General features: G+C 44.8%; 1 protein-coding gene across 1 annotated transcript; it reads left to right on the top strand.

Moving 5' to 3' along the window:
- The first annotated feature begins 43,014 nt into the window (after positions 1-43,014).
- On the top strand, positions 43,015-57,798 carry CDRT4 (CMT1A duplicated region transcript 4). Its single transcript, XM_044250622.1, has 3 exons — positions 43,015-43,084; positions 55,551-55,625; positions 57,341-57,798. Exons 1-3 carry the CDS (start codon positions 43,015-43,017, stop codon positions 57,796-57,798), a joined length of 603 nt encoding a protein of 200 aa, XP_044106557.1.
- The last annotated feature ends 14,291 nt before the right edge of the window (positions 57,799-72,089 follow it).

Here is a 72,089-nt window from a genome sequence, read left to right as displayed (position 1 = left end):
ACTCTCTTTGGTATGGAGGAGAGAGGTGAAAGAGAAGATGGCCCCTGCCCTCTTCCACAAGATTAACTCCACAGCATGGGGTGGTGGGGGGAGTAAGAGAGTCCCCAGATGGGTTTGGAAATCCCACAGGAGAGAGCCCCCTTCCTGTGCTGGCCATCTGGGACCAAGGCAGGCAGCAAGCCCACTTCTAAACCCTATTTGCTCCAAGGGGGATGTAGCTTTTGCCCTGAAAATCCATCCTCGATCAAGTTTTAACTTAAACACTCCTTTCCAATCCTCAAGAAAGGAGTTCTTTCCGAGCGCCTGCGATTTGCAGGGTGGACAAGGAGAATCTCGAACTCGGGCTCATCTCCTCACGAGAAAAGCTTAAAAGATGAACTTTCAGTGACCACAAGTTGACCATATTCACGGTTTTTGTGATTTATTTCAACGCTGAGTCACGATGGGAGGAGACCTGTTGGCCTAGGCTGCCAGTCAAGTAGGATGGTGTGCGGGCGTCCAATTCCTCATCATATGGACACCGAGATCCTTAGAGAACACTATGAATCAAAAATAATCCTTACCCATGTATCTCCTTCCAAAGCATGGATTTTCAAGAAAAGACAGAACAAAAAGTCTTTACAGTCTTTATGGTCCTCCCTTCCCCTCCCTTTTTCTCTCTTTCTGTCCCTATAGCTGACTCATATTCTGCACATTAGTGGTTTACACCAGAGTTTCTCAACTTCAGCCCTACTGACATTCTGGGCCAGATAATTCTTTGTTGTGGGGGACTCTCTTTGCTTTGTGAGGTGTCGGACAGCATCTTTGGCGTCTACACACAGACAGTCATAGTCCCCCCCCCCAATTCCAGCCATAACAACCAAAAATATTTGTAGATATTTCCAAATGTTCCCTTGATATGTGTGTGTGTGTGTGTGTGTGTGTGTGTGTGTGAGGGAGGGGGGCAAAACTGGCCCCAGTTGAGAACTACTGGTTTAGACAAATTACAAGTGAAAATGTCAGTTGCTCCTATGCACTGATAGTACGGCGTCCAGCAGTATCATCCGATAAAGGAATTTACTAATATATTAAAATAAGAGTGTGCAACTTCATTCTAAGCCCAACATCTGTCATTATCCATAAGTCCTTCCCCACCCCCACCGGGATCCTGGAAATAGTGTGAACTGTTTTTGTTGCTCAAGTATAATTTAGAACGATGCCTCCATGTCTTGGTTTCTTCTTCATCTTTAGTGACAAAATCTTTTTTTTTCCCCTTTGGAAAATATGATTTTGTACTTGCTTTACAAAATTCAGTTGATTGATCTGTGAGTGATTTAATAGTTTCTTAACTGACACTTCCCCTAGAGATTTGGGTGGATCCGTCAGTGTTCCAGTGAAATTCGATTTTAAGACACAAATTGCCATAATTCCTGTTCATGGGTTTCTTTTTCTGGCAACGTATAGAAGATGAATGAATTTGCAAATTTCCTAGTCACAGTCCTACTCCATTCTCAGTCCGTATTCCCACGGAGGCCGTGCTTGCTGTTAGTGATTATGATGTTCTTTCGTGATGTCGTCTGTGTTTCCATCACGCCATTCTGACTATGCTCTATGTCACTCCTTCCATCATCGTTTTTATTCCTTTATGCCACAGTGAATTTCTTTTAAACACTTGATCTGTTTTTGTGCCTTGGGACTATGTTGTGAGACAGAAGCAACAACAACAACAATGAACAAAGAGACACACACATTATAAGAAGTAACCTGCGGGGGGTTGGTAGGTTGGGGTACCAGGTGGTGGGTATTAGAGAGGGCACGGATTACATGGAGCACTGGGTGTGGTGAAAAAATAATGAATACTGTTTTTCTGAAAATAAATAAATGGGAAAAAATAATGAATACTGTTATGCTGAAAATAAATAAAATATAAATAAATAAAACTATGAAAGGCTCAAAAAAAAAATAAAAGAAGTAGCCTGCAAATAGGGGTGCCTGAGTGGCTCGGTGGATTAAGCCTCTGCCTTCTGTTCAGCATGATCTCAGGGTCCTGGGATCGAGCCCCACATCAGGCTCCCTGCTCGGCGGGGATCTGCTTCTCCCCTCTCTCTCTGCCTGCCTCTCTGCCTACTTGTGATCTCTCTCTGTGTCAAATAAATAATTTATTTAGTCTTAAAAGTCTTTAAAAAAAAAGAAAAAGAAAAAAACCTGCAAATAACGAGAAGACGTTAGCTGAGCTGAGCCACACCTTATCAAATGAAAATTAGCCAAGATGAAGAACCTAAGGCCGTCTGTGTAACTTATACACAGACTTTGGGTTTAGCCACTTCGGTTTTAATGACGAGTAGGAACATACCCTTCATTCTACCTTTTAAATGTGTGGGAGGTAGTGAATGATCAGTTCCATTACATTTTCCCCAGATAGCACCAGTAGCTTGACCGTCTTCTGGTTCCTAGAAGCTGGCCTGCAGGGGGATCTCTGATTTTCAATGCCCATTTTAGGAAATGCTGAGCGAGTGTAAAGTTACCAGGTACGAGAATGGTAGAGCTCAGGAGAGACAGTGCCTTATCCTTGTTACTTTAGATGCTGTGAGTTCCTTCTCCAGGCTAGACAGCAAGCTGTCTGCGGGCAGGGGCTGGTCTTCTGATTCCTATGAATCTCTCCACTGTTTCCAGTGCAGGGCTCTGACCTGACCCGTACAAAACTCTTGGCATGAAAGGGCGAGGCTGCATATTGCTGCAGCTTCTGCTCTGGATGCCTGTGTGACCAGAGGATCCCTTTCAGCAGAGGGTGAAGCCTGGCGTTGAAATGCAGACAGACAGGTCCACAATGCCCAAGCCCTGTGGGGTCTGAGCTGCACAAATCCATTCTTTTGACAAAGACTGGTGCTCTCAGGCGGACAGCTCAGCAGTGGAAGCTGGCCCCCAGCATTGTCTGTGGCAGCCACCCAGCGGCAGTGCCCGGACCCCATGCCCTGCTCTTTGGTGCCTGGGAGGGCACAGGCTGTCCACCCCAGTCAGCTGCTATCCTTCTTCCAGCTGATTGGCTTCTAAGCCAGAACCAAGCTTGGGTGGGGGTGGTCTGCTCCCTCCTGGAGAGGTCTTCAAGAACCCTTGTGTCCATTCCCTTCATCCCCTTTGCTGTCTGATCACATTGCCACACCCATTTCTCTCTCGGAATTGAGAGTCCATTTGTCGGGGGCTCCAACGTTGTTGTTCCTCTGAATGAGCCCCAAGAGGACCCCTACAGAAGGGGTAGGATCATGCCTGATGATTTCCCATCTTTACCACAGGTGAATCTGAGGAAACAAGTGTGTGAAAAGTTGAGGTTAGGTTCATTTAAGAACAGTTTTGTATTCTTCTGGAATGGGATATTTGAAACATCTTTCAGAAGGGTGTATAGAGCGTTGGTTAGGAGGATGGTTTAGTAGTGGTTCTGGGAGGAGGAGCTGTTGGGACATCTGGGTGGTGTTGTTATTACTGTTACTGTTCTTTTTTGATGCTACCATTTATTGCAGGCTTACAGTTGTCAGACACGGTGGGGTGCCTGGATGGCTCCGTTGGTTAAGCGTCTGACATGGGATTTCGGCTCAGGTCATGAACTCAGGGTTGTGAGACTGAGCCCCGCTTTGGGCTCCACACTCAGTGCAGAGCCTGCTTGGGATTCTCTCCCCCTCTCCCTCTGCCCCTTCCCCAGTTTCTCTCTAAATTAGATAAATAAATAAAATCTTAGGAAAACCCAATTAAACAATTGCCAGACATGGCATGTATGGTCTCCTTTATTCCCCATCATCCTTCTGTTACCCCATTTGACAGCTGAGGAAACTGAGACTCATGGGGTTGGCTTGCCCAGTGTCGTGAGCTGTTAACTGGAGACGCCAGACAACACTCCTGGCTTTTGAAATTTTGGTAAGACTCTGAACTCATGGTCTTGCAAGATCAAGGGTGGAAAACCAAGGGTGCCTTCACTGGCTTCCAACGACTGTTCTGCTCTAACATATGTTTCTGGATGTCAAAATCTCCAAAAGTCCCTTCGGCGAGGCCACATCCTAAGAAACATGTGAACTGAGATCTCTCTGTGCCTCTTCCCTTCCCTAGTCTTCCTGGGGCTTCCTCCATTTCCCGGAGGGAACCAGTGTCTTTGTGTACTTTACTGTTGGGTCTGCTTTCATCAGAAATCTCCTTGGATCCTTTCTTACACTAAAGAATATGGGAATGATAACAGCTTAAAATATTTCTTTTCCAAATGATGATGGAACGGCAGGCATCAGCCAGCAGATCCTCGCAGGAAGTATAAAGGTCCTAATATCATTCCAGTCCTAAAAGTCTGTTTCCCCCAAACTGTTCCATCTCACTCCTCTCCCCCAATTAGGCATATGAGGAAATCAAGGTTCAGAGAGTGGCCTTGACCCTGACCATCAGTAGTTTGTAGGCCTGGACCAGAATTCAGGACTCTGGATCCTCCGTTGGGAAATCACATGGAGGAATGAGTAACTTGAAGCCTCACCCACCCTGGAATGTTCAGATTCCGGGCACAGGGTGATACGAGGGGCTTGGAACATTCCAGAGGAAACGAATGCAAGATGAGCAGAGAGACAAAGACCCGTTAACACCAGGCTCACACAGTCCATGGTGAGGGTGGCCGGAAACATCCCAGGGGTGGTGGCCGCCCAGGTCAAAGGACACCAACAGGAAATGCTGACTCCCAGGGCCCCCGGGCTGGGAGGAAGTGTTGGCTCTGCCTCCAGGCTGCGGGGCTGTGAGGTCTCTAGGCTTTGAGAGTCAGCCCAAGGTGACTCAGACTTCCTGAGAAGCCTCTTATCTCAGCCAGCACAGACATCTGTGCTTTCCCTCGCTGGAGATGTCACCCATCCAGAGCCACTCCCTCCCCCCAACTAGATCAATGGCCCCTCACTGCTCTATAGGGAGGGTCTTATGAAAGGCTCCATGACAAATGCTCTGTGATTGTCTCTCTAGGATTTCTGTCTGTTGCCATTCCCTGTCCTCCTCCTTCTGCCCAGAGGCTCCTGAAAGTCCAGGTAGAATCAACTCATTGTTCCCATGAGCTTTTTGACTACAGGAGAAGCAGAGACATCATTCTAGCAACGATTTTTTCCAAACTAAATTGGGACAAGATGCCTGGATGGAGAGAGTGTCCTGTTTGGTGGCACATGAAGACCACATGCTTTAAGTTGGCCTTATGAATGGGTTCTCTGGGTAGGGTTTGAAAACAGGGATGCCATGTAGGGTGGGTGTGAGTCACAGTCAAGCTCTCTCCAACCTGATCACCAATGGGATACCCAGCTAGAAAATGCACATGTCCTCAAAGACCATCTTGAAGGGGCTAGAGAGGGGGATGACAAACTTGTCGCTCTTCTTGCTGATGGTGGTGGAGACCAGGGAGCTTTACTACATGAGACCCTACTATATGGTCATTAGACGGTTTTAAAATTCTCAGCAAATACGTACCCTGATGGCCATTCCTTTTAATTTGATCTTTAGTCTTAGAGCTGGTAAGGATCTCCGAGACCCTTTCATTTTGGAACTGAAGAAATAGAGTCTCAGAAGAGTTAAAAGATTGACACAAACCCTTACAATATTAGAGATGTTCAGACATAAACAGAAGCTTCCCGACTCCCAGTTCAGTGCTTTTTGCAGCAGATTAGACCTCCTCCCACAGAGCAGGTAGTTTTAAATGTTCTAAACAGCTCCTTTGTTCACTAATACCTTGGTAGAAGATGACAGGCTCGATGTGACATGATCCTAGCCAGACCAGGTTAATTCCAGAATCCAGATCCTCTGATTTAAAAATAACCCTCTTATACGAATGGACAACAGGCACAGGAAATGCAAATCCTCAGGGAGATGCAAATCAAAACCACAATGAGAGATCACCTCATACCTCTAAGGATGGCTATTATCAAAAAGAACAAGAAACGAGTGTTGGCGAGGATGTGGGGAAAAAAGATTCCTTGTGCACTGTAGGTTGGAATGTAAACTGGTACAGCCACTATGGAAACCAGTGTGGAGGTTCCTCAAAAAGTAAAAAATGAAACTACCATACGATCCAGCAATCCCACAGGTATATCCCACAGGGTACATACCTGAAGGAAATAAACACTAACTCAGAAAGAGATCTGCACGCCCATGTTCATTGCAGCATTGTTTACAATAGCCAAGATATGGGAACAGCCTAAGTGTCCATCAATGGATGAATGGATAAAGAAGTTGTGAGATATATATATATATATATATATATATATATATATATATATTTATCTCCATGCACACACACACACATATTTCTGTTATATGGAATATTATTCAGCCTGGAAAAAGAAAGGACTATTATTCAGCCAGGAAAAGAAAGGAATCCTGCCATTTGTGACAACACTACAGGGCATTTAGGACATGATGCTAAGTGAAATAAGGCAGACATAGATAAATACTGAATGATCTCCTATGTGGAATCCAAAAAAAAAAAAATGAACTAATGAATACAGATTGGCAGTTGCCAGAGGCTGGGGGGTGGGGAGTTGGAGAAGGGGGCAAAGGGGGTCAAGGGTACAAAGTTCCAGTTATATAATAATTAAGTCCTGGGGCTGTCATGACAGTATGGTGATTATAGCTACCAATAGTGTATTGTATATTCAAAAGCTGCTAAGAGAGTAGATCTTAAAAGTCCTCATCAAAAGAAAAAAAATTTGTAACTATGTGAGGTGATGGGTGTTACCAAGGTTTGTTGTGATCATTCCACAACATAATGATTGAATCAACAATCATTATGTTGTACACCTAAAATTAATACAATGTTATGCATCAATTATATCTCAATAAAACTAGGCCCAACCCCCAAGCTTTTTAAAGAAATTCCAAAGACAAAGAATGACAACAGCTAAGAAAAAGATCTTTGGGACACTCACCTCTGAGTTACCAGAAACCAGGAGGGAGGGTTAAAAGGATGGACATGCAGTGTCCCAGCTTGCTTCCTGCAGCTCTGCTCACCCCGAGGGAGGTCTACCTGCCTCTAGAAACCCAGTTCTAGGAGTGCAGACACTCCCAGAGCCCAGTGTCATCCTGGGCCCTTGGGAATCCCAGGCGGGGGAGGTGGCACTGCTGCCCTCCAGGGGCTCACGGTCTTGGTGTTGGAGATGGACACTTGAACAGTTGCTTGGAGCTCAAGCAAGGACTATGACACGAGCTTTCATCGTCTAAACAAAATTCTATTGAAACACAGGGCAGTGAGACTTTAACTTAGAGCAGGAGATAGGGGGAGACCTCATAGGTAGGGCGTTGTGCCACTGGGTTCTGAAGCAGCAGTAGGGTCTCTGCTGCTAGAGATGGATTGAGGATTCCAACACCATCATCTGGAGAGAGCATGGGATGCTTTCAGGGTTGCCACGAGTCCTGTTTGACTAGGGCGGTGTTCCTAATACTTGTTCCAGAGAACTGAGTCCTTCGAGACGAGCCACCGGAAAAGGGGCTGGTAGGTCATCTGTGTCACAGAGTCTTGCTACTCTATGGCCTTGTTAGAGTTCTATGTTCAGAAGGATATTGAAGGCCCTTAGCTAAACAACACAAAATCAAACAAGCCACAACCTGCTTAACCATTGTTTTTTTAAAGATTTTGTTTATTTATTTGACAGAGAGAAATCACAAGTAGGCGGAGAGGCAGGCAGAGAGAGAAGGAAGCAGGCTTCCTGCTGAGCAGAGAGCCCGATGTGGGACTCGATCCCAGGACCCTGAGATCATGACCTGAGCTGAAGGCAGCGACTTAACCCACTGAGCCACCCAGGTGCCCTGCTTAACCATTTTTAAGCACAGGAAACATTCTCTTTTTTTCAGAAAACATTGTTTTCACTTTGGAGAAACAGAGCCACAAAGGACTCATTCTGGCTTAGGGCAAAGAGGAGATGGGGAGTTTAGCATTTGGAAGAGCCAGGATCTGCTAAGGACTTTAGGATTTCATCCCGTGAGCAGTAGAAAGGATTTCTAGCAGTGGCAGGATTTTTCTAGCAGTGGCAGGATTTTTTTTTTCCTTATTAAGGAAAAAAAAAGGATTTTTTGTTTCCTTATTCCACCCCCCACCTCCTGTCCAACCCCTGCCCTGACTATGTAAGTAATGCTTATCTATTGTAGAAAGCTTGCAGGGAGAAAAACACCCCAGAAAAGAAATCTGAAGGCAGCACACAGAGATCATCATTTCTTCATGGCAGATACATTGGATTATTGACTGCCTTCTGGATACCAGGCTCTGTTCTAAGTCCCGTGCGTTTGGCCGTGAACAAAACCAATGCTAATCCTTACCGTCATGGAAACTCACTTTGCAGCTGGGACTCAGGCAGTAGAAAAATGGGTAAGGACATAGGCGGCTCGATGATAAGGCCAGTGAACAAAAAGGAAGCAAGATCAACGGTAAAGGGAGTGGAGTTCCCTGCCACCACAGGAAGGTGCCAAGGAGGGCTCTGGTGGCAAGCTGACAAGGTGATGTCTGAATGGGGACTTGTATGGGGTGGGGCGGTAAAATATGCAGATGAGCGGAGGAAGAAGGGATAGCAGGTGCAAAGAACTGGTGTGTGTATGTACGAGGGACAGCAAGAAGGCTGGTGCAGGAGGTTCAAGGGCAGGGTGAGAGGTGTAGAGATCAGAAAGGAGACCGTTGGGCTGGATCGGGGGGCCTTGAACAACTAGGCTTCTGTCTGCATGAGATAGGCAGCCGTGGCAGGGTTTCTAAATGGTCATGGAAGCTATAATTTATGTCCCATATAATCAACCATTTAAAATTTACCATTCAATGGTTTTTAGTGCATTCCGAGTTATGTAACCATCACCACTATGTGATTTCTGAAACCCCTTCCTTGTTAGTAATCACTGCCCATTCTCCCTCCCTCCAAACCTCGGCAACCAGCCGTCCACTTTCTGTCCTTGTGGATTTGTCTATTCTGGCCACATTATACCCAAGGGATATAGAATATGGGATCTGTGGTGATGGGCTTTCTTTCACTTGCACTGTGTTCAAGGTTCTGTGTGATAGCACGTATCCACACTTGGGTCTTTTTTATTTCTGAAAAATCTTCCATTGCATCGATACGCCACATTTTGTTTATCCATTTGTCCAGTGATGGTTATCTTGGTTGTTCTCCATGGCAGTGTTTTTGAGCAGAGGAGTAAGGACCTGACTTCATTGGGACCACCTTTGTCACCGTGTGGAGAACAAGCTGAAGGTGGGCAGGAGTGGGACCTGGGAGGCTGGCTGGGGGCAGCTGAAATGCCGATGATGGTTTTGGACCTGGGTATAACAGAAGAGGTAGTAAAGGGTGGTGGTTGGAGAACCCCTGGGCTACATCCTGGTTCTCTTCTCCATCTACACTTGCTAGGTGATCTTGCTTAGAATCGTGAATTTGAGTATCTTCTGTTTACTAAGAGACTCCCAACTATATCTCCAGCTCAGGCCCTTCCAGCTGCTTACTTGACATTTCTGTTCATTTGCTCTCTAGTGGGCATCCCCAACTCAACACCTCTCACACTGAACTCCGGATCTATGTCACCCTGGACCATACCCTTTGCATCCTTCTATGCAACATGGAGTTTGAACTCAAGACCCTGAGATCAAGACTTGAGCTGAGATCAAGAGTCGGATACTTAACCAACTGAGCTACCCAGGCATCCCACATCCTTCTGTATTTCAGCTGATTATAAGTCCATACTTCTTGGTGGTTAGGTCAGAAACCTTGAAGTCATCTTCTATTTTTCCTCTCCTTTGCTCACCATGGCCAATCTGTTAACAGGAAAACCTGTTGATTCCATCTCCAGAATGTATCTAGAATGATGCTGCTGTCACAGTTTGCTTGAATCACTACAGTCATTGGATAAATCTCATTCTTTCCAGCCTTCTCAAGAGACTAGAGGGATTCTTTCAAAATGCAAGGTGGGGCATGTCACTTCTTCACTCAAAACTTGCAACAGTTCCCTATTCCATTCAAGAAAAGTCCAAGTCTGCACCTGAGATGAAAGGTCCTTATGTTAATTGACTCTCTCTGCTTGACTTATTTCACTCAGCATAATCTCTTCCAGTCCCGTCCATGTTGCTACAAAAGTTGGGTATTCTTCCTTTCTGATGGAGGCATAGTACTCCATAGTGTATATGGACCACATCTTCCCTATCCATTCGTCCGTTGAAGGGCATCTTGGTTCTTTCCACAGTTTGGCGACCGTGGCCATTGCTGCTATAACCATTGGGGTATAGATGGCCCTTCTTTTCACTACATCTGTATCTTTGGGGTAAATACCCAGTAATGCAATTGCAGGGTCATAGGGAAGCTCTATTTTTAATTTCTTGAGGAATCTCCACACTGTTTTCCAAAGTGACTGCACCAACTTGCATTCCTGCCAACAGTGTAAGAGGGTTCCCCTTTCTCCACATCCTCTCCAACATATGTTGTTTCCTGTCTTGCTAATTTTGGCCATTCTAACTGGTGTAAGGTGGTATCCCAATGTGGTTTTAATTTGAATCTCCCTGATGGGTCATGATGATGAACATTTTTTCATGTGTCTGATAGCCATTTGTATGTCTTCATTGGAGAAGTGTCTGTTCATATCTTCTGCCCATTTTTTTTTATATGATTGTCTGTTTTTTGTATGTTGAGTTTGAGGAGTTCTTTATAGATCCTGGATATCAACCTCTTGTCTGTGCTGTCATTTGCAAATATCTTCTCCCATTCCGTAGGTTGCCTCTTTGTTTTGTTGACTGTTTCCTTTGTTGGGCAGAAGCTTTTGATTTTGATGAAGTCCCAAAAGTTTATTTTCGCTTTTGTTTCCTTTGCCTTTGGAGACATATCTTGGAAGAAGTTGCTGTGGCTGCCATCGAAGAGGTTACTGCCTATGTTCTCCTCTAGGGGATTCTGATGGATTCCTGTCTCACGTTGAGGCCTTTTATCCATTTTGAGTTTATCTTTGTGTACAGTGTAAGAGAATGGTCGAGTTTCATTCTTCTACATGGGGAGGAGAAGGGAGTTGAGGGAAATTGGAAGGGGAGGTGAACCTTGAGAGACTATGGACTCTGAAAAACAATCTGAGGGTTTTGAAGGGGTGGGGGGTGGGAGGTTGGGGGAACCAGGTGGTGGGTGTTGGAGAGGGCACGGATTGCATGGAGCACTGGGTGTGGTGCAAAAACAATGAATACTATAACGCTGAAAAGAAATAAAAAATTAAAAAAAACCCAAATAAGTAAAATCTTCAAAAAAAAAAAAAAGAAGAAGAAAGGGCCTTATGGGATCTTCCCGCCTGTTACCTAGGGTCTCATATCTGACTCCTCTCTCTCTTGCTCTCTCTCTGTTCCACCCGCATGGCCTCTTTGCTTTTTCAAACTTTCCAGGAACTTCCCTACCTCAGGGCCTTTGCACTGGCTGTTCCCTCTCTTTGGGTTGCTCTTCCCCCTGCTATCCACATGGCTATTTCCTCCTGCCCTTTAATCTTTGTTTAAATATCACTGACCAAAGAAGCATGCCACAGCCTTCAATTTAACATCACAAACTGGACACTTTGCTCACCTCGCTTCACATTTTCTTTTCTCTCACACCTTGGCAATCCTTTTAGTATCCAATGTAATTTACTTGTTATGTTTGAATTTTATTCATTATTTCCTCTTCCCAGTAGATAAGGTCCAAGGAACAGTAATCTTAGTCTGTTTTGTTCACAGCAACAACTACAGTCCCTGGCACATAATTGTAAATCACAAAATATATTTTGAATCAAATAATGAATTTTTCATGTGGCTTTTTATATCAATGCCACCACGTAGCTTATTACTCATTTAATTCATTTACTCAACAAATATTGATTAAATACATATCTAACCCCAGAAACTGGATTAAACCCTGAGACCTGACTTGCTTGAGACAAAGGAATGTTATTCAGTGATAAAAAAAAAAAAAAATTGAACAGAAAGACGTGTAGGAAACTTCCACACACACACTGCTAAGTGAAAGAAGCTAGTTTGAGAAGACTAGCTTGATTGGCATGATTCCAGTTATATTATATTCCAGAAAAGGCAAAACTATGGAGAGATTAAAGAGATCAGGGTTTAGCAGGGGTTCAGAAGGAGAGAAGGAGGATGAGTAGTTGAAACCCAGGATACCTTTAGGGCAGTAGAACTATTCGGTATGGCACTGCAAGTGGTGAATATATGACATTACACATTTGTCAAAGCCCCTAGAAATACATACAACTCCAACAGTGAGTCCTAATGCAGACTAAGGTAATAATAACGATAGATCTTAGTTAATAATAATGTTTCAGTATTGGTCCATCAATTGCGACAAATATCACTCGTGCATGGTGTTAATACTGGGAAACTGTGGGAAAGGGATTCTATTGGAACTTGCTGTACTTCCTTCTTGGCTTTTCTATAAAACTAACATTGCTGCAAAAAGTCCATTAATTAAAACAACAGCATCAACTCTCACAAGCTAACTGCTCCTTAAAACGTGCTATTTTCCAAGCATGCCCTGTCTTACTGGTTTCATTGAGCATCTAGTTATGCCAGGGACCCAGGAGTTGACCTTGATACCATCTCACACTTGATTCTGCCTGTCATGAACCAGCAAGATGCCCTGCTTTGACCTCCTGAGCAGTTCTGAATTCCCTGACTTCATCTCCACCAGCATCCCAGGTCATCAGCCGTCACAGGGACTACTCTAGCAGCCTCTTTCATGATCTACCTGCTACCATCTTGACCCTTCCAACCTTCTTTGCATTGTATCTACCATGACTTCAAAACACAAGTCTGAGAGTGTCAGCCCCTGCTTCAAACCTTGATACCTTCCTATTCCTCTTAGGATGAAGACAAAGCTTCTTCATGTGGCTTCTTTCCAGTGTCAGTCCCTGGCAACTCTTTCATGCTCATTTCCAACTGCACCCCCCTCCACCTTGTTGAGGGTCACTCCATTTCATGACCAATCATTCTATCCCTTCCCCTGGAATGATTCCTTCTCTTTTCTCTTCACTGTATGGCTTCTACCCAACACTGTCAATTTTAGTTGGATTATCACTTGTTCTGAGAAGTCTTCTCTAACCTTGGATTAGCTTTCCACCTTGGTGCTCCAAGCAACGTGAAATTGTTTGTTTATTTGTGATGGATTAATGCCAGTTTGTAGGCTGTACAAACCATACCTACACTCCCTGAGGGTTGAGCAGAGCCTGTTTTTGCTGATCATTGTTTCTCATGCTGGACCACAGTGCTCAAATAGTATTTGTTGTTGAATGAATAAAGATGTGAACAAGACATCAAAACATCACTGGTGATTTTGAAGATGGTGAATATCCATTCAAGCTTTCATCCTGGGTTGCCATCTTTGCCTTTGGCTTAAGGCAAACAGAGAGACCATGTCCTTCACTCAGGGAACAGGGACCTGTGTGGTTGATTCAGAATTTCAGAGGGAGCCACATGTGTTGAATCTGTTATTTTCGAATCCTGCTTTTTCGGAAGGCTTACTGAAAGCTGCAAGTACTCACTCCATCCGTGATCTCATTCAGGGAGGGAGCGTTTTGGATTTAAACACATTTGGCTGTTGAAGAATACTGATTGCAAAATAGGGTGACTTCATTCCACCCCCCCTTAGAAGAAGCACCGTTTTCTTTACACTGGGCCAGCCTGGTGAGAAGTTCTCTGAAGGAACAGAAAAACAGCATTTAAGAGACGTCCAGTTTTAGCTTCATAAAAGGACCATTGTAATAGGGGGTTTTACATGTCCATTTGTAATGAAATTTCCATGTGTCTGTGAGAGAATGTCACATCCTCAGGCATTAGGGTTTTCAGTGTGGATGAGGTTGTTTATTTTCCCCTTCCTGGGGTTTGGAGATCCACCCGCCTGTTTCCCTACTGAAGTCCTGTCCTGCATAGCATTTGGGAACCCCACGATCCCCTCTATGTACTTTCAGAGGTAGCTGGAGTTCAAATGGCAAATCCATTTGTTCCTATTTCTATTCATTTACTCATTCAACAAACGTTAAGTGCCCACACAATGGCATAGGCGGTGTATTTGCCACAAAAATTTCCTTGGCTTTCAATGGCTTACTCTTCCTCCTACTAGGATATAAGCTCCAGGAGGGCAGGGATCTGTGTTTTGCTCACTGTGTCTCTCAAGCACCTCAAATAATTCCTGGAGCTCAGTGAACATTTGTTGATTGAATGGGTCCATGACCCTTTTTATGTCAAAATGTATTCCAGATTCCTTCTTATGTTTTGCCTGCTTAGCATTCAGCATCCATTTCTTCCTCTTGGAGAGACTGAAACCCTTTTTTTCCATGGGGAAAAATCCTCATCCTACTCTCAGACCCGGGGTGTGGGTAGAGGCCAACCCGATGCCCAAGATTCAAGTCACTGAGACTGACTTCCAGGTCTTCTGTTGGAATTCCTAAGAAGAGAACCTCTTTCAGAGGACTTGAAACAGGAAAGTTGTATGTCTGTTGCGTCTGAGGGCCACCATAGAGCGACAGCTTGCCTGGGGGTGGAGCCCAGACTGAGGAAAGCAGAGCTTAGAGATACCGAGAAAAAGTGAGTTCTGATGACACTGCTTTTTCTGCTTTAGCTAGTGTGTATCTGTATTAGTTCCTAGAGCTGTTGTGACAAAGTGGGTGGCTTAAAAATCCAGTCATTGGGGATTGAGGCCCACCCTAGTGACCTAATATTAACTTGATTATCTCTGTAAAGACTCTGTTTGCAAATAAGGTCACATACACAGGTACTGGGGCTTAGGGTTTCCAACATTTCTTCTTTATCTGGAGGACAGTTCAGCCCATACCACATCTCTTATAGCTGAGACAGTTCCATGTTTCAGTTCCATAAAGCAAATCCTGTATTTTGCAGGAAGCCATACAAATAAAGAACAGATATTTCTATTTATTTTCATGTAATTTTTTGGTGTAGTTGGGAGGAAGGAGGCTGGAGACAAAACAACCAAACAACAAACTGGATTTGAGGGGAAGAAGGCAGCATTGTATATTTCTTGATAAATGCATGTATATACACACAGAGACATAGAAACATGCATATATGTATATTTATATGAATTTTATGTAATTCTATCATCTATCTGTCTATCTATCTTTGTATCTATGTATCTATGTGTCTATCATCAATCAATCATGCTTATGGTACAGAATGTTTTGGAGTGCATATGTTTTCTTTCTCATGTGTTAATCCCAAGAAAAAAACAACAGAATGACATCTAACCTAACTTGTATCTCCACCCCTCCCCCAAAGGGATTCTCCTTATTTCCCTGAATGCTACTAAAGTCTCCCTCTGAGACTGCTGGTCTCCAGGGCCAGCAGCTTGAGATCTGGGAAGAGAGGGACAGAAGCTGGAGTTGGGGGCTACCCCAGCATGGAAGAGTTGATGTCACAGATTGGATCTCCTTTGTAGCAGATGCACCAGGGGCTGAAACAATGCATGATGGGTACATTTCTCTCTTAGGCTGGTTTCTTAGGCAAGCCCACAGCAGAATAGCAAGACCTTCTTTCATGTCAGGCACTGTTCTAGGTGCCAAGGATGCAAAAGTAAACAAGAAAAACACAGACTTGGATGTTAAGGAGCTTACATTCTGGTGGGGTTAGGGGAGTCTCCATTCTGGGAAGCTGGCCCCATACCCTAAGGCCCTGGTCCACATTTTAGTGAGCACACAAGGCGGAGAAAGGTCTTATTTTCATGTTACACTTGCAGACTGTGCCCACGTGCCTGGCATCTCTCTCCAGGCTTCCTCAGGATTTTAGGTCACTTATTCCCTCTACCAAAAGGTCCAGCAATGAGTCTGATTTTTAGTTGTAGTTTTTGGCTGCTGTTGTAACTGTAATATATCTGCAGCACTTTCTGCACCTTGAACCAGTATATACCACAAGAGCCTCTATCCTTCTATGTTTAGCAGCTTTAAGCTCCATTGTGAAGGAAAAGTTTCAATAATTAAATGTACTACCTCAGACGTGTCACACATGGGGTGCTTTGAATTTTTTTTTTGGAAAAGTCTTTCAAGCTTTCAGGCTGGGCTGTCAGGAAAATGGAAATGACCTCTGCTCTGTCCCAAGAAATCAGAGTTCAGAGTGTCTTCTCACGGAGGGTTGAACAAGTGCATGGATGGCCCTGGGAATCTCAAAGGTGCTCTCCGGGATGTGGGCAAAGTAAGGCAGGAAAGACGGTGGGACAGCTGGGTATGGGTCTCAGTCTGGCTGCTTCACAGCTGTATTGTTCAGGATCAAGCCCATTGGATTCAGTTTCCCATCTAAGAAGATTGAAAAACAACAACAACAACAACAAACAAACCCAAACCCACATTGAAACTATGTTTAGATTGTTTAGAGGGATTGTTCAGAGGCGACACAGAAGGACTCTATGGGCTTTAGAGTGGGTACCAGCAGGGGGCGTCTGAGAAGCAATGCCCCCAGAGTGGGTATTCTATGGGGACTTGCTGCCTTATCCAGTGCCTGGGGTCGGCTTCCTATTTCAGAAGTTCAATCTACATATGCTCTGAAAGATTAATCCATTGTTGAATGAAAACCACACTGAACTTGATCAAATGATCGGTGCTGTGTTAAGGGGTCGGTTAAGCCTATCAGAATTTAGCGACTCAAAGTCTGGCCCTGTCAGTCTCTAGTTGCGTGTCTGGAAGCAAACTGTCTACCCTTTCTGTGCCTCAGTCTCCTCCTCTATAAAATGGAGCACAGGCCTTATAAAGTTGTTGTTAGTTGCTGAGTTAGCCCTTGTAAAATGTTTATATCAGGGCCTGGCACATAATAAGCTTTTAATAAATTTTAGCTATTATTATAAATCCCCAATTTGGAAAGAGCTCATAACCCCAAGAGTGGCTTTCAGCCAGATAGGGTGGGTAGGGGGTCATACTGGAATCATGATATTTAATTTCTGGTATTTATTTATTTGAAACTTCAAATAACATGAAGGATTTCTCTTTTCATTTTTCAAAAGAAACATTAGATTAACAAAAGGTTGCCCTGCTACATAATAAGATTAGGCTTGCCTATCACTGTGTGCAATATTCAGCTCTTGCTCCATATGATAGAGAGTAAATTCTATGTCTGATGTTTTCTGCATGTAAATGGAACTATTCTCCATACCAAACCTGGCTAATCCACTTGCGAAGAAGGAGCTGAGAGCAAAACTTTTACATTTGCACGGTCCTTGAACAGTTTATGAACATTTCCAAATCTATGCCTTAGTTTAAGACTCAGAGCATCCTTGCAAAATGAAGAGGGCAGGTATTACTGCAATCTTTCTTTTATAATGGAGAGATTGTGCCCACTGAGAAGGAGAGGAACATTCCTAAGGCTGCTAGGTTAGTAGGAAGCACCTGGAACAGAAATACTTTCTCCCTGGGGCTTCCAGGGGACCAGTGGCCAGGGAAGGAATATGCTAGGACGAGACCGCTGTTGGACCAGGTCAGGAGGCAGAGACGTGCCTTATAGAATTATTATAGGTACACACCATCCTATAATCTAGGGTGGGAAAGGAAATGGAAAGATATCAAGTTTTGTCTCCTACAGAAAAGCCACCATCTTTTGGCATTTATCCATCTTAAAGGAATTTGGCAACAAAGTAGGAATTTATCAGCAGTCGTTTCCCGAATGCTTTTTCTGTAGGACTTTGATGTATGCACGGGAGCTGTTGGAGGTCAAGAGAGCCACAGACCACTGCAGGGTTCCTAGAATAGTAAAATGTAGAAATGACAAGTTTCCAAACTTGCTGTGATGTCTTTGATGTTCACAATGAAAGTGCAACACTTTTGATCTCCACGTTATGGGTCATCAGGGGAACTGCAAATTCAAACAATGAGATACCTATCACTGCAGACCTATTGGAAGACCAAACCCTGGAAGACTGATGACACCAAATGTTGGTGAGAATATAGAACAAGAGGAACGCTCATGTATTGCTGGTGGGAGTACAAAATGGTACAGCCACTTTGGAAGACCGTTTGGTGGTTTCTTAGAAAATGGAACACACTTTAACTATTTGACCCACCAATTGTGTTCCTTGGTATTGATCCAGATGAACTGAAACCTGTGTCCACACAAAGAGCTGCACACAGATGTTTCTAACAGCTTTATTTATTATTACCAAAACTTGGAAGCAACCAAGATGTCCTTCAGTAGATTATTAGATAAATTGTGGTGCATCCAGACAATGGAATATTATTAGCATTAAAAAGGAACGAGCTATCAAGCCAGGAAAAGACATGTAGGGACCATCAATGGTATTAATTATGAGTGAAATAATCTGAAAAAGCTGCATACTGTGTGATTCCAACTTTATGATATTATGGAAAAAGTAAAACTATGGAGACAATAAAAAAAATCAGTGGTTGACAGGGGATGGGGAAGGGAGATAACTGTGTGGAGCAAAATGGATTTGTAAGGCAAGGGAAACATTCTGGATAATATTATGCTTGATCTTAGCCAAAAGGCTGAGAAGCAATCTGGATAATATTATAATGACAGAAATATGTCATACATTTGTCCCAATCCATAGAATATACAATACCAGGAGTGAGCCCTAAGATAAATGATGGACTTTGTCTGCTGCTGATGTGTCAGTGCAGGCTCATCAATGGTAGCAAATGTACCACCCTGCTGGGGGGATGCAGATGTGGGGGCAGGCACTATAGGGGAAATCTCTTTACAACCCTTCTCAATTTTGTTTAAAGTGGAAACTGCTCTTAAAAATGCCTTAATTAAAACTAATTCTTCTCAACTTACTAAGAGTGTTGTGCAATATAACTGCACTATTTTAATTAACTATGGGGTTTCTAAAAAATAATTGCTCAATAATGCAGAGCAGGAAGTGGGGCCGGCATATTGTCAACACTTTATGTCTTGGATAGAGCAGTAACTAAAACACAGTTGCTATCCTCAAGAAGCCGTTGAACCACTAGAGTATACAGACGTGAAGAGCCAACAATATTACAATGAGATAAGTATGAATGGTACGTTAGTGGAGGTCCAAAGACGGAGTGGTGAGCTTTGCCTGGTGGAATCAGAGAAGGCCTCCCAGAGGTGAGAAGCTAGCACGAGTTTGGAAAGTTGGGTAGAACTTTGCAAAGTAGAGGAGGAGACAGCATTCCAGATGAGGGAGCAGCATGCATGTCCCTGATGTAGCTGTAAATGGTGAGCATTGTGGATCATCACACTGATACCGCCTACTTGGGTCATAGGGAAATCCTATGATGCAGTTTTAGTTCCCATGGGGCAAGATTTTACTTTTACTTTCATGCCTCCAACCCCTTGTGAGGCACTTGAATCCTTCCTCCTTCCGCTTGGTTCTGGGGAACTCCCACCAGCAATACATGAGCGTTCTGGGGAGTGATGCATGAAATGGTAGATGTTCCGAGTTGATGGGTCAGTGAGGGTCCCCAGTGGAGGCCATCTCGAGGCAGGTTCTCTTCCTCTTGGCGCTCTAGGACTCTTGATTCGAAGAATCTGTTCTTTCTCCTGTCTAGCCTCTCGTTCCCTCTGCCAGCACCCTGGGTAACTCCCGAGCTTCTTCTGAGAATGAGAACTTGTATCAACACTTGCCAGTGAAAAATGGAATTAAGCATGTGGATCTCTTACAAAATAAATTATGTAAAATGTTCCAAAGATTAAAGAAATTTGAATGGGCTTGCCTGGTATTCTGGGTAACTATATTATAAGATTCTTTCTTGAGTTGAAAGCTGAAGGTTGACTAGGTGAGATGTGCCTTGGGCTCCAATTTGATAATGCGATCCAGAGCTGGGGGTTTTGATGCATACCTAAGGGAAGTAACCAGGCAGCCTGGACAACTGGGAATAACAGAACTGGTAAGAAAGTGCTGGAGGAACTGGTGAAAGAAGATTTGAGTCTATGTGTATTACTGTCTTTGCTGTTTGGCATTTCTTTTAATAGTCTAGCAACTGCCATGATTTGTTGAGAGATCTGCTCTCTTGAGTTGCTGGCCTCAGAAGGGAGAACGTGGAGGAAAATAAAAGAGGAAGCATATCTCAATCTATCTACGTATTTGTCTTCCGTCTATCTAGATCTCTCTCTACTTGGCCAGTTGTCCAATCTATCATTATTGGTTATTTTTTATGTGTATGGTTCATCTCTTCTTCTCATCTAATCTTTGGGATATATTTGGAAGGATAATTCAGCAGGTTACCTTTTAAGAAAAAACAGTTTTTACCCTATGACCCAGCAATCACACTAAATACTGGGTATTTACTGTCCTGCCTAAATACTGGATATTTACCCTAAAGATACAAATGTAGTGATCGGAAGGGGCACGTGAACCTGAATGTTTATAACAGCAATGTCCACAATAGCCAACCTATGGAAAGAACCTAGATGTCCATCAACAGATGAGTGGATAAAGAAGATGTGGTTTATATATACAATGGAATACTATGCAGCCATCAAAAGAAATGAATTCTCTGCATTTGTGACAACGTGGATGGACCTAGAGGGTATTATGCTGAGTGAAATAAGTCAGTCAGAGAAAGACAATTATCATATGATCTCTCTGATATGAGGAATTTGAGAGGCAGGGTTGGGGGTTTGGCGGGTAGGGAAGGAAAGAATGAAACAATTTAGGATCGGGAGGGAGACAAACCATAAGAGACTCTTAATCTCACAAAAGAAACTGAGGGTTGCTGGGGGTAGGAGGTAGGGAGAGGGTGGTTGGGTTATGGACAATGGGGAGGGTATGTGCTATGGTGAGTGATGTGAAGTGTGTAAGCCTGACGATTCACAGACCTGTACCACTGGGGCTAATAATACATTGTATGTTAATAAAAATAATTAATAAAAAAATAAAAAAGAAAAAACAGCTTTACTGAGCTGTAACTCACATTCTATATAGTTCACCAACCTAAACTGTACAACTCAATGATTGTTTTGTGTATTAACAGAATTGTGAAAACATCCCCACAGTCAACTTTTAGGGAATTGTCATCACCCTAACAAGAAGCTCAATACCTTTTAGCTGTCACCTCCTCGATTGTTCCATTCTCCCCCACCCCCCTGCTCCCGTCCTTGGCAAATACTACTCCACCTTCTGTCTCTATGGATTTGCCTATTCTGTACATTCATATGAGATGGTGTCTTTTGTGACGGGCTTCTTTCACTTAGCCTAATATTTTCAAGGTTTATCCATAATAGTAGCTATTTTTCTTAAGAAGCCCTTATGAGTCAGGTGAGACATAGTAAAATGTGTTTATGGACGTAGGGAAGCAAACTCTGCATGCCCTATTGCCCAATGAAGTATTATTGAATTAATTTTGTCTTATTTAAGCTAAGGTGTTAGCACTGAATCTCCCACTAGGATTGGGACATGAGTCCCGTCTTCCAAAATGAAGTACCGGTGAAGTAGGTACGTTCTTGAGCCAAATTGCCTGGATTCAAATTCTAGCTCTGCCCATCCACCTCATTGCTACTTGTGTGACCTTGAGCAGGTCACAACCTTCCTGAGACTCAGTTTCCTCCTCTGAAAAATGGGGATTAAAAATTGTACCTAATTTCTAGGGTGGCTATGAGGACCAAGTGAGATAATCAATGTGAAGTTCTTGGCATATTTTTCCTGGCTCCTGATATGCCTTCAAGAAAGGCTGACAACCATTGTCATTAATTTTTCAATGAGCGACAGCCCATTAGGCACATGACAACTATACTGCAATATAAGTTCATCGAAAGACCTATGACCAAAGAGCCCTGGGGCACAGTGAAGGGGACAATCAATTTTGTGCAAGGTGGGGACCAGAGGGAGGGGAGGATTTTTTTTTTCAGGACTGCAGCCAAGGTCCAGACCTACTGTTGTATTTTAAAGATTTTCAAATTCAATGGCTTTTGAGCAGGCATTCACCATTCACCCCTACCACTCCTTAATGAAGTAGGCTCATTTGTTTGGGTTATTTATGTTCCTAGCCTGCTCTTCGAGGCCCTAGAGTTCTGTGTCCCATTGTGGAAGATGACCTTTGACCTGAAACTTAAAGGCTGGCTCTGAATTAGCTAGACAGGAAGCAGAAGGGGGTGGGTATTTCTTACGGACCTACTTGAAAGTATGCAATTCTACCATATGATTAGTGACACTCTTTTTCATACTTTCTTTTCGTTTTAGTTTAGTTTTTAGTTTTAGTTTTTATAATGAATAATTCATGCAGGCACGTGATACAACAAACTACAGAATGAAAAGCACATCTCCCGTCTTTGGCCTGTGGCCTTCCTTTCCCTCCTTGGTTGCTGTTGGAATTTTAGAATTTTGCAGCTCTCCAGAGGCCAATCACCGATACATGTCCAAACGTCTAAACATGCTTCTATCCCCTCTCATCCTTTTGGTTTTTTCTTCCCCACAAGGGCAGCACTTTGAAAATATTTTAAAAATAAAAAGCGAAGAAAACCCACAAAAAATGAAAACAGAGCCCAGAACCCTGTGGTTTTGTTTTTTGTTTTCACTTTTATTACAGAATTTTCTCTAGGGTACACATGATCAGAGACACAAGTACAATGAACCCTCTCATACCCATTGACCAGCTTCTGCAGTTACTGACTTTTGCCCATATTTTTCATGTATAACATGCTTCCTTTGATTTTGCTTGCTTTCCCTTGGGGTTATAGTATATTAGAGACCTTGCATTTTTACCCAAGTATTTATTGTGATCATTGTATATAGAGATTTGCCTCGTTCACTTAAACAGAGCCATACAATTTCCATTACACAGATATTCCATATTTTAATCAGCCCACCTCCCCCTCTTTAAGCAGCATTGAGTTCATTTGCAGGCTCTTGACATCATAAACAGTGTCACCAGATGCATTTAGTTTAGGCCATTGTGTTATTATTTGACCTTACCCATTCTCCTGCCTAGGAAATAGAATTACATTCTATAATTAGTATTCCCCATCAAGAGCTGCAAGTTCTGTACATAGTTCAGTAGAAAAGACACTGCATTGCATTTTGCCACCCCACTCTCTTGATGTGAGTTTTATCAGCTAGGGTTAAGTTCAACTGGGAGTGGCAGGAAATCCTAAACAGTGGCTTAAGCCACGTATAAGTTCATTATAGAAGTTCATTTCTGTCTCATGTGAAAACCTTGTACTGGGTCCAGAGTGGGAGGGGCCCTCCACAGTGTCAAGGACTTGAGCTCTTTAACTCATTGTTCTGCTGTAAGCGGCTTCCATTCCCAAAGTCATTGTATGATACAAAATGGCTGCTTTAGCTCCAGCTATCATGTCTGTATTCCTGGCAGCAAGAAAGACGAAAGGAAAGGACAAAGGTACACTCCTTCTTTGGGACCTTTCCTGAAAGTTGCACATACCACTTCCACTTAGATTTCATGGGCCAGAACTTAGTCTCATGGCCATCTAGTTGGTAAATACAGTCTTTATTTGGGGGTGCATGGGAATTCAACTACAAATCAGATATAAGCATTGTACAGATAGTGTGTGAACAAGGTGCTGTGGGAGCTATCAATATGCCCAAAGGGAGATCAGGAAAGGCTTCCTAGAGGAGATGATACTGGAGCTTGCCTAAGACAGGTAAAGTTTGCTTTTTATGAGATTAAATAAAAATAAGCTGGGAATTAATGAGAAATACAACTTAAAAAATTGAAGTTGTTTCCAAACCTTTCTCATTTTCTAAGAAATTCTGCCTTCAGTCCTCAGCAAGAGTTACTAGCCCAATTCAGGAATCGTTTGTTGAGTGGATGAATGAAAGAATCAAGGGAAAGTGCTGTTGGGAATGGACTCCCGAGGCTGAGACTAGGCGTAGTTACTGTGGGAGACTTTATTTTCTGAAGATAGCCATGACAATCACATGCTCTTCTGCAGTTTGTCTTTGTCATTGCTCCAGAAGGTGTGATCTATTGCACCACCCTTGTGAATCTGGGCAAATGATGTGATTCCTCTGTCCAATAGAACAGGGCAGAAGTGAAGCTGTGCTAGTTCTAGGGAAGTCCTTAACTGGCCTTGTGGTTTTTGTCTCATGCCTCTTGTGACTACCATGCTGGAGAGGAGCCCAAGCCATGTGAACAAGTCTGGAGGATGAGACACCATGGGGAGAGAGAAAGGAAGGGAGAGATTAGGGAGCATTGAGGTGCCAGACAAGTTATAAAGAAGTCATCTTGGGAATAGACCTTCTAGTTCTGCTGTCCGGGCTGATGCCATGTGGATTGGAGAGCTATTCAGCTGAGCCCTTCTTGAATTCTGGACCCACAAGTGTTTAAGTGAAATAAGTGTAGCTTGTAGTGCAACCATAGATCTCTGGAAATCTGCATTGAGACACAATGTTATGGTGTATGTTGGGTTGTTCCTGGCAGGGTCCTGCAGGAAGGGCCTGTGGAGAACATCTGGGGAGGGCTTCAGATGTGGCCAAACATAGCTATGAGCGAGTTTCATGTGGCATCCAACAACCTTCTGCACCAAAAGGAAGAGGACTCCTTTCAGAAATTGTCCTAGGGGCACCTGGGTGACTCAGTGGGTTAAGCCTCTGCCTTCAGCTCAGGTCATGATCTCAAGCTCCTGGGATCGAGCCCTACATCAGGCTCTTTGCTCAGCAGGGAGCCTGCTTCCTCCTGTCTCTTCCTGCCTCTCTGCCTGCTTATGATCTCTGTCTGTCAAATAAATAAATAAAAATCTTTAAAAAAAAAAGAAATTGTCTTACATTTTAGATGCACCCAGAACAGCACCCAGGAAAAAAAAAGAAATTGTCTTACATTTTAGATGCACCCAGAACAGCACCCAGAAAAAAAAAAAAGAAATTGTCTTACATTTTAGATGCACCCAGAACTATGCATCATAGAAGCAGGAAGAGAGCTATCAAGTACATCTAGACTCATGTCAAAAGGACTCAGGAAACAGCTTGAAAAGGTTCTGGCTGGCTAGAGAAGGGACAGTTTGAGGATTTGTAAGAATAAGGACTGCAATGGATTGAAACACTTCAAGTGTAAGTTCATCACAAAACCTAAAAGCTTCAGTCACTTTTGGAGCATGCAAATATCCAGTTTATTATTTTGAAGACTGATAAATAAGAGAAAAGAAACCCATGACTTATTTGTTCCACTTTTCCCATGTACTGAGCCTCAGTGTAAGCAGTGTTGATGAGAAATGTCTTCTTATAGATTTAGTTTGCATAAAAAACAGAGAAGGAATGGTAAAATTAAGATATCAATTTGAAACTCCTGATGAAATAACTTTTCTTATCAGCAATCATTAGCAGCTGCTAACATCACAAAAACAGACACAACTTGGCATTATGTCACTCCTATTTACCATACTGTCTATCGAGAAGTGAAACTGGACGCAGTCCAGGCTTTAGATCTTATGGCCAACTCATAGGGGACAGAGGAACCAGTTAAAGGACACCATGGAGATGTCATCCACATACTCTAGACTGTAGGAAACTCTTTCTTTAGCAAATAAAGACACAACAGGAGAGAGGGAAGGGGAACCTGTGTAATAAAAAGGATATCAGCTGATTGAAATGCAATTGTGATTCCACAACCCCTCTTGGCCATTATGCCATTCAGGACGTACTTCAAGTTTTAGCACTGTTGCCAAGTACCAGTTCTTTTTTAACATGCTATGTGTGTTCTGGAGAAAACTAGCTTGTTCCAGGCCATATCATAGGCCAGAGGCCAGGCAGTGGATTGCCTGGTTTGATTTGTCCACTTTTGGCTTATTCAACTTGAGAAATAGGGCTGTAGGGGACCTTACTAGGACAGGTTGATGTGTGCTAGTGTTTAACACTCTGGATGCAAGGTGGGGACCCACGGGGAGAACTGATAAACTTCTGACCGAAAGTACTGTTTTCTCCGAGATTTTCTTTTCAGTTTTCACAGAAAACCCAAGTGTGTGGGCTAAAGAGGTACATCTGAATCCACTTAGTGATTTGGGGAGAGGGGAAAGAGCAAGAGAATGTAAGAGCATGTAGGAGAGGTGGAAGCTGGGGGTCTGAGCAAGCCCACTATGGATTCTGAGTGGGTTCTTACATTGAGCTGATGCAGAGAGCTAGTTGGTTTCCCCTTCTGTATTATTTTTTTTTTTCTTAAGAGAGAGCGAGAGAGCATGAGTGAGGGCAGGGGGAGAGGCAGAAGGAGAGGGAGAGAATCCCAAGTTGAGGACAGGCATGTTCTCGCTGCATTGAGTATGCAGTCTAATGTGGGACTCAATCTCAAAACCCTGAGATCATGACCTGAGGCAAAACCGAGAGTCAGACACTGAACTGACTGAGCCACCTGGGTGCCCCCAATTTCCCCTTCTTAATGGCATATACTGTGGAGTTGGTACATCTGATTCTTCTATTGAGGAATTGTGTATCTATGGGCTGCTCACTTGACTTCTCTGTTTCTCAGTTTCTTCATTTGTGAAATGGGGATTAAAAGAGTAGAACCTATGTGTTACGTCCATGCAGATTTTGAACACTGGATCAGTTAGTGCATGAAAAGTTGAGAACAGTACTTGGCACAGGGTGCAGGCACGGGTGACTGAGAGCTAGCTCTTGGGCCCCCTGTGTACCTTAACTCATTTTGCACTGAATGAAGGGAAGGAACCATACTCAGCATTTGCCTGTTGGGAGGTTGTCAAGGAGGGCCAGTGACCAGGCTGGCGAGGTACACTGAGGGACTTTGGCAGCCTATGAGTATCTCCAGACTGGTGAGCACCAGGGCTTACATTGCACACTTGCTTGGCTTGTCTCTCTCACAGCCAATAGAAGCCAGTGGGTGAGCCCAGATGCACATCGTGCTGACTCGTGGGGAATTTGCTGCCCACAGAGGAGGGAAAAATGCACCTCCCTAAAGCCTACAAAGGCCAGCCCAGCCCTGTGGGAGGAAAATAGCTCAGGCTATAGATTTTCTTTCCAAGACTTAGAGTTTCGCCATGAACAACATAGACACGGATGTGATTAGCATCATGGCCTCGTGAAGCACCGTCTGTGTGCTGTCAGGTGGCAGGACTGATGTCACTTCTCAATGTCACTCTGGTTCTTTAACTGATTGGTTCAGTTCCAGGCTGGGTCCCAGCTCCTGTTACCTGCAGTACTAGACCTATAAGTGCTTCAAACAACTCCTTCAAGCTGCCTAAGACTTTAAAAGTTTTATCTTTGGAGGTTCTTGTGAAACCATGGGATATGGTAGGTCACCTGCCATTCCCACCCCCCCCCCCAACTCTAAACTAGCCCTGCCCTTGATCTTTGGATGCTATGATGTCCAAGTCTTCCCTAGATTTGCCAGGAGAGAGAATGAAACATTCTTAGACCTCATTTCCTTTCTTGCTCATGCATGCCCTAGAGCATCTCCAAACAGCCAGGCCAGGGATTCTGCATCCTTATTTGGAGTATCCTCCATGATGTCTGAGGAGAGGTTGGAGCTGTGGTCCCACTGGCATTGGAATTACGGGGTGGGAATGGACGCAAAGACCTGATGTCACGACAGAGCAAGGTGACAAGGGTCTGAGTGGGGTTTGGGTCATGGGCAGTCAGGGAGGGTAGGTTTATGTAATGTGCAGGGAGAAAATATGTCAGAGGTATTAGCAGAAGGGCCAGATAGCTCTGTAACAGACAAATCCAGCCTGGCTCTGGACCTCCATCCCAAGTTGAAATGTGCAATGACACCTCCATGTTTCCCAGCCGGCTCTGTGCCTGTCTTCCTTGAATCTTGGAGGATAGTTCAGATTTGGGGTCATAGGTGGGATTAGAAACTGCACAACCCATTGCAAATATGGACAGGTCACTGGAGTGAAGGGGAGGGGCTGATTCCAAACAGCTTCCTGGTGACAGCAGTTCTCTCTTCTGTTCATCCAAAGAGCATTTTGTTTCAGAGGAATGTCGTTAAGGAGCTTGCTGGAAAGCTCTTGGCCTCCACCCTTCAGATACTGAATCAGAAACTCCAGGCTGGGACTGATAATCTGTGTCTTCATAAGATCTCTAGATGATTCTGGCACCAAGGAACTTGACCACCAGTCTCATCCATCTCTGTACCTGGCCAGGTATTGTGCAGAATAAATGTGTGTTAAAATGAAGAAAATCCATGTCTCCTTGGCTCTCCGGCCATAAGAGATCCCGAATGAGATCATGCCCAGCACATAGTAGGCATTTCATTAAGGGGGACAGGAAATACTATTCCAGCACCAGGGTTTGAGGACTGTGTGGCTCACCGAGGAGGAAGAGAACAAGGACAGAAGATTCATGGGTGGGGAGCATGGTGACTGCTGATGTCACAATGCCCGTTTACCCTGACGTCAGGACCACCTGAGAGGGTGGCAGAGAGAGAAAGGATGGCTGGCTGCAGTGAGAAGAACAACAGGGAGGTGGGATCGAGGACTAGACTATTTGCAGACAAAATATAAGCACCAGGCAGGAGAACCACCAGGGGACTGGAGGAAGCATGGGGAATCACCGAGACCTCTCAGGTAGGCGTCTGGGTAGAGCAGCAGGTGTCTCTGATGGGGACAGTCCAGGGTGACAGTGAAAACGCACACACCCAGCTACCAACGAAAAGGCAGGTCCTTCACGGGAGCCTTGGGTTTGTTTGAGGATTCCCAGGATGTCAGGCAGTCTTTTCCCTGAGTGGCTGCCAATTCTGGTAGCCCACCCCTCTGGGACTCTGTCACACATACTGATGTCCAAACTCCACCACCCAGATCCTGATTAACTTTGTTTGCTGAGGGCTCCTGCGTGGGTACGTTTAAAAAAGCCGGTCAGGTGATTCTAATCTCCGTCTTCAGGGTGACAATTCTACTTAAACAGGAAAACAAAACACACACACACACACACACACACACACACACACACACACACACTACACCCATGTTTTCTTCTGGGCAGTGGGCAGAGGGATCACGTGTCATATCCCCAGAGATGCCCGGCCTCTGGACAGAGCTCAGCACCAAGAGAATACTAAGCTAGGACTGGTAAATGCCTTCACTGTTAAGAACCTCTAGGAACCTATACAGAAAAAGATCAACAGCCTTCTTAAAAAAATAATAAATATTCAAGTGGCTTATTTAAAAATAAGAACAGGGTATAAAAGGTGACATCAAGTAAAAATAACACTCAGGGGGTACCTGGGTGGCTCAGTTGTTGAGCGTCTGCCTTCAGCTCAGGTCATGATCCCGGGGTCCTGGGATAGAGCCTCACATCAGGCTCCCTGCTCCGTAGGGAGCCTGCTTCTCCCTCTCTCTCTGCCTCTCTCATGTGCTCTCTCACTCTCTCACTCAAATAAATAAATCTTAAAAAAAAAAAAAACACAACATTCAGTAAACCTTAGGATCAATACAGGTACTGCGGTGTAGACGGGGTAGCAAGAACAGGTGTCTCACCCCGTGGGGGTGGTTCTGGTGGCCACAGCCACAGAGACCACTCTGTGGACCACTCTGTGTTGGCCGCTCGGGTTTTGAACCTGCCTGAACTACACTGAGTCAGTATGAGAGCCGCAGAGAGGCAAGACTATGGGAAGCCAGAGTTCTTGGGTTCAAATTCAGACTTCGGAGCACTCCTTCCCTCCACTTTACTGGACATTATTTCAGGGATGTCTTCCAAGGGCTTTCAGCTGGGACTCGTGCAGGGTACACGGTGGCTTCCTCCCCAGGCTGTGCAGTGTTCCAGCCCTGCAAAGCCCTGGTCTGCTCTGGATGTAGGATTCTAGCAGCTTTTCTTTCTTTCTTTTTAGAAACTAGATTTTCTTCTTTTAATATATATTTTAAAATATCATTTATTTATTTGACAGACAGAGATCACAAGTAGGCAGAGAAGCCGGTAGAGAGAGAGAGGAGGAAGGAGGCTCCCCGCTGAGCAGAGAGCCCGCTGTGGGGCTCGATCCCAGGACCCTGGGATCATGACCTGAGCTGAAGGCAGAGGCTTTAACCCACTGAGTCACCCAGGTGCCCTGGATTCTAGCAGCTTTGCTTTGCGCTCTTGAGTCCGAAGGCTGAGCCACGATTGGTCCTGGGCTTCCCTCCCCATTCCTTTAGTCAGACTGAGAGCCCCTTGGGTATTGGAATCCGTTTGTCATCATGTGTGTGCATCTCTGTGTGTGTCCTTGTGTGCCTGGATGACTGTATGCTGGTGTATGTGTGTGTGTAGGTGCCTCTGTGTGTGTGTGTGTGTCTCAGTATGTGTGTAAGCATGTGTTTGTGTATTTGTGTTCCTGTGTGCGTCTGTATATGTGTGCCTCTGTGGGCATGTGTGTGTGTGTATATGTATGCGTGTGCCTTTGTGTATGTCTCTTTGTGTGTATGTGTGTGCTTGCATGTGAACATGTGTGTGTGTCTTCGTGAATGTCTGCCCGACCCCCACTTTTTGTGGAGTCCCCGATCGCTGTGCCTCATGAGTCCACCCCACTAGCTCCTTCCTGCCCGGTGGCTGTCATGGAGCTCTGAGGATGAACGCCAGGCTGCAGGGCCTTGGGGAGTGAGGAAAGAGAGGCAGCGGGTACAGGCCTTTCTCTGGGGAATTTTGACTGAGAAAAGGAGAAAAATAGAAGTCAGGGAAACTTGGGGTCAAGAAAAGAATTTTCTAGAGGCAGGGACTTGTGGCGATGTTTGAACGCAGACGGGGAGGAGCAGAAGAGAGGGACGCTTGAAAAAAGCTGGTGGGGAGGCAGGGCAGGGAGCGAGGCTGGATGGGAGAGGCTGAGGAGGATGGGATCAGAGGCAGGAGGAGAAATGGATGTCCACACCCACTGCTCTGCTCCCAGGACTTGTTACCGTGCTTGGAGATGGCAGGGTGCTGTCACTGCCAGGAATGAGCTCCGATCTGCAAAGAGGTGGACAGAAGCAAACACCCAGTGAGGTTGACATTTTGCTCATGTGCAAGCTCTCTTCCTCATCTCATTCCTGCCAGGGCCAACCATCTCCAACTCTGTGCCCTTCCTTTTCCTTTACCCTTCCCAATCTCACCCCCATGCTCATGCTCCTATCTCTGTCTCCAACTCTGTGCCCATCCCTAACCCTTCACGCTCCCCAAGCCCATCTCCATGCTCACCCCCATCTCCATCCCTAACCCCAAACCCATGTCCATACCTATCCCCATCCTTGTGTCTATGCAATGCCCACTTTACCAGAGAAATATGAGGGCAAAAGAGGTCAGTAACCAGCCCAAATTTATACTGCTGGCTAGCCAGGTCCAGCAGTGGAACCTAACACCACCTGACACCAATGCTTCAAGCTCTGAGCTTCCATGCCATACTCCCACATGACTTTGATTTCCTGGTCTCTGGACCCTATATGACCTCCGATCCTATTGCCTGCTTGACCTCCTAACATCACTTTTCTGGCTCCTGAAGTGGTCCTTTGCTGTTCAAACTTCAGCCAGTCTGTGCATCTCAGCTCAGACTTCTCTACCAGCTACTGACCCCTGTCCTGGCCCCTAGCCCTGTTTCTTCCCAGGACCTCATGGGACTTCCCCAGTCCTAGTTTCCCCCAGGCCATCATATCGCTGATGACAGGACAGACAGGCAGGTAGAACAGGCTTCGAGGAGGGTGTCTAGGAGGAGGTATTTTAAATTGGAATGGACCACCTCCATGTCCATGGCCTACAGCAAATGGGGACTCCACTGCAGAGAGAGAAGACAGGGCTCCACAGGGGGCGGGGCTTGAGGAATCCGCCATCCAAGTGACAGTGAGAGCCCAGCTGGGGCCAGACGCCAGGAATGTGCAGCAAGTTAGGCCTGCTCCCTGAGAAATACTCAGCCTACTTTGATTTTCTAAAATCAAAATTTATCTCTAAAATAAATATTTATTTTACCTTTATATTTTTTAAGGCTTTTAGGAACATGGGAAAGAATGATTTTGCTTTTGGTTTTAGATGCTTACTTTTGGTCTTAAGGAGACAAGGGCCAATTTGCTAATTATAGCCTTGAAGTCACTGGCTGATGGCCAGGCCTCCTTTGATCGGTGCAAGCCACCTGCGCTGCTTTTCCAGGCCCTGTGCTCTTTTGTTAATGGGTTCTCTGGCCTAATGATCCTTTCTTTTACTCATAGTCAGGAAGACCCAATCCTCCCCCATCTTCCGCCCCCTTGTTTCTTCATTACACCAGATCTTCTGTATCCTCTCCTGTCCCCATCTTCCAGTATAAGTCTCCCCACTGATGCCGAAGAGAATCGTTCACAGGTGTGCACACACAGCCCCCCATACCCTCCCCCACCTCACCCCTCCTTTTAGGAACTTTTGCCCCATTTCTACCTATCCCTTCCACTCCCTTCCCCTGCCACCCTTATACCTTAATTATTAAGAAAATTTGAAATATGCATCAAGTGCCCAAAGACATCCAGCCTACCTCTTTGTGACTTGCCAGAAGTGGACACTTGGTAACAACACCCTTGTCAGGAGGTAGGACGCTGCCAAGGCCCCAGGACCTCCCCTCTTCCCCTAGTCCATCCACTCCTGTTACTTATCTCTTCTCTAATCCTCAGAGGTAACTATTATCCTGAATTTGTGCTCATCACACCCGTCCTTTACACTGAGTAAATGTATTTCTAGACACTGCATTTTGCTAGACTTCTTTCGTTCAGTATTATGTTTGTGAGATTCATTCAGGATAAATGCACTCAGGAGTCCCCTGTTTCTTTCTGTTGTTACCTGCCGTTACATTCAATGGACATACCACTTTTTAAAATCCTTTTTATTCTAGGTGGCTATTTGGGTTCTTTTCAATTTTTGGATAGCACAAGCATCACAGTTAGAAACCTTTTCGACCATGCATTTTCCTGGTATGCATTTCTGAACCTGGGCGTGCAATTGTTAAGTCTAAGAGTGATCATATGTCTGTCTTTAGCAGATGATGTCAAATTGTGCTCAGTTTACATTCCGCCTGTCAGCGTTATGGGTGGTCTCATTACTCTCCTCTTTTTCCACTTGGCATTGTCAGTGTAAAAAATTGTAGACATTCCTAGGGTGTATAGTGGTATCTCATGGAGGTTTTAATACACATTCCCTGTGGGTTGAGTACCTTTTCATTTGTTTATGGTGCCATTTGCATATTATCTTTTGTGATGAAACTATTCAAGTTTCTCTGCTAATTTTCTGAGTTTTTTTTCCTGTTTTTTTTTTCTTATTGATTAGTAGGGTTTAACATTTATTTTTATATTGATCTTTTTAAGATTTTATTTTTAAGTAATCCCTCCACCCGCTGTGGTGCTCAAACTCACAACCCTGAGACCAAAAGTCGCATGCCCCACCGACTGAGCCAGCCAGGTGCCCCTAAAAATTAAAAAAAAAAATATATTCCAAATATAAGCCCGTTTTGGTTGTATGGAAGACCACAATCTTCTCAGACTTTTCTTTTCATTCTCTTCATGGCGTCTTCCAGTTGAACAGAAATTCTTTACTCTGAGAACTCTTTTTTCTACCCTAAGGGCATGAAGATATTTTCCTCTGTTATCTTCTAGAAGCTTCACTGTTCTAGTTCTAACAAGTACGACCCACCTGGACTTGAGTTTTGGAGTATTATGAGAAGGTAATTATTTTTCCAGATGCACATCAAGTGATCTAGCACCATTTAATGAAAATACCGTCCTTCACTTGCTGCTGCAGAGAGCCATTGGGTAGGTCTTGTCTGAGCTTTCTTTCTTTCTTTTTTTTTTTTTAAGATTTTATTTATTTATTCGACAGACAGAGATCACAGATAGGCAGAGAGGCAGGCAGAGAGAGAGAGAGGAAGGGAAGCAGGCTCCCTGCTGAGCAGAGAGCCTGATGTGGGGCTCGATCCCAGGACCCTGGGATCATGACCTGAGCCGAAGGTAGAGGCTTTAACCCACTGAGCCACCCAGGCGCCCCTTGTCTGAGCTTTCTATTCCAAGCAATTGTCTATTGATCCCACGTTGCACCTTGTAGACAATGCCCTTCTACAGTGTCTTAATTATTCGGGCTTTTGAAATCCAGCATAGCGCGTTCCTCAAGTTTATTGGTTTTCAAGATTACCGTCTCTATTCTTAGCTCCTTTTATATCTAAATAAACTTTAGAAATCAGCTTGTCAGTTTCTATAAACACTCCTGTTGGGATTCTCTTTGAGATCACATTAGATCTATGGCCCGATTTTAGGAGAATTGGCATTCTTGACAATGAACACGGTACCTCCTTTGATTTATAGAGATGTTTAAACATGTCTTTTCAGTAAGGTATAGTTTTCCGTAAAGAGGACTTGCACATCTTTTGTTAGATTTAGTCCTAACTTTGAGGCCTTCGAAACAATTGTACACAGTATCTTTCTAGACATTTTATTTTATGCAAATGACTTTGATACGCTCTCTTTGTATTCAAAAACCTCGCTAAACTCACTAATGCTAACCGTTTATTTGTAGATTTGTTTGGGTTTCTAGATAGGCAATCATGGCATACTAGTTGGGAACACTAGTTTTAGAATCTGACTGACTTGGTTTTGAATTCTTTTTTTTTTAATTAACTAATTTATTTAAAGTAGGCTCTATATCCAATGCTGGGCTTGAACCCATGATCCTGAGTTCAAGAGTCTTATGCTTTACCAACTCAGCCAGCCAGGTGCTCCATTGGTTTTAAATTCTAAGCTCATTATGCCCTCGATGTAGGACTTGGAGAAAATGGCTTGATTTTTCTGAGGCTGTTTCTCTGTACAAAGTGGAGATGGTTTCTCATAGGTTTACCATAAGGAATAAGTGAAACGAAGGATATGTCACCCTGAGGCAATGCTAGCCTACATGAGTCTCCATTTCTGATTTGTCATTACTTTCCTTATCCTCGATTTCCTCTTTCCCATTTAATTCCAAAGCTCTACAAATTCTGGCTTTTACCCTGTCATTTTACAAAGTCGCTCTCATAGGTGTGTTCCTAGTGCCGACTTTAATGCACGGTCCCATTGCTGATGCCAGTTTCAAGTTCCAGAGATCACCTGTACGTCGGGCTAACTGGCCATACATTTGGGATTTCCTACAACTCCTTCATCGGGTTGGATAATTTGCCAGGATAATTCATGAAACTCAAGAAAATGCTTTCTTATGTTTCCCTTATTAAGTAGGATGTAGTCAGGAACAGCCACATGGAAGAGATGGGGTGGGAGTGGCCCAGAGCTTCCATGCTTTTTCCAGGTCCCCCACCTTCCCAGAAAGTTGATGTATTCACAATCCTGGAAGCTCCCTGAACCCCATCACTTAGGGATTTTCATAGAGAGATCATTTCATAGCCACAATTGGTTAAGTCAATTGCCATTGGCAATTGAACTCAATGGCCAGCCCTTCTCCCGTTCATGGAGGTTGGGGTGGAGCTGAAAGTTCTAACCATCTAATTACCTGCTTGGTCTTTCCGGCCATCAGCCACCATCCTGAAGCTATCTAAAGCTCCCCCCTGAGCCATCTCATGAGCACACAAGAGACAATAATTTCCGAAGGTTTTAGGAGTTTTAAGCCAGGAGTAAGGGACAAAGACCAATTAAAAAAAAATTATACCGGGGCGCCTGGGTGGCTCAGTGGGTTAAGCCGCTGCCTTCGGCTCAGGTCATGATCTCAGGGTCGTGGGATCGAGTCCCGCATCGGGCTCTCTGCTCAGCAGGGAGCCTGCTTCCTCCTCTCTCTCTCTGCCTGCCTTTCTGCCTACTTGTGATCTCTGTCTGTCAAGTAAATAAATAAATAAATCTTTAAAAAAAAAAATTATACCATAGTCTCCTTGCAGATACCTTCTCTTGGCTTTTTGAGTCTACTCCCTCGGTTCTTCTTCCTCCTCTCTGGGTCTCTTCCCAGTCTTCTCATGAGCTCTTCTTTCTTCCCATTCCTTAAATATTGATTTTTTTCCCCCATGGTTCAGTTCTTATTCCTGTTCTCCATTCAATCTTTGACCTCATCTTTTTACCAAATCTGTATGTGCAGGGGGGACCATTGCAGGTGGAGAGAATGGCTGCAATTTGGTGAGTTCAAGGACAGAGAGAAGGGCAATGTGGTTGGAGCGGGAAGGGAGAGAGAGAGAGAGAGAGAGGCAACTTTCATAGGGGTTTGGATTTCATTCCAGGGTTATGTGGAAACCCTCCAGGAAGGATGTGAATGTGGGTGCATGATTTGAAAGACCACTCTGGCTGCTGTGTGTATAAAATAAACAGTATGGCATTAGGAATAGAAGCAGGGAGTCCAGTTTGGAGGCTGTGTGAGTGTACTGGTGGTTATGGAGGCAGCACTGTAAATATTTAATCACGTGGATCCTGGTGCCCACGTCCCAATCCTGGATCCTCCACAAGAGGGAGGGCTTTGAGCAAGTCACTGGGTCTCTCTGTGCCGCCATTTTATCCTCTGTAAGAGGCCATAATAGCAGCACTTAACTTCTAGTTTTGAAGGCTCAATGAGTTAATATATTTAAAACATGGAACCATGCTATGAGTTATTATTATTATTGTTATTAGTCATCATGATAACATGGAGACAAAACAATGGATTCAGGATATTTCTACAGGCTGAATTGACATGACTTGATGATACGTTGGATCTTAAGGATGAAGGGGAGAGGAAAAAAGACTCCCTAGTTTTTTTGGCAAAAGGTTTGTTTCGAGTGCTGTTTAGTAAAATGCGGAAGACTGGGGAGGAGCAGGTCTTGGTGTGTGTTTGTGTTCAACCTCAGTGTTGAACAGGGTAGTTCTGACCCATCCATAAAACATCCAAGAACTGATGTCTGGAAGGGTGTTTGATATATGAACCTGGAGTTGAGTGTTCATAGAGACTCTGAGAAGAGCTCAGGGAAGCCTGGAGACACACATGTGGGAGTTGTGGCACAGCGATGGTGTTAGACTAGGAGGGTGTGCAGATAGATGAAGAGAAGGCCACCCAGGACAGAGCATGGAGCTCTCTCGCATTAAAGCTAGAGCAGAGAAGCAGGATCTGGCAAGGATTCTTGGAACGGTGGGCTGTGAGGTGGCAAAACTAGGAGAGAGAAGAAGTCTGAGAGCAGCCATTGGGATCCATTGCTGCCAACAAGTCAGACAAGCTTGTACTAAATGCCAAGTAGATAACTGAGTCTGGCAACATGGAGGCGATTTGCTGAATGGACAAACAAAATTTAACTTCATCAATTGGCCAGTTTATTGAAAAATCAACTGAATTAGGAAGTCTGGTTGTATCCCTTCCTTGATGGCCAACAAGGATTAACGGAGGGGGGAACTCCAAAGACAACCGAGCAGACAGCCTTCCACAAAGCAGGGTGGTTGTTGCCTCGTAAAAGATCCCACCTGTTTCATTGCTCATGAGTAGAAAAGCGGCTCTCACCTCTCCTTCAAAATAAAGTTTTAGGAAGCTACCAGGGACCCAACTGACATGAAAAAGTGTTTCTGAAACTAGAATCAAAAATGTCCAGGGACACCACAGTTTGGCACAACTTTTCTGAATCTAGGAGCCTGTTAAGACATGTCGTCTAAGCCTTTCCCAAAGCAGACCATTAACCTTTTAAATTAATCTTTTCCCAGTGAAATGTTGGTTGTCAGATCAGTGATTTTCACACCTCGGTGCCCATCAGCATTGGCTGAGGTCTCATTAGGGCTCAGGTGACTGGACATCATGCCACAGTTTCTGATGCAGTTGACTGGGGTAGGGCCAGAGAAATTGCATTGCTGACAAGCTCCTAGGTGATACCGCTACCACTGCAGCTGCTCTGGTCCCAGGAGCACCCTTCCCAACCCCTAGTCTGGTTTATATACTCCCTGGCTTATATGGCGTCCCTCTTGTTCACCCAGTTCAGTAGGAGGCACTCAATCCATATTAAGTGAGGGCATTAAATACCCTTTCTGTGGATCCCTTGGAGCTGAGGAGCAGGGTGAGTGTCATGATCAGGGTCAAGGACACAAGCTGTCGTGTGATTTGCTGCTCCCCTAAATTCCCCAGCAGTCCCACCATGATGTCTCCCCTCAGACCTTCCGGGGGCAAAGTCGCCATCTAGGGCTCTCTGCGTTGTTCTCCTTGAGCTGTTCCTAACTTGCAGTTTCTGTCCTACACATTGTCAGAAAAGTTTTAGCAACTCGTTTCAAAACTGGATCTATGTGGGCGGAGTTTAGGCAGACTTTGAGGCAGAGGGGCACAGTGACACAAGTGATTTAACGTGTAACGTCTTTCTTGGATCCATTATGCAGCCTCTGGGTGAAGCCAGTCCTTCCTCTCCGCTCTCCAGAGCCAGAGGAGATGGGGTGGGGACCTGGCACAGGGCTCTGGGGAGATGGAATTAGTTAAGTCTCAGTCCAAGTGGGTTGAACACTGGTGGCCACATCCCATGGAGCACACACGTCTTCTGGTTAGTGGTGCTGCACCCTCGCTGGGCAACAGAGCCTTCTTTCTTCCTCGAGGAAAAGTGCCCCTTTCACAGCCTGCCACAGGCAGAGGAAATGGAAAATCCCGGAGCATCCTAAGCCCCTCTTGTTTTCAAGGGCGCTTTGCCTCCTGAGTCTCTCCCAAGTTCAGGGACAGGACAGGGCCTTTGCAAGCAGGCTGGGTCTGACAGGGAAGCAGTGAGTTCTGTAGCTGGAGGTGGTGGGCGGCATTGCCCATGTTTGCCCCAGAGGGGAGAGGCCCCACGTGCTGACCTCCCAGCCTTGACCGCGTCTCAATCAGAACAGAGCTCCGGAGCCCCTCCTGGCCCTCCTGGGCTGTAGCCCCAAACAGAGCAGCATAGCAATGGCTTTTCTGAGAAGCTGCTGATCTCAACCCAGTCTCTACATTCCTGGATGATGAGGGAGGGATTCCAGTGTTTGCTTTGAACAATGTTTTCCTGTGTCTGAACCGACTGGGTGTTAAATTCTTCCAGATTTCTGGCTCCATGTTGCAACTTCAACGGGACAGAAACAGGTTTACGGCGGTTGGCAGGGGAGCAAAAGCAGGGTCCGTCTGGGCACCTTCTGCGTCTAGAATTTCCACTCGGTGGATGGAAAGACTTGTCAGCGCCAGGTCTGTGGGCTTTGCGCCTGGAGGGGTTTGTTGTGGTCCCAACTCGGAGCAGGAGCCGGGCTTGTGCCTTTCACATTTCCCACCCTAGAGGGCAAAAGTTAGCTTTTCTTTCTCAAAGCACAGCAGGGAGTGAGAACAAGCTGAGTTTTGAAGGTCAGGCCTTGCAGTGTTTTCTCTGTTAGTATAAACCCAGAAGTTGTGCTCATAAGGAATTCATTTGGTGGGATATTGGGAAACCGGAGTGCATTCCAGTTTCTGGGGCCTGCGGTATGAGGTTTCAGAGATATGCAGGAGGACAGAGCTGGACGGGAGACGGGAGACCCAAATCCTTAATTTTACACAGGGAAACTGAGGCAGAGAGACACCTAGAGATATGAGGGCTACAAAGTTGGACTGGAAGGAACTGTCCCCAACAGAGCTGAATGGATCTCTCAGAACCACAGGGGTTGGGGATTGTGGCAACTTGTAACTACTGGTATTACTTATTGCTTAGGAAGATGACCACAGGACCACATGTGGCCGCGGGAGACATTCGTCATTAAGTGTTGATAAGTCAATAGTTTTAAAGATAGAGCACATCAGGAAACTAATTGGATCCATTTCAGGATAAAGGTGCTCTTCATTTCCACCAGCCACAATAAACAATGTTTTCATTCTTGTGTTCTGAGCTGATGAGCAATGCAGGGGGAACCCTCATGGGATCCCACAAGGACTTGCTCTCTGTAGAGTTCTTGGTGAAGCTTCGGCCTCTGGGCAGGTGCCTTTCATCCTGTTGAATTGGAACAGCTCAAATCCAAGTAAGGCGTGAGGCAGACGGTGACCTTGAAATTCACATCATTTTACACCTCGTGTTTTTGGACCCAGGAAACCTGCTTCTGGTTATTTTGTGTGTGTGTGCGTGTGTACATGTGTGTGCCTGTGCATGCACAAGCAGGAAAGAAAGATTGGTAGCAATCCTCCTGTCTTTAGGACAGAGGAGAATCCCAAAGAGTATGTGTTGGGGTTGGATAAAATCATTCCATGATAGAGCCTGACATTTTGACCTGGCTGCTCTCACAAAGCCATTTTTATGCCAAAGACCCTTTTACCTGTTCTTAAAAAGAACACTCTACAATTTCAACTTCCTATATCTCTCAAATACTATGCAAGGCAAGTGCCCCAGTACCATCTCTGAGCCCCCCTTCACACCTTCCCCCATCCCTGACATTCTGGCCACATCAGTATGTCTGCTGTGTCATAAATGGCCTGGTCAAAATTGCCTTTTACAGGATGGCTTTATTTCTGTAGTACTTTATAACTATATATTCTTACTTAGATACATTGCCTCCTTCCAGTAGAAATTGCCTAGTTCCCTAGAGAAGGGAGTGGGATGATATAGTCATATCACTCCCACTGCTGGCAGGGTAGGAATCTCTCTTCCCTCTTAGTTTCAGGGGCTCCATCTGGTAGGGGCCTTGTATCTCTTGCTGTGCAACAAATTACCCCACAACTCAGGTGTAACAAACATCTATTATCTCGCAACTTCTGCTGGTCAAGAATCCAAGTGTAACGTAACTGTGTCACGGTCTCTCCATGAGGGTGCAGTCATGGCTTTGGTGGGGCTGTGGTCCCATCTGAAAGCTTAACTAGGGGAGGATCTGCTTCCAGTCTCACTCACATGGTTATTCACTGTTGGCCCCGAGGCTTCTCCATAGGGCAGCTCATAATATGGCAGCTGGCTTCTCTCACAATGAACAAGAGAGAGCACAAGAGAGAGAGCATGCTCGAGATAGAAGCCATGGTTTTTTGTAAGTTAACCTGTGAAGTGACATTCTGCCATTTTTCCATATTCTGTTTGTTGGAAGGGAGTCTCTAGATGTAGCCCATACTCAAGGAGAGGGGATTTCATTAGGATGTGAATGCCAGGAGGAGCTCATTGGGGGCCATCTTGGAGGCTGCCTACAACAGGCCTTTGGGTCCTGTTGCTGCTGAGTCTGTTCAGCCTGTGGGCCTTGTCACCCCACTAGTTCTGATAAGTCAGTGGCTGTGAGGGGTTAGGGGCAAGGAGCTTTGTGTTCATTCTTACTGCTCCTGAGAGGCCGGTATCCTCTCGTAATTGCCTTATTGAAGACTTCTCAGGGGCAAATGATTCTAAACTCCCAAACCAGATACACTTAAACTCCACTCTTCCATTTGATCCCACCTTCTCTCCAAGGAAAGCAGACAAGTCCAAGACAGCCCTCTCTCGGTGGTCTTGGTCACTTATGAATAGAGCTCCACAACCCAGCAGCTTTCTCTGGAGTTCATCTAGTGCTCACCTTGGATGCCAGCGTTACTTGTTATTCTTGTTACCAAAATGAGCCCTGGTCATAAACCAGAGAATGAAATTTATACCATTAGTTCCAGGTTCATTGTCTCCAACAGGAAAGCAGACTCAGATCTTTTTGGGTCATGAAATGCTTTTGCCTGAATTAATTGCCTCACCCTAAACATGAATGGGACAGGACATTTCTCATCCTGGATGCAGGAAAACTGAGGTTCAGAAAGATTAAGTAATTTGCTCAAGACTGGACATACAGAAAATGAAGCTGGATTTTTCAAACCAGTTCTCCCGACTCCAATTCTGTGCTCTACCCTGTGTCCCTTTTAAGGTTGTTTGCATACCTGAATCTCCAGATTATTCCTACTGAGAATCTGGTGAGACTTCTTGGCCCAGTTTGCTCATTAAGTCATTCTAGACCAGGTCTGCAGTGACCTGAGAAGAGAAATAGAATCCATCTAGGACAGGGGATGTCAAAGCTGAAGTTTGCACTGTAGACATGGCTGGTGATATTGGAGAGTTAACACAGTGTTTGTATATGCATGTGTGTACGTGTGTGTATGTGTATGTGTATGTGTGTGTGTACTCTACGGGTGTTCTACTCGGGGTTGTGTGTGTATGAGTGCATGTGAACACAGAAGTCTCAGACCTGCCTGGGCTCAGAGATGATCTCTAGAAGGTGTCATTTTGGGGGAGAAGAAGGTGTAACAAGGGTTGTCGGGACCTAAAAGTTGGGATGGGATGGGTGACATGTGGGGACAGCAGGATGGCAACAGTTGTATTGGTGGGTGCCCTGAGTCCATCCTCTGACCTCTCACTGCTCGAGTCTCTTCCCTGATCTTCAGCTTGGTTGTCCATTTTGAAGGAGACACATTTGGTTAATTTCTCCAGCCTGAAAATTGAACCACATTGCTTTGGCATTACAGAAAATATCTCAGTCCTGCCATCATGATGATGACCACAACCCAACCCAACCAGTGGGATCTTACCAATGGGACTAGGTCCTGTGCCCATGGATTTATCTGAATTATGACAAAAGGCCTCATGGCCATCCAAGCGTAGTTCTTGTTACTGCCTCTCTTATAGAGATGAGCACGCAGAGATCAGGAGGTTGAAGTATCTTATTTCTGGTCACACAGCTAAGCAGCTGTGTGGACTGCTCTGAGCTCGTGTTCTTCATTCTATGTCATACTTCGCTGGGAACTATGGTTTAATACACAGCTTTGCCTTTTTAGGAACTATGGCTAATTCTCTTATCAGTTGCCCTCTTGAGATGTTGACGTACACAATGATATCACAGAAACACAAGAAGAACAACAAGGAGAGAGCATGCCCTGTGGTGCTTCATGTGGGTGGACCTCAAAGGCCAGGCCTTTGTTGGGCAGAGGATGTCCACACAACACACTCCATGAGGGGCCTGTTCCCGGATCTTAAAAGCATTCGACACATCCCTCCTCCATGCCAAGGAGACACATTGCAGCCCCCGTTGTTTAATTGAGTTTCTGACTCAACAGAAACTCCTTTTGTCAGAACTTCAAAATTTCCTGGCATGTTACCCACACATATTTTCAATGTGGACAGCAATGATGTGTCATTGTATACTACTTGTGTATATTTGTGCCTAGAAAGATTCATTGGAGACTAGTAACTAAATATTTCTCCCCAATTTCAGGAAACCCTTCCCTCCTCGACCTCTGGGGGATTGGCAGTTGCTATTTTCTCTTTCAACTGTAGGTAACGGTTTTCTATACATTCAACTGCTCACTTCCCCCCCAAACTATGCATATTAGTTATAATATATTATGTTTTACAGGTTTACCTTTCTCATTCTATTTTTCTCAGAAACCTAGTTAAATGAACTGCACCAGAGACTTGCAAGAACTTCCAGGTGGGAGAAGGAAGGACAAGAAGAGATTAGAAAAAGGTAGGCAAGTCTGACCTTAGAACTTGACCATATAACTATGGTCAAGCAGGCGACGTGTGGTCTGGCAGTTGACTGGAAATTAAAGATCTTACTTCTGCGCTTGAAGAAACACAATGTAGGAAGGGAGAAAGATCCAGCTAAGTAACAGACAGTGAAACAAATGGCCCTGGTAGTTGATATACAAGAGGGTGCCGGGCTGACCAGCCTCCCAAGGGAAATGTCGCTGGACCAGCCCCTGGAAGGGAGACCAGTGGGGTGGGGGAGGTATTGGGAGGAGCATGCATCTAATTTATAACCATTCTGAGGAAAGAAAACATGTCCGTGAAAAGGCAGTTACATCCAGCATCACAGATGGAAGATACCCCAGGTATGAAATTGGGTACAGGTGAGACCTGACCATGTCTGGTGGGAGCAGAGGGGATGGAGCACATGCTGGACCGGATAGGAATGCATAGGCACATTGAGAGGGAAAGCAGAGTAGGGCTTGGGTTGGAATTGGGTACATTTAGGTCCTGTGAGCTTTTTATATTAGTAAGGTTTCACTTAGCTTCTTCAGGAGACTGGAATCCTGGATGGTTGTGGCACCAAGCATTCCTCCTTCTGGGTGCTTCCCATATAGTTTCTCATTTAATCTTTATCAAAATCCTGTGAGGGAAGTGTATGATTCCCATTTTACAGATGGGGAAACCCTAAGGCTCAGAGAGAGGGGACATGATTGCCCACTTGGAAGCAGTAAGTGATGGTGCTAGGACCACCCAGCTCTTTCCATGAACCATTATCTGTTTGTCATATTTATCAGGGAGATGTCCCACCTTTGCCAATCAACCTTCTTTAGTAGTAGCTCTTGTCAGGTTATTTAGTCCGTGGTTCCCTTTGTGCCCCCCTGCATGGGTGGGTAGCTGCCTGATATTTGGATTTCCAAAAATTCTTAGAAATTGCAGGGGCATTTTTGTGGCAATTGCAGGATCATTCATTTATCTAACGATTTTGATCCAAGTGCCTGGGGACAGAGAAATGTGATGAATGAGATCCCTGCTCTTATGGAACCAATCTGCTAGCTGGTTAAGAGAAAGTAAACAGATGAATAAATCATAGGATATATATCAGTTAGGGATGGTGTCATTCACAGAATTAAAATAGGAGATTTGGTAGTGATTGGTGGCTACTCTAGGTTGTCACGGAAGGCCTTGAAGAATTCACACTTAGGCTGGATTCTGACTCGTAAGAAGGAAAAACCCGTGAGGAACTCAGAAAAAAGTATATCCCAGGCAGAGGCTGCAGAAGGATGCTAACATGGGAACAAGCTTGGTGGGCTTGAGAAGAGGAGGAAGGGCCAGTGTGGCTCTGTAGGGAGTGGTAGGGGAGTGAAACTGGCTAAGGCCAGAAGGGTAGGTGGGGGCTAGATCAAGGAGAGATTTGTAGACCAAGGTAAGGTATTTGCATTATATCTCAGATAGCAGGGGGAGCCATTGGGTATTGGAAGTGGAATGATTTAATCTGACTTATATTTAAAAATGATCACTCTGGGTCTTCTTTGAAGAGGAAATTTTAAGGGCATAAGAGTGGAAGCAGGGAGACCAGTGAGCAGGTGTCCAGTGGTCCAGTGAATAGATGTTGATGTCTTGGACTAGGGTGGAGATGTAAAGAAGTTACATAATGGCAGAGTGAACGGGGAGAAGATAACGAATTGGACGTACTAAGTGAAGAAGCAAGAGGAATCAAAGACAACCTTGACATTTTTGAATTGAGTGAGTTGACGAACGATGGAAAAGTCTTGAGAGGAACATTTTAGGGAATAAGGTGGAGAGTTGTGCTTGAACCACGACGAGTTTGAGGTCCTATTAGACATACAAATGACGATGTAGAGTTGGCAGTTAGATATAGATGTTTGGTCTTTGAGGAAGGGGTCAGGTTAGTGGTAAGATTTGGCAATGAGCTTTGAGGCCACAGAACTCATTGATGTCATCCTGGGAACAAGTGGAGATATAAAAAGAGAAATGAGCCCAGAAAACATCAGTGGAATCTGAAAATGAGGGTGACAAGTGAAATGGGAGCAAATCAGGTTTGTATGATGTCACGGAAGCCAAGTAGGAAGATGTTTCAAGGACACAAGGACATAAGAGGGTGGTCAACTATTACCCATAACCACTGCGTTTTGGAAGATAAGAGGGGGAGGAGTCTGGAGTGCAGTGGAGAGATGTTTTTTGATAAGAATGTGGACACTTTATCCATCATAGTTGGAGGGAAGGCAGTGTGCATGTCTCATTCGTGAGATGATGAGGAGACCACTATTGATAGTGGGGTGATGATGGTACAAAGAAGCGAGTATGCCAGAAACTGAAGTTGCCAGCAGCTGAAGGACAGAGGCTGGCAACAACCAGGTGGTATGGAGTGGTATGGTCTGATAGGATGAGCTTCAAAGGAGAAGGGAGGAAAATGGTTTGAGAATGGCAGTGGGGAGTAAGGAAGATGAATACCATCCTCCAGGTCCAGAAACTTGTGGGTCCTCAGTGGAAAAACAGCCCTCCCTCTAGAGAAGAGAGGGCATGTCCTTTGGTGATGATCCAACAAAGCATTTGTTGCAGAAAAGTCCCAGGGATGTATAGGGGTGGGGGTATCTCCACATTTCAGCTTCTTATCCTCAGCTTTTCAGATTTTGAGCACAGTTTTATCAGTTTACTTAAGGCTCCAAATGAATCCAACACCTTTTGATCCCTGATAATTTTCTTCATGTAACGTTGTAAATGCTATTTATAATAGGGTCATGTTTGCCTTCTGCCAAGAACACAGGGGAAGGACAGATGTTCTCCCTGGGAGGGTTAGGAAAGATTTCTCTGAGTGGTTGAGTTATGCTCTGGTTTTTGGGGGACGTGCAGCTCCCCAAAGTGAAGAGTGAGATGAAGGCTCAGGACAAAGGCAGTGGTACATGTCTAGGACTTGGCGAGTGTGGGGGAATAGGGAGGAGTTGAGTGCACATGTGTCTATAAGTTTGTATGCAGGGGAGAATCATAGTGATAGGAACCTGAATCGGAGGTTTTTTCTGGGACCAAATTTTAAGGAAGGGTCATTCTTGGAAATAGGTAGTAAATATTTTTTGAACAGAAGTGTGACACCATCGGAATCTCCTCAGTTGTTTTTCTCTCATTAGAAATGTCATGCCTGGAGTAGTGCTCGAATAAGCCCTCAGTAAATATTTGTGGAATGGATGAGTGAATATATTTATAAATGATAATTCTTGTGGCCACCATATGGAGGATAAGCAGGAGGGAAAAAGAATAGGGGTGGGAAGACATTTAGAGAACAGAGCCTGAATTCAGGGTACGAGAGGGTAGGAGGAATTGAGTTTCTACGTTGAGTCTCAGGAAGGATGGTGATGTCATTGACAGAAACCAGGCATGGAGATGGAGGAGATGTTTGTGGAAGTATAGATGTAATAGCAGATACTGACTTAGTTTCAAACAGATGAAAGGCAAAACACTTAGAGAAACTTGTTCTGTTAGAAATAAGAATCTATTCTCAGAAGAGAGATGGGTTCTAGGAACATGTTTTGGTTAACTATCAAGGTCCTAGTGGTACCAAAGTGGTAGAGTGATATGGTTTTGGGGAAGTGATTTTGACCACACTCAATGGAAAATGATTAATAATTCAGGATGCCAATATAATAATTTATAATGGGACATATACCTGAGTAATTTGGTATGTCAATTTTCAGAAGATGGCTGAGTCAACAAGAGCAAAAGGGACCACTTTCATCCACCTATATAACCAGCGAACCCCCCCCCCCTTTCTGTTTAGTCACTTTTTGGAGAACAAATATGGATGTTTCCAAGTTCCTGGCACCCTCCCCTTTTGCACATTGCTGGAAGAAACTTGAGAACTTTGGAAAGATCTTTTCATACTTCCTTGCTTTCTCACTAGAAAATATGGCACACAATTTGACAATTTCTTGATGACTCAGGGACCTTATCAAGAATATATATGATCTCAGTTGGGAGCAATATTGCTGGGATGGTGTCATTACCACTGGAGGGTGGAATGGGGAGTTGTAATTGGTGGCCCTTCACTAAAAGGTTCATGCTCTTTGTCCTTTTCTGGGGAATTGGTTTGCTTTTTGAGGTTCTTTGGTTCCTTCCACGGTCACCCAGTGTCTTGACAGTTGGCTGGAATATTTTGTACCTTCTTTGTTTGGAGACAGTTGTTGACTGGCTTTCAGTTGGCTCCTACACTTTGAGCTCTAGGCACCATACCTGGAAAATTTAGAGTATTTTTCATTGATCTCATTGCTAGCTCCTTGATAACACATACAGTCTTAAAGCATTGCAGCTTGTGCGTGGCTTTTGGGGGAACAACTTCCCCCTGCACAGCTGGTCTTGTCCCCAAGGGAGCTGATTCTTTTTAACCTCTCTCCTGACCCTTCCAGATGGGGTGGCGGGGAGGAGGGAGGGGTTTAGCTACAGTTCTGCCTGAAGTCTGCCTCATTTTGGCACTGGGAGCTGTCGCTCCCAGATTTTTTATTACTTTCTGACCTTGTCATGATGGGTTGTGCTCCAGTGAACGACAGACCTAGGAGATGGTAGGACCCCTAAAGAATATGGCCACAAATATCCCAAATTGCTTTTTGTCCATGAAGACAGGGGAGCAGGGAGGACACAAATCACCTCTCAGCATTGAGAGGAGAGTGGTTTTGGCAGTACTGAGATCTTTGGGAGACTAAAACCCAGCAGCCAACATTTCCTGAGCACCTTGCTATATACAGGTTTATAAACAACAGAAGGGCACCAATGAATTCTCCATTTAAAAGACACTGCCATCACTTACAGCAGCTAAAATTGGAACACCTTAAAATCCCCAAATGCAGGCATGATTCATAATAGGTCATTCACTTGATGGATTACGAAGCAGCCTCTAAAATAACCATGAGGACTTTAAGAACATTAGAAAATACAATCTTTTAAAAATTTTTTAAATTTTTTATTAACATATAATGTATTAGTAGCCCCAGAGTCTGTGAATCGCCAGGTTTACACACTTCACAGCACTCACCATAGCACATACCCTCCCCGATGTCCATAATCCAACTGCCCTCTCCATACCCCCTTCCCCCCAGCAGCCCTCAGTTTGTTTTGTGAGATTAAGAGTGTCTTATGGTCAATCAGAGAAAGACAACTACCATATGCTCTCACTGATATGAGGAAGTTGAGAGGCAACGTGGGGGGTTTGGGGGATAAGAAAAGAATAACTGAAACAAGATGGGATCAGGAGGGAGACAGACCATAAGAGACTCTTAATCTCACAAAACAAACTGAGGGTTGTGGGGGGGTGGGGGGTAGGGAGAGGGTGGTGGTGTTGTGGACATTGGGGAAGGTAATGTGCTATGGTGAGTGCTGTGAAGGGTGTAAACCCGGTGATTCACAGACCTGTACCCCTGGGGATAATAATACATTATATGTTAATTTAAAAAAGTAAAATAAAAAAGATAAAAAAAATAAAAAAATAAAAAGGCTTATGGTTTGTTTCCCTCCCAATCCCATCTTGCTTCATTTGAAAAAATACAAACTTCATGTTAGGACAAAAATGATGGATTTAGAAGGATATGTACATCCTGTGGCCATCACCATGTAAGCCAAGAACAAGAGCGCTCAGATAAATGTTGTGTATTGGCAAACAGGATCATGAAATTAAAAAAATACATATTTTCCAAACTTTCTACAGTGCTGGTGTATGATTTTTGTTATGAGGTCACATGTAAATAAAAACAGCAAGATGCAACTGGCTATCACTGACAGGAAACAGGCCTTGAATTGCTTTTTTAAGAAAGGTGATGATTTGTTCTGATTCCTCCCCACAATCTGCCAGTGCCGCATTCAATTCAGGAAGGAGTATGGGACTATGCTAATCAGATAGAACTATCTTAGCACAGTATTGAAATTAGCCTCCTTAACCCCACGGTCCACCAGTAATAGCACTGAGTACCCATCTTCAAAGCTCTCCTTCCTTGGCCTCGGTCCCAAACATCACCTCTTCCTTTTGCTTCATTTCCATTTTGTGAGTTGTGTTAGGACCAAGGTTGTCGCTGAGTATGAACAAGGGGATCTGGGACAAAGCACAGTCAATCTCTCAGTTTTCAGGAGGACGATTTGTTGGGATTAGGTAGGGACAACTCAACCCCCAGGCGTTCAAAAAATTTTGATTTAATTATAATTCAGAGTTGTCTGTGACCCAAGGGCTGGGTGCAAGCCACGGGCGATGAGTGGATTTTCTCACATGCTGGCACGAACTGGGGTGATTATGTGATGCTACGGACATACTGTCAATAGGCTGATGGAACAATTGAATCCTATAGAAGGCAGCTACTTTAGTGTTTTGCTTCAAGGCCATGTCTCAAATGCAACTCACCTTCTTCAAAACAAACACTGGCCTGGGTTTCTAGTGCTCTGAGCATTTCAAAAGGGGGTGGCCTGGCCCATTGAGGGAGGCCAGTCCTGGGAAATGCCTGCCTGTTTCCCCCATGTGTTACATAGGTTCACAATGCCCCATTGTTCCCGTGAAGCAGGACTTCCTTTCTCTGATTGATTAAACATCGCTGGGCCCACATTTTCATAGTCCCACGGCTCATGAGCCAGCTTCCAGGCAGAGGGAGGGTCTCTGTGCACAAACTGCTGATAGCCTTGCATACTTGGTTTCCTGAATAGGAAATTATAAGACTATTTCTCGCTGCCTGTTTTTCCACATCTGTCCTACCTGTCTAGCTTATCCAGGCACAGGTGTCCCCAGAATGTCCATGAAAGGAAAGGTGGAAAAGCTCTCCTCGGATTATGCCTGTTTGGCTTGTTCTGGAAATTTGATGTTAAGATTAGGAACTTGAGCTACAGATAACATGTCCGCATGTGCTTTGTGCCTAATGGGTCTTCATATTACATCTTAAGATGGATATTTTAATATTTATGACTGAGTAGACCTTGGGTTAAATATAAAATTCAGATCCGTAGCTCTGCCGGATAGGTATACAATGGCCTGTGATTCTTCCTGTAGTGAATTTGTAAAGTGTTCCTTCAGCCCGCTCAGCACTGTGGTTCATATGCAGAAAGGATACCATTTGGAAATAGCCTCTATGATCTGCAAATTGGAAGAAGAATGTGGACCCTGAGCACACCACTCAACATTTGACAACAATGAAGCTGGCATTTAAACCATGCCTGCCGGCCATCATTTCCCTTGTCTTCCAAGACTCAGCACAAACACATCTTCTCTTCTCCAATCTGTTGTTTGACATCTCTCCTCACCCAGGCTGAGCTAGGAAGCTTGTGGTCTGCCCTCTTCAAGGGGCTGCGAGTTCCTTGAACCAAGGCTATGCCCCGTTCTGCTTTGTGTCTCCAGCCCTCACCGCGGTACCTGGAACGTGGGGATGCTCAGTAACCCTCTGCAGAGTGCCTCCTGGGACTTGCCTTGACCTCTGCACAGAGACGTTTCTGGTTTTTTTTGTTTGTTTTGTTTTGTTTTGTTTTTTCTTGAGGATGAATAAGACTGATGAAGGATTATTCTTGTTTGATTTGTTATTGGCAGAGAAAACAGATCTGCCTTGTAGGCCTTTGACATTAAGGAGAAATGACCCCAAAGCAAAGGGTGAACGTGGAGAATTCATAAGGTGTTTTGGGTGAGCACAACCCGCACACATTAAAGGTGTAGTGCTTGGAACTCGGTGTTGAATGCATGTCTGTGTGAATGAATTGATATCGCTTGGCCATAGGTACTTGGACTTTATTTCCACTCCGTCTCTCTCAAGGCACATGCATAACCGTTAGAGAAAATGTGTAGAGGACAGATGCATTTTCCAGAAGCAGTGTATCCCCCTCCCACCCACTATAAATGGTGATTCAGTAACGCCAGGTCTGTGTTTTAGGTGTTGGGCAATTCTGATTAGACTCCCACCTCCCCACCCTAGCTATAGTTAGAGACAGTTGCTTCCCCCAGAGAGAGGCATGGTCTATATCAGAACATGCTGACAACTACCAATTAAGCTGTCCATCAGGTACAACTTAACAGAGTGCACTAATGGGCTTGTTTCTCCTCTCCTTGGAGTTTGGAGTGTATGTGTTCAGGGAGAGGTAGAGATGAGGATAGCAAGCAGGCCAGCATATTGTTGCATATAGAGAGGGGGAGACTAGCTTGCCTTTCCCCACTCTCACTCTCTCTTAACAGTTCTAGGTTTCCCTATGTACCCCATATCAGTGTCCTTAAAGACACATCAAACCATTATAATGTGTGTATTGCCCTAGAGCTGAACAGGTAGAGGTAAGACTATGACAAGGGTTTCCATAACATCCATGGGATGGGGTAGGGTAGTGAGATGGAGACAGTCATGATGAGGCAGGGTTAGTGGGAAGTTTGTTGGATGTGCACTGTATGTCCCTGGAATGCAGGAGGTCAGAGGAGGCATTTGGCCTATAAGAGTGGGGCTGTCTGTGTCTCTTGGGCAAGCCACTTGGGATGGACACCAACACATCAACCGCACACTGTACCAAGTTGATTTCTACCCAGGAACATTTCTGCTGATCTTAGAGATAAACCTTCCAAGATGCTAATAACCTAAGTGGCCGCTTCCTCTTCAGCCAAAATAAATGAAGAGTAGCCAGAGGGCAGAAAAGGAAACAGAGGGCAGGGGAGGATATGCGAGGTGTGGGGGTAGATAGCAGGCAGAGGTGAAACAACACCCCACATCAGTTTCCTGTTTGGGAAATTGTTCTCCTTCTGGGGCCAGACACGGCTCTTGGGTGTGGCTCAAGGAGAGGAGTGGGAGATGAGAGGTAAGCAAGATGAGATGCCTGCAGCGTGGAGCAGGGGAGAGAGGAGATAGGCTGAAAAGAGGAAAATAGATCTAGTTTCCATTGGAGCACAAGGCCCTCATGTTGGCTTGTTCTTGGTGTGGATCCTTTGCAGGACTGAGTTTCTGAGGCTGATTTCAGAGGAAGGGAGTCATTGAAGATCTGGCTATACCTTGAGCAAGCTCATCCTTCCATCCTCTTATGTTATCACTCTGTCTGATGCTCAAGAGTTCCACAACAAGGATGCAGAAGGACATTGCTTTAGAATCCACACAAATGTTTACTGGTTATGAGTTCCATGATATGCTCTATCCAGTGTTTGGATAGATGGGTGGATGGATGAGGTCCTGGTCATATGAGATGAGGGGGTATTGCATAGCGATGTCCCTTTTGGAAGGTAAAAGGGCAAGGTAGCATATTACAGGCTCTTGAGAAGTCCTGCACTAAAGGAATTTATTGAACAGATCATTCTTCAAACTTCCCTGACTGAGGCATGCCTGCTCTGTCCCCTGGATTAAACAATCTACGCAGCCTTACAGGGTGGGCTCTATTTCCCCACTCTTTAAGTAACACCAATTAATGTCTTGAGAGATTCTTGCATTCTATGGGACATGGTTTAGGAAACACTGGATTAAGATAATGTTTTGCCCTTCATGAGCATGCAAAGAGCATTACTTCCACAGCATTAGTGGGCTAGAAAGTCTGAGTGGGGTTGACTTGTGTCAATGCATTCATCCATCAGTCCTGCCTGGAATCCACAAAATCCCTTTGCAAGATGGTTTCCTGAAATAAGGATGCAGCTTGTGGCCACAGACAGAGGGTGAGATTTAGCTTTGGATGAGAATGCGATCCACAGCCAGTTTTCTTAGCTCAGTACTTAAAGGCTCTGGCTGTCCTTTGATCCAAGTAAATTCTGGTATTGGCAGGTAGTAGTGGAAATGCACTTTTAAATGTTTAAAGGCCGCTGACATTTAGTACCATGTATATTTATACATAAATATCCAAGGATCCTTCAATGAAAGTATGTCTTAAAATTGCAAAAGGACTAAATGATCCCCCAAACCTGTTTCCTATTTCTAAGTAATGAATACCCTACAAATCGTCAGTGTTTCTTGATTTGGTTCCTAGAACAGTGGTTCCCGACTTTGCTGCACACTAGAACCAAGCTTTTAAATTCTGATGGCTGCATTCCATTCCATTCCAACTAAATCACAGTGATGCAGGTAGGAACCAGACATATGAATTTTTAAAAGATCCCCGGTAATTCCAATATGCAGTAAAGTTGGAGGACTGCTGGTTTAGAAGCACTTTAGTTTCTGGACAGTTTATTATAACAACCATAACCTCTGTGAAAGGAACAGAGCAGAGAGATAATGGAGGTCCTAAGACATTAAGGAACACGATCAGGGTCACAAATCTGTGACAGATTCTAGGTAAGGGTCACTCCTTTGAATTTATTTAAGCCAAGTGCAGCATATCAGATAAGGTTCTAGAAATGGTGGGACAAGAGATGGGTTGGGGTGGGAAGGGCTGGTCTTGAAAACCCAGTGGATTGAACATAAGCCTTTGTGCCTGTAGGAGAAACAAGAAACCCACTTCAATGTTATGCCTCCTGCCCCTCCCATCAATGCTGTTTCTGTCTGTAGACTGCTGGTTTGCATTTCATTTATAGGGAGACAAAAATGGAACCTTTGTGCCAGAGTTGAAGGAAATTATAAAAGCCCACAGCTTGTCTTCAGACTTAATGTCAACTATTTTTCTCCTTTATTTTCAAACAAACAAGTCCTCCCCATGAGTTCTGAGGCCGTCTCAAACATTCCCTGCCTTGGGTTTGTAGTTTCCTGGTTCCTGCATCAGCAGGTATAGCAAAAACCTACCACTCTGTAGAATTGTTTATGAGCCACAGAAGACTTTTGTAGGGGGTCCCGTGAGATATGGTGAGAGGCTTTGGGCAAGATGTTGGGTTATGTGAATGCACGTGGGCATTGAAACAAACGGTTTGCTGAGAACTGAGCCTCTTTGAGGCTTTGGGGTTTATTAGCTAGAAACTTAGATGCAAGGATAAGAGGCCTTATCCAACCCCCCCCCCAAATATCATGAATTCAAAACATTTCCCCATCATCTGGTACGATGGATGAATCCTATCATAGATTTCCAAAAGTTCTGCCGCATGGCAGATAAGTCAAGAAATCTCTTCCTTTGGAGGTGAACAGGTGAACTGGTGTGACAATCTCTTCATTACTGGGAACTTGGGATGAGTGGTCTGCAATCCTGAGATCCATGGTCAGCCTTCGAAGGAGATACAGAACTTTCTTTTTTTGTTGTTCATTATTACCTGAAGCTGTAGGCTAGAGGCCCATGTGAACATTATTCTTCTCTAACCTCAGAAAAATGATACTGTGCATTCTCCTAAAAACGTGTTGTCATGAAAGATTGCCACTAAGACAGAACAGTAGGGACTTCATAAGGCCTGGATCTGAGCAGGTTTGACAAAAAGTAACTTTTTTTTAAAAGAGTATGAATAAATGTTTAGGATGCACTATCCTTTGTTAAGTGTGTTATAATAAAATGTTGACATTGGGAATAACTTACTTTAGAAATATAGTGGGATTTAAGGTTGGCCATGTCAGTAACATACTTCCTTGGTTAGGAGGGAAAAAATAGGTGGAAAACCTGGGAATTTGCTTATCTCAGGGGAATGTTTCACACACCAGCAAGTCAACCCCTGCAGATGCTGCAGCAGAAAGAAACGCATGGGATCATTATTCAGTTAAAGCAGCGTTTACTCAGTGTGTGGTTCTCAGACCTGCAGCCTCCCCTGAGAACTTCTTAGAAATGCACATTCCCAGGTCTCCCAAGCAGATCTGCTGACTCAGAGTCACAGGGTGGGCAGGCCCAGGTGTCTGCTTGAACAAGCTCTCCAGGCAATGTTAGTGTTCACTGAAGTTTGAGAAGCACTGCTCTAGACTGGAGGTTCTCCAAGTGTGATCTCCTGACCCATAGCACCAGCATCACCTGGGAACTTAGGAAAAACCGTCTGAGACTTTTTTCACTGGACATTCACAGGTGTTGGTAGAAATGTTCCATGGCATTTCAAATGTTCAAGGTCCACAGAGATGGCCAGATAGAACTTATAAAATAACGAATGCTTGGCTAAAAATTCCGAGATGCACATTTTCTAGTCTTAGAACTGGAAAGGACCTACAGAGACCTCCTGGACCTGTTTTCTGTCACTAGGGGTTAATAATGAAACTTCACAGGTGGTCAACATTTCCCTCCCCACTAACGATTTAGAACGTTGATTGTCAAATCAGGAACTCTGGAGTTGGGGCTCTGCACCCAGGGTCTTAACAAGCCCTCTAGACAGGTGCATCCTACAGTTTGAGAACCACTAGACCATACTTCCCATCAAACTGCCCACGGGTGTGACCACCTTCCCCGAAATGCTGGCTGAGAAGTGCATCCAGGAGACAGAAGCTTGGCCCAGTAACATGACAATGCATGGATGCTGGTAGAGAAAATGATGTTTATTTTGACCTTTGTGTTGAGCCCACGTAGCCCCTCCCCAGCTCCGTGGAAAGTGCGTCCTCTTCTCTCAGTTCACTCTGTGCTAGCCCTGGCTAACAAGTGTTATTTTCCCCAAGGTCTTTGGGCCTTCGATGTGAAGAACTCTTTAGTGATGGAGGTGATTGATGCACGAAAGATAAAGACAGAAGAAGGTAGGGCTTGGGACCTTAGCAATGGGAGCTCCTGCTGCGAGCTGAGAGCTAAAGCTGAGAGATCTGGGGTGGGGAGACATAGAGGTGGGGCTCAGGGCGGCCACTCTTGTTATGCAGGTAGAAAGTACACAGCATGCCTGGGAGATGAAGGAGGAGTTGTTGCTCATTTTGTTCCAGACAAATATAGTTTCACGTCTGCCAGATACAAGCAAATGCAAGATACTTTGTATTTTTTTTAAATTTATTTTTAAGTAATCTCCATGGACCCAACCTGGGGCTTGAACTCACAACCCCTAGACCAAGAGTCTTGTGCATACTCTACTGACTGAGCTATCCAGGCGCCCTGAGATCTTGGCATTTTGCATTTGCTTGGAGGAGACGAAGATGAACCATCAAGTCTGCATTTGGAAGCTTCGATGTGCATTTTTTTTTTTTTTTCTTTTCGTGAGAGGTGATGTCACACATCTTGCCTTAGGCAGAATAATATGTAACTTCTGCAGGGAAATGAAGCCTTTCACAACACATTCTTTACTGACAGATCTGTCCCTAGATGAGCTCTGGCTCCTGAATGTCCACAAGGCAGCCTGGGAATAACTGTATGATCTGTATTTTCTCTGATTATGCCCAATGATAGTGTTTTTCACAGAATTTACATTGAAGAGGGCAAGATCAACCTTTTAACTTCCTTGCCTCCCAAACCCCTATTGAAAAAGTATGACCAGAGTTCGCACCATTTGAGAAAACAAGGCATGTAGCACCATCAGGAGAGAAATCATGAGGCATTTCTGCTAGACAGAGTGAAGTTGTGGAGGGAAGAGGGAGGGAATGACCTTTCCATGATTTGGTGTCTATTAAAGGAAGAAGCTTGTTAAACTCATAAATAGAGTTTTCTGAGAAAGCCTTCCTACCCCAAATACTCAAAACTTCTGGCCAGCACTATAGTGAAAAGCTTATAGATTTCTGAGCCCGTTAGATTTGAGTTCAAACCCACCATTCACCAGTTATGCAAGCTGGTTGGCCTCGAGCTCATCCTCAGTTAACTGGGGGATTAAACAAAATAGTACAGGAGAGGAGACATAGCCAAAATGTTCATAGTTACCATTTACTGATTATTATGTGACAGGTACTGTGCAAAAAGCTTTACATTTCCTTTAGCCCACAAAAGGCTCTATGAAATTGATTATATTCTAACCATGATTTTGCACCGAAAGCAACTAAGGTTTAAAAAGGCTAAGGGGTTCCTCAGGTTCACAGGGATTGCATGGGTATAGAAGGAATTTGGGCTCAACCAGTCTAATCGCAGAGCCCATGCTTTTAGGCCCTAAGCTGAACCATTCCAAGCCCTTAAAATATATTGCTTTATTTAATCCTTACAGTGGCCTCTTGGTAACCACTTTTGTTGGTGGAAAAGAAATAGAAGTCCGGAGTGTAAACAGTTTAATATTATACAAAGGTCTGAACCCCAGCCTGCTGGACTCCCAAGTTCCCCACCCTTTTCCACCATGCTGTTTTTTAATTGATATACCCCATGGAATGTCATTCAATCTCCCATCTTTGGCTTTGACTTTATTCTCACTGAATACAAGGTGTATAAGACCAATTATGCATGATGGGGAAAAGTTCAAAACATGGTCCTAATACCCTCCAGTTCTTCGAAGAACTGGATTATTGTAGACAAGCTCCTATAAATCACCTGTCTTTCTCTTTGCTGGTAGAACTCACAGAGAACATTGGGCTTCCCCTGTGTGTGCTTGAGAAACACAATCCTTGGCCAGCCTATGTGACCTATATGTCCCCGATGGTGAAGAGACTCATTGAGAAAAGCAAAGCTAGAGATCTGGAATATGCGCAGGCACTAGAGGAAAGCCAACCGTCGTCGAGGCCGAACAAGCTGGCCAGCATCACGCAGCTGAAAAGGAAAAAGTCGTCTAAGGGCCCTGGAAACTTGATGTTGAAGGACATGAGGTCAGAGACCATGTTATCAGTGTGGAGCTCCTACTCCGTACCGGCCACAGGTCCCACCACTATGCCAGAGCCAAGGCACTTCCATACGGATTCCAGAGAAAATCCCACTGCAAGCTATAACAAGATCATCTTCTCTCGAAAACCCATGATGAGGCTGCTTCCGTACAGCTCCCTGCTAGTCAGCAAAGAGAAACATTCAAGTGTTTAGCAGGGAGCTCCTGTAGTCATCTCTCCACCCCTCCACCAAGATCGTACAGTAATTAAGCTCCATGTGCTGTAAATTTCCCTATGTCCTTTAAATGTGAACTTGTCCCTGCTTGTGCAGAGGTTGGCTGAGATAAAGCAGATCTGAATGTGGGCCGTGGGTGGGCAGGTATACCCCCTCCAGCATCACAGTCAGAAGGGGTTGGGAAACCCCACACCCCAGTTCCTGCCATATATGCTTAGAACCTAACTGAGGATGAATGAGTTCCAGCCCAGGCAGGACACAGAAACCACACCAGTTACTATACCAGAGGTAATCCAATAGAAAGAATTACTAACCAGGTAACTGGAAAGGTGGGACGAGAACCCAATGGTATTAGTGGAGGTAGCCACCTGCAAGGAAGCAGGTTTCCCAAGGCTGAGGGAACAAAGGCAAGATATTGGACTTACTAAAAGTTAGGCACTTGGAGAGTGGGCATGTGGGTTCAATTTCAGATTTTTGAGACTGGGCAGGATGGGGGATACTCCTCAGTGGGTTCTGGTGTCTTTGAGCTTGGAGGAAATTTCCAGCAGGGGTGGGTATCTCAGTCTCTGTGTAGGGGAAGCTCTTTGGCTGAAGTTGATTCTGGGATGGTGGAGAAAACCAAAAACTGGACTCAAATGCTTCTGGAAGGAATTGACCCTGCCTGAGAGAACAAGAAGCGTTGCCAGTGGAAACAGACAGGGACGGGAAGCCAGCAGAGGGGTAAACAGGAAGCAAACCAGGAGAGAATTCCTTCCTCCCCTTCCAGCCTCAAAGCTCCCCCTCACTGCCCCATACCCCCTGTGGGCAGAACCTATCAGGGAGGAAAGCAGGAATATGGTTTGCAGAATCCTGAATGCCAACATCTCAGCGTTGGATGAAAGGATAGACTTGAAGCCAGGAATACATTAGCTTCAAAACTAGCACTCTGGTGTTCTGAGTGAGCCCACCTTGTTCCACCAGGCACCTGAACTTGGAATTGAGATGTTTACTCCTTGGTGCGTTTACAAAGCAGCAGTGGGGGCATGAGTGTCCCCTGCTGAGAAACGGAGGATTTCCTCCCCTGTACTACTTTAAGGTTTGCCTTGTGGAGTCCAGTTGGCAGGGGAGAAGTTCCTGGCTGAACTCCAGCTGTAATTTGTCAGACCACACTTAGCATTGGTCCATCCGTGCTCTGGGAAGTTCCCAATTGGCCCCCAAAGCAAGTGATGTTAAACTTAGTCTCAAAGCGGACAGGCTTTGTCTTTAGATGCAAGGGGAATCTGATTATGATTGGGAGACCTAGCTGATCTCACGACTGCACGACTGGGGTTTATCTATTGACTATAGCATGCCTCCATTGGTAGCTTCTCCTGAATTTCTGTATTTACATTCATGAAGCAGTTGATACCCATCTTGCTTCCCTAACAGACATGTAGAGGCAAGTTGCTATAAATGACGTTTGAAGAAGTCAAGCTTGCCCTACACATGCATTCTCTCCATACAGGAATCTTGCAGAAATTTTAGCACTCACCTCTGGCTGCTGTGAGTAGCGTTGGGACAGCTTCACAAATTAGGAGCCCTGGACCCATTCCTGGGTTGCCAGGTCTTGGCCAGAATGAATTCTTGCAAAAATATAGGCGGTTTCCAGTGAATGTGAATGACTGTATTTCGTGTCCGTGGATCATTTATAGACATGGAAGCAGGTGGTAATTCCTCCCAATGAGAATTTTTCTCTCTCCTCTCCTTTCATGGGAGTTTAAAGCCAGAGTATATTTTGGGTAGATTTGGGAGTAGATTTGCCTGTTCTGGGAGCACAGGGATGTCTCTCAGGTTCTCGTGAGCAAAGCCAGTCTCAGCAAATGTCCAGCATTGAGTGTTAGAGTTTATCGAGATTTGGGATTATTTCTTCCAATCCCTCTTTGAGGGCAAAGCAGTTACTCCTTTTCATTTTTTAAGTTTTTTTTTTTTTTTAGGTGTTTAATAGTTTTTACAGAAGTATCTGTATATTCTCTAAATTAAAATGATGGTTTTACAGGTAACTGTTTAGATTGAGTTAATTCTCAACCCATTATAACAACAGAAGCACGAGTGGAAGGACATATTAACACCTTACATTGTGATGAAAATTGCTTGTATCTGGGACTCTAGTCCAGACTCACTGCCTCCTAAGACAGTTTTAAGAAAGAAAAAGCCTAATTCCTTTTGAAATGTGGGGGGACTTGTTCAAGCCCAAGCTGGGGTTCACAGGCCCAGCCACCACACAGGGATTTGACCAGCTGTGACTGTATTTGCATGAGCACTGCAGAAAAGACCCAGTTCAACAAGACCAGCTGGACCCAGTCATGAAGCCTCCACATTGGGGGAGGGAGGGTTATCCTCAGTAATCCCTGTTGCTTAGATTGTCTTCTGCTCCAGACCTCCCTGAGCGTGATGGAGGTGGGGAGCAGTGAGTCAAAATCCTCCTAAAAGGCTCTTTTGCTAAAACCCTAGAAAGCCCTGAGTATGCACAGAAAGGGAGAGGGGAGAGTTTCTTGATTTCACAACACCCCAGCACGCAGGATCCCACTGCCCGGGCCTGCCAGAGGCCAGTGGATGCTCGGCGGCACTAGCTTTGTTCATGAGAACCTGAGAGAGATTCCCGGTGCTCCCAGAACAGGCGTGCAGCCCTTCCGGGGGCTGAAATCTGACCAGAGCAGGTGGGGCATGGAACGGAATGGGGATTCTTCCTCACGGAAGCTCATGGGCCTGTCCACGCTGGAGGGGTCTGGGCCATCTCCAGTTTCTCTGAACATATTAAACTTCCATCCCTAAGAGGGGACGAGAGAGCTAGAGACTAGAGACTAGCTCTCTCTGATGTTCCACAGACTGCAGCCTCTAATTTATCCCCTTGGCATCTGGAATTATTCTATTTGGCAGGAGAGCCATTTCACTTAGTCTCCCTGCCATGGTCGGTTTACGAAACACCGGAATCCGTATTTTGTTGCCCTTTCTCCATTGCTCTGTAACCAAGGCCTCCTCCTGACACATACTGAGTAGCTGTTTTTGAACAAATTCTTTGGCTCCTGTGCACAAAATGGTATTTACCCATTTGCAAATTCCACCGTTGGTGTTTAAACAGTAATGCTTGACCTCGGCCGCTGGCCGTTTTCACTCTGGTGGGTCTGTAAGGACATCAGATAGTCCCACATGCTGCAATGTCTCAGCTGTGGCCCAGGAGCACGTCTTGAAGATTAGGCTGCTTGGCAAATAGGATGCCTCCGGAAAGCTCTCCAGGAGCTTAACTACATAAACCTGCCGGCACAGGTGTGTCCGAGCCAGATATTTGAGGGTGGCCTGGGAGCTCTCTGACTGGAATGCGATGCTTGGTGGGACCAAGATGGAGGGGACTTCAAGAGTGGTGGACTTTATTAACAGTCCATGTGACCAGCACAGCATGAGAAGCTAATTCTCCTTTTCTTGACCCAAGGTCCTCGTGTAGGACCCACAAAGACCTCACGTTGGTCCCCCTTAAGTCATTTTGTCAGGACATGGAGAACAAAACACGGGGACCCTGAGGTAGAGATTTTGACCCTTGGGCTTTGATGAGGGTCCTCGGAGATAGCCGAGAAGTCTCATGGAGGAGGAGATACAGCACAGGAATCTCAACCAGGGAAGGACAGCGTGTGTGTGTGGAGACAGAAAACCAGAAGCAGCAGGAATCCCAAGACTGCAGCCTCGCTCCATCGGTCCACAGAGGTGGTAAAATGGTCATAAAAGTGCTTTCTTTGTGAGATGTGTGTGAGCAAAGGGACGCATCTAGACAATGTGGCTCTTTTCAGCCTTGGCTGAGTCATTCATTCCTAGAAGCTTTTTAGTAGACCCAGCCTTCACGACTGACCACACATTTTTAGAGTCTGCACTTTATCAGTGCCAGATAAGAGAGGGCAGAAAGAGAGAGGCATGGGGGAGATGGTGGGAGTAAACAGGCACCTGAGATCTGCTGTGATCCTGCGTCCTCAGAACAGGGACAGAAGCTCAGGCCTGGGTTTATGTTTGTCAAGTAATCCGGAAATCCTTCCTCTTCCTCCCTCACCAGCCCCTCCCCCATCCCAATCTTTTACTTGGGACCTAGAGCCTCAGCCAGCTCCTTAATGTGTCCCCAAACTGTCAGGCATTGCTGGGCTGGGCATGTTCCCGGAGTGAGCAGGCATGTGTAATTTCTCTGGGGCTTTGGGGGTGGGGTGCCGTCAAAGCCAGCAGGAATGCAGGAACACCTCAGTTTTAAGTGGAATCCACTGCCACCCCCATATGGCATGACCCAACCAAGACCCGATTTCCGTATGGGACAGGGCAGAATAAACAGTGCCATGAAAACGATACTGGACTTCATGTCGAGACCCCCATCTCTTCTCCCAGGCTTTCTATTCCAGGGCCAATAAAAATTCCCACCCCACCAGAAGCCCTTCTAGGAAGTGTATCTGGGGGCCTTCAAGACTCCTGGAATCAACTCGCTTCCTGTCTAGATTCAGTTGTTCAACCCAGAATGTTGCATTATTTGAGGTAGACAAGAGTTGTGAGAAGACACAACATTTCAGGCAACCCACCTCGGTGGAATAATTTGTGTGTGCCTGTCGGCTGGGAGGACTCTTGTGGAGAGTGACCATAGTACCAGACAGACAGCCGGAAAGAAGTTTGCCCCGAGTGTGCCCTGAGTGTGCTCACACTTTTGGGTGCTACAGCTTGTCCCTGTCCATTTTATTCTCCATAGGATTACATCCTTGCTTGCCTAGCTGGCTAGCGAACCCTCAGGTAAGTGAAATCCTTTGGGATGGGAACCTGGGCTCCCAACTCCCAAGCTGGGGTTGCTCCCCTGTCCTCACATCCTCCCCTCTACCCGGATTTCCTTGAGGCTGTCCTGCTGCTGTACCCTCAAGCTGGGCAGATGTGTTTGGCTGTTGGTTGCTGACCCACGGATTCAGCTATGTCACCCTCTCCTGTGAAGCAGTCTTTACTGGAATCGCCTCTACATGGGGCATACTTCTTCAGAGCCCATTCACTGTGTGCTGGTGGAGCAGCAGAGCCTGGGTGGAGAGTCTGAGGGTGCCATGAGATCTGGACAAGGTCAGTCCCACTGCCGTACTCCTGGAGCCTGGCACGTAGTAGGTGCTCAACTATTTCTTGAGCAGATGATTTACAACAGCAAATCCGAGCACCCGGAAGAAAAAGGCCCTGAGAAGAAGTGGTTTCTTTCATAATGTCCAGAGGCTGGAAAAACCACTTGACCTGGTTTTGTACAAAGCTTGCATTGAGTAGGCAGCTTTGCTCTAAAGTTCCTTCTAGTCTTGGTTCTACAATTCAGTAAAAGAATGCAGCACGTACCTCTCACGTGCCCTTCCTGATAGGATACTGGAAGGTCAAGAGGCAATTTCTTAAAACTGAATGTCTGGTGGTTCTGTTTAATGACTAGCCCATGTCTATAAGATGGAATTCCAAGTTGGCCATATTTTTTCTCTAACCTTTGTTAGAAGGGACGCAATTTCACAGATCTACTCCTCCCTTCCCATTCTCATGCTTTGCAGCCATGCTGATGGGCACCAAGGGCTTGCTTGTGCCAGGTGCTGTGCCGGGGGCCCAGCTGTGAACATGGCACACTCAGGCTTACATCTGGCCGTGGAGACAGAGGACAATCGCGATAGAACCCTGGGCTTCAGTGACAGTATACTTGTTTTAGGCTCCTGACATGTTCCCTCCAGTCTCATGAAAAAGATTATGGAAAGAGGCAGGATTAGTATCAGGACAGCTGCTCATTTAAAAAAAAAAAAAAGTGAGGTCATGGCAAATTTTTGGCCAAGTTGGATTGTTTTTTAGTGGCCTGGTGAGTTTTTCAAACTTTGCAAAGCTGCCTCCAGCTGATTGCTTGGCCCCTAACTTTCATGTTTGTTTCTGTTGCACTGTGGAACTCTTTTCCAGCTCACGTGTGTTTCGGGGTCAGGTGTCTCCCTTTGGAGCCCTTGCAGCAGCCCAGAGGCAGTGCACGCTGCAAACACACATTTGCACACTGCTTGTCCCAACACACTTCCTGCCTACCTTTCTGTCCTAGAGGACTGGGCTGGGCAACTTCGAAGGAGACCTCAGGGCTCCCTTACTGTCCCCATCAGACCCCGGGCCAGGGGCCAAGCCCAGGCTTCCAGCATTGACCCTTAGCCTACTGGGCCTGAATGCAACTTCCCCAGGTCTCCACAGCTAAAGGATCAAGTCGACCTTTCCTCTTCTCTATGACAGACAGCCCTGCTTCCTACCAGCTTTTCCAGGATTTTTTAGGCCCCTCTGTGGACTTGGGGCAAGGAGTGTGTTTTGACCCAGGGAGAAAGCAATGTGCTGTTTCATGCAACCCCCTGCTTGTCTTTGCTCTTGCTCCAATCCTTCCTCTCTCTGGTTGTACCCATGGAGCTCCTGTCCTGCTCCCATCTCTTCCTCACCCCCTTTCTTCCCTTCCATGTGATCTTCATATTTATTTATTTATTTAGTCTTCAAAAATTAAAAAAATTTTTTTAAAATTTTTAAAAGATTTTTATTTATTTAACACACACAGAGAGATCACAAGTAGGCAGAGAGGCAGTCAGAGAAATGGGGAAGCAGGCTCCCCGCTGAGCAGAGAGCCTGATGCAGGGCTCGATCCCAGGACCCTGCCATCATGACTTGAGCTGAAGGCAGAGGCTTAGTCCTCTGAGCCACCCAGGCACCCCTATTTAGTCATTTTGAAGTTAAATGATACTTGTTTTAAGTGACTCAGTCTCCACAAAGCATAAGTGACTAAGATGGCCTTGAACTCTCAAACTTTGGGAGAAGCATGACCCCTAATGTTCAGATACTGGAAGTCTGAGCCTCCAACTGAGGACAATAGGAAGTCCCCAGGTACTTTGTGGGGGGCTCTGATGAGTGCTTGGATATTCCAAAAACCTTCCTCATGGCCACCTGTCAGTCTGGCCACCCATCTCACCCTGAAGCATTGCCTCAAGGTTCTAGGTCGGTACCATCTGGCTTCTTCCCAACCTAGCCTTGTGTGTGGGGGGTCCCCTGAAGCCTCCTGAAGCACAGCTCTGCCCAAATGGTAACAATAAACAAGTCTTCTCTGAGAATCCATGAAACAAGATGGGATAGGGAGGGAGACAAACCATAAGTGACTCTTAATCTCACGAAACAAACTGTGGGTTGCTGGGGGGAGGGGGGTTGGGAGAAGGGGGGAAGGTTATGGACATTGGGGAGGGTATGTGCTTTTGGGTAAATTGGAAGGGGAGATGAACCACGAGAGACTATGGACTCTGAAAAACAGTCTGAGGGGTTTGAAGTGGCGGGGGGGTGGGAGGTTGGGGTACCAGGTGGTGGGTATTATAGAGGGCACAGCTTGCATGGAGCACTGGGTGTGGTGAAAAAATAATGAATATTGTTTTTCTGAAAATAAATAAATTGGAAAAAAAATAAGTAAATAAAATATTTAAATAAAAAAAAACAAAACAAACAAACAAAAAAAACAAGTCTTCTCTGAAGACTCGGGATCACAGAAGCATGACAGAGTAAATAGCAATTGCTACCAGAAGCATCTATTTTGGAAGGTCTATGAGTCTCAGTCTGATTTCTGTTCCCTGGTGAGGGCCAGTTTGGCCTCCAATATGGATTTCAGTGCATCTTCATTAACTCACAATCCAGGTCCAATTCCACCTTATCCCTGGAGATACAAGAGCCACCTCTACCCTACATCCCCCCTGTCAATAACATCCCTCTGTTTTTGATAGCAAACAAAATTGTCACGGGGAATACCAACTGCCTCATTCATAAGATTCAGTTTAGTTTCCCTGGCCTGGAAAAGACAATCATAATATTCAACAGAACATAGTGCATTTGGGGCTTCAGAACTCTTCAGCAGAACAGAAGGCTTTTGTCTCACCCTCTTTATGTTCCTGCTTCCAGAGTGTGGGGAAGTTATACATTTTGATGTCCATGAGTGAGTAGCTCTTGGACAGAACACATACAATAGCAGCCACTCTGCTCCCATGACCATCACCTTCACCACCATTACTACCACTACCAGCATCACCACCACAACCATCACCATCACTACCACCACCACCATGACCATTACCATTGTATCATCACCACCATGACCATCACCTTCACCACCACCACCATCCCATTATCACCACCACCACCATGACCATTACCATTGTTATCATCACCACCATGACCATCACCTTCACCACCACCACCATCCCATTATCACCACCACCACCATGACCATCACATTTGCCATCGCCACAACCATCACCGTCATGACCATGATCATTATTACCATCACCACCATGACCATTACCATCACCACCATCACCACAATGGCCATCACCTTCACCACCACCACCATTGTCATCATCAGCACCACCATCACCACTATGACCATTACCATCACTAATCAATACTATCACCACCATGACCATCACATTAACCACCATCACCACAGTTACCACCTTCACCATCATCCCCACCACCATCACTAACCAGGGAAGGCACAGTCTCAAAGACCTATTTTATAAATCAGAGAGAGACAAATAGTGTAGGATATCACTTATATGTGGAATCTAAAAAAGCTGAACTCTGAGAAATAGAAGTAGGGTGGTCACCAGGGGCCCACGGGCAGGAAGTGGAGAGATGTTGATCAAAGGGTACAAATTGCCAGTTATAAGGTTAACGAGTTCTAGGGATCTAATGTACAGCATGGTGATTATAACTAATGGTATTGTATTATTATTGAAAGTTACTAAGAAGATTTAAAATTTTCTCAGTACAAGGCAAAAGATTTATACGGCCTGGGTGGCTCAGTGGGTTAGGATGCTGCCTTCGGCTCGGGTCGTGATCTCGGGGTCCTGGGATCGAGGCCCACATCGGGCTCTCTGCTCAGCGGGGAGCCTTCTTCCTCCTCCTCCTCTCTCTACCTGCCTCTCTGCCTACTTGTGATCTCTCTCTGTCAAATAAATAAATAAAATCTTAAAAAAAATTTTTTTTTTCTCAGTACAATAAAAAAGTAATTACATGACAGAGGGAGGTGTTAACTAATGCTATGGTAGTAATAATTTTGCAATACATAAATGTATCAAATCAATACACTGTGTACCTTAAATATCAATTATATCTCAAGGAAGTGTGGAGGGGGGAGACCATGAGAAGTATCTGAATTTGAGTTATTTCACTGACACTGGACACCTCAAGAACATCCCCTATATCTGCATGGATCAAATTCTCCAAGGTGGTCCCTTGAGAAGAGAAGGAAGAATTGACCAAGATACAAGTGCTGATGTTCTAGATGGCAGAAACAATCAGAGTTCTTCAGTTGAGGTTCGCAAATAGAATTCAGGAGTCCATGAACTTGAACAGCAAAAAAATTATATCTTTATTTTCACTGACCTTTCAGTGAGTTTTGGCACATTGGGGTTCATAGTACCCGTGACTTTGTCACCAGTAGGAAGCACAGACATTTTCATACCACACGATGGTCATAGACATCTTGAGGTATTGTGTATGGTCCTTGCCTTTTTTAAATGGTAGTAGGCATTAGATTTGTTGCTACATCTTGCTGCTACATCTATTAATGCATTACATTACATTATGTAGTGCACTAATAAAACTCACAGTCTAATTAAAAAAGATATGTTTTTTAAAGATTTTATTTGTTTATTTTATTTATTTATTATTTAAATTTAAAGATATTTATTTATTTATTTAAAAAGATATGTTTTTTAAAGATTTTATTTATTTGACAGAGATCACAAGTAGGCAGAGAGACAGGCAGAGAGAGAGAGGGAGGGGGAAGCAGGCTCTCCGCTGAGCAGAGAGCCTGATGCAAGGCTCGATCCCTGGACCCTGAGATCATGACCTGAGCCGAAGGCAGAGGCTTAACCCACTGAGCCACCCAGGAGGCCCCAAAAGATCTGTTTTTAAGAAATACTTTATTTAGTTTTAAAATAATTATTTTCCTTTTTTCATCCTATACATTTTATTTAAAAGATGTTAAGAACCCCTGACATAAGTTCAGAGTTTGCTTTTATTGAGCGTCTATGTAAATAGTAGAAGTCTGTCTCCCTCCTTGTCTACTCCAGCAAGTAACCATTATTTACAGCTGGCATATAACCTTGAAGACTCTTTTTCAAAGCAGATGCAATTAGTATATGCATATACATAATATATGCATATCATAATTCATAAGCTATTTTAATGCAATCACTATACATATTCTGCTTTTTTCCACTTGACATCTCTCCTTGTTGTGGTACATAAATTGCCCCCATCCTTTTGGATCACTTTGAGATGCCAGCGTTCTTTATCCATTCCTGATGGATACGAAGGTTGCTTCCAGGTTTTCCACTATTCCGGAAACCTAGTATTGGTGCAGTTGGTCTTGATGTCTTTCCTGAGGGAACCCCTCATCTTCTCATGTCTATGTCCTTGAGTGTCTCAGTCACTTTTGAGGACCTGTTCCTGAGGAAATTGAGGTGAGTGGGCTATCATGTATGGGAGCCCCATATTTGAACTTCTTTTCCAGTAGACTTTCAAGATACTTACTTGCCTATGGGCGGAAGAGTTCTGGCCTCTGAAATGCTCAAACAGGATGATCAGAGATCCTGGTGCTCAAGTGATCTCAAAGCAGGATAACTGTGAAGCAGAGCAGGGGTAGTGACCACTTTATCCTTCTTTTAATGTCCTCTAGGTCCCTGCATAGTGTCTCATTCAGGATTCCTTGCACAGTTGCACAGGCTGAGAATGGCACAAATGATGGGGGTAGGGACACAGTTTCACATAGACTCTCATGAGAATGAAACTCCCTGAGTAGCATAACATGACAATGCTGGCCTTATTGGTAGAAATGGCTAAATTAATGTTTCTTTAAAAAAAAATCACTGTTTTTACAAAGATGGGATTTTACAAAATACATTTCTTTTTTCCCCCAAGATTTTATTTTTAAGTAATCTCTACACCCAAGGTGGGGTTTGAATTTATAACCCTGAGATCAAGAGTCCATGCTCTACCAACTAAACCGGCCATGTGCCCCGCGAAAGCATTTCTTCAGCTTTTCTCACTTAACAATACCTCATGGATGTCCTTGAAGTCAACAGGTAGAGATTTAACTCACTCTTCTCAATAGCTGGATGACACTTCATGGTAACCAGTGCCTCCTGATTTGATTTGCTTGTTTGATTTCCACAAACTCTTAGAGCTCCAGGGCTCCTTTCTCCCCAGTCTGCCCTCAGATTTGGCTTGGTGGAGTAATGCCTTATGTTTGTATGAAACAGACAGATTTTCAGGGTGTTCTTGCACCTAACTTAATGCTTCAACCACCCTATGATGGGGAAGACCCAGGTTAAGAGAAGGTCCTAGGCTCACACAAGCAGAGAAATTATATCTGACTCCCAGAACTGTTTTCCTCACCAGACAGCATGGCCACTCCACATAGGCATCTATCAGCCCTTCCTGATTCACTTTGAGGTGTTCCAGTTGGGAAGGGTGGTGGCTGAATGACCCACATTGAGGCTGGGGGGTAGGTAGAGGGTGAAGATGGGTCACCTTGAAAAATGAGAACCAGAAGAGAAACCTGTTCCCTAAGAGCGATGGACAGTAATAGCAGGGTTTGAGGCAAAGCAACAGCTCAATCTATAAACAGAGGCCAAAACCAGTTTGGCTTTCGTCTCTCACTGACCTGGCTCATCAATAACTCAGTGCTGAACCTTGAAAATGGAGCAGATGAGGGAAAGTAGGATATAAGGCTTGTCTTTGAGGAACTCATAATTTTAAAAAGTACATATGAGAACTTTCATACCAAATCAGAACTGTCACCTTCAAAGTCATTGATGTGAAAGGCTGTGTCCTTATTAACAAGAAAGCTGGGCCTGCTCAGAGACTTTGAGCTCCATTTTTAGCAGCTCATTTTCTGAGTTGGGTCATGGGCTATCCCAACAAACAGTTGCTTTAGAACCATAGAATGAATGATTGAGTAGATTTGTTCGAGATCATTTTTATAGAGATCCTTTAATCTCATGCAATTATTCTGAAGATGAGACAGAGGGTCAGAGAGGCCCATTGACTTGGTCAAGTATTTGACTTCAGTACATCCAAGACTTCCAGGTGTGCTGCTGACATTTGCCATGGACCAGGTAAGTGGGGGCCTGGTGGCTTGAGTGCCGAGGAGCTCCTGGTAGACTGGATGAGGTAGGTGGAATTCCTTGGAGAGAGCTTTCTGGAAGAGGTGAAGATTTTAGAGCCAGGCTTAAAGAGAAAGAATGTATGAATGGGTGTGGAGGACAAGGTGGGGGCATCCCAGGTATATTCAAAAGTGGATTGCTGTTTACAACTCCTTTCCTTTTTTCCTTCCTTCTTTCTTTCTCTCTCTTTCTTTCTTTTCTTTGATTTGTTTACTTATTTTAGAGTGAGCACAAGCAGGGGGAGAGGGAGAGAGAGAATCTCAAGCAGAGCACGGACACACCCCGCCCCCAACTCAGGGCTTGATCTCACAACCCCAGGATCATGACCTGAGCCAAAATCAAGAGTTGGATGCTTAATGAACTGAACCACTCAGGTGCCCCTTTACAATTTCTTTTCTAAACAAAAACCAAAAAACAAATTGGTGAGCCATAGATTTTCCTAAAAAATTTTTTTTAAATTAAAAATAAAAATTTTCCCTCCTCCCCCCAGGACACACTAGGCAGATGGTGTTTGCTTCTATGTCCTCCTGCCAGGATGTTCTTGGTTTTGTGTGGACACCAAGAGAGGTCAGATTTGGGTTTTGTGCAACTTCCTGAACTCATCTCTTAGCCCAACCTGTTCCCATCTATTTATTTTTGTGCACAGTGCTTTGAAGGACAGCTCATATCTCCAATTTCTGGCATCCCACCCCAGGCACCTGCAACTCTCCACCTGGAAGCTTTTTCCCCCTGTGAGGGAGTGGAACCTAACCTGAGCTATCACCCAGGAAACCTCTAGATTATTGAGCCATCTAGGAATAAAGGGTCCCCTTTCTGAAGGATGTTCTTCTATTTTGCATTTTACACAGGGCAAAGGAGCTCTTACTGGAAAATGCAGTTTGTGTGTAGTAAAACTAAGAAACGAAACAGGTCACAGAATATAAGGCAAAGTAATTCTCTTTCACACTTCCCTGCCTGCCCCATACTCTTCTTCCCCTTCCTGGAAGCCACCACCATTACGGGTTGGTGTGCATCTGTTCGGAAATTTTCTCTGTATTTTCTTAAAACCCGGGGACAGATCATGTCACATCTCTGGGTGTTAAGCCAGAGTCCCTCAAATATCTGATGCTCTTCAATGCCTCCTCTCCTCTGGAATGCCTCCCTCCTGCTCTCTTTGGCACCCACTGCTTCAGCCTCCCTGGCTCCTAGCTCTTCCTCTATCCTACCACCAGGCTTGCTTCTGGGGCCTTTGCACTCGCAGCCTCTTCTGGGAGGACAGCTCTTCCCCATCCAGGTGTGAAGCCTTTCTCCCTCACCATCCCCAAACCTTGGCTTTACTCAGCTTTCCTCTGAGAACCTGATTGACAGTGACATCTCTGTCCCTGTACCCCTCATCTCTTCATTGTCTACATGACTTTCCACCCTGTCCACTTTCTCTTCTCCCCATTGATATAAGAAGCTAAAATATAATAAGGCTGTGAGCTCCACAAACGTTATATATGTGAAAAGAGGATTTCGCCTATTTTGTTCACTGTGTAGAAAAGCTTCTTGCATGCGGAGGAGGCTCAGTAAAGCTTTGTTGCGCAAATGCGCAACCGTGTACCCAAACGCGCATGCGCAGGCACACATGTTCCGCCCCCTGGTTTTCACGTGACAACCTTGGAACTTGTTTCTCTTCTAACACACGGAGCCACCAGCCTTCATTTATACGGCTGCAGAGTTTACTGTTGTGTGAATGTTCATAGTGCCTGCAACCAACATTTAGCCAATTTAATATCTCGGTGAACGTCTAGGTGGGCTCAGTTCTCTGGCTCTGACAAAGGTGAGGAGTGTGGGCAAAGACCTCCAGGATGAGTTCCTGCAAGTGCGGTTGCTGGGTGTGTGCATTCTTACTTGGACAGATATTCGGAAAAGGTCGCACCTGTCCATGCTTCCCTCCACAGTCCAGGAGAATGCTGTTTTCCGCACATCTTAGGCAACACTGCGCATTATCAAAGTTCTGATCTTTGTCACCCTAATTAGTAACAAAGAAATAGTTTTTGACAGTATAGTAACAAATTTTATAGATTATAATCTGCCTTTTAAAATATG

The sequence above is a fragment of the Neovison vison genome, chromosome 5 (assembly GCF_020171115.1).
Source record: "Neovison vison isolate M4711 chromosome 5, ASM_NN_V1, whole genome shotgun sequence".
Classification (NCBI taxonomy): domain Eukaryota; kingdom Metazoa; phylum Chordata; class Mammalia; order Carnivora; family Mustelidae; genus Neogale; species Neogale vison.
This window is presented reverse-complemented; position numbering and strand designations above follow the sequence as displayed.

What these genes read in the sequence shown, in the direction of transcription:
- CDRT4 (XM_044250622.1), top strand. Translation starts at nt 43,015, where the DNA reads ATGAACTGCACCAGAGACTTGCAAGAACTTCCAGGTGGGAGAAGGAAG. An exon ending in CAAGAAGAGATTAGAAAAAG is followed by an intron (nt 43,085 to 55,550) that starts GTAGGCAAGTCT and finishes ATTTTCCCCAAG; the next exon opens with GTCTTTGGGCCTTCGATGTG. An exon ending in AAAGATAAAGACAGAAGAAG is followed by an intron (nt 55,626 to 57,340) that starts GTAGGGCTTGGG and finishes CTTTGCTGGTAG; the next exon opens with AACTCACAGAGAACATTGGG.